Genomic DNA, 52,814 nt, shown 5'->3' with positions numbered 1-52,814 from the left:
CAGCAGGACCAGTGTTTTCTGCAGAGGTGCTTTCTGCCTAGCTGCCCCCAGCCTTTACTGGTGCATTGGTTTATTCATTCACAGGTGGAGAACTTGACACTTCTCTTAGTGGAACTTTTGTCTCATCAGCTTGTTTGCTGAGAGTCAGCTTGGTCCTATTGCCCAGGTCATAAGTCAAGTTAAACAGTAGTGGCCAGCTATGCACCCCTGGGGTATGGCACTGGTGACTAGTCTCTAACTGGACTGTGTACCACTGATCACAGCCCTTTCAGCCTCTTCAGTTCAGCCAGGTTTTCAGTCCACCCCACAGTCCTCTGTCTGGCCCAGATTTCATCATCTTGTCTTTAGGGATGTTATAGGAGGTGGTATCAAAGATAATCAGCATCCACTGCTGTCCTCTCAAGTACCAAGTCACCTTGTCATAGAAAGCTGTCGGGTTGCTCAGACATGATTTCCCCTTCATAAAATCCACGCTGACTAATCCAAATCACTCTCTTGTCCATAATATGTTTGGAAATGGCTCCGTTGAGAATTTGCTCTGACCTTCCCTGGCATTGAGATGAGACTGACCAGCGTGTAGTTTCTCAGATCATCCTTCTCACTCTGTTGAGGAAAGGACTGAAAGGGGCTGAGTGACCTTTTCACTTTCACATGGCACAGTATGGGCCTCACTGAGCTCAAACAGGACTGCAGAGATTGATGAGAACTTTTACTTTTGTTGAGTACTTTTCTCATGCACGTAGAATGAATGGGAAAGAAACTTCAGTTTTTCACCATCTCTGTGCATGGTTAACACTTCTTGAAATTTATCCATATTTCAATATAAGCATCTGTGTTTACAGGGGTAGTGGTGTGCAGCTGCTGGTCTTCCTTCCATGTGAAACAAGTAGTTCTGTGGTTGTTCACTGCTTAGGCCTCAGAGAAACACAATCTGTTATCCTGTTAGTAGACACAAATAATTTGTGCTTTGTGACAGAGCTGCCTTTTTTTTTTTTCTTTCTTACAGTGTTAATCATTTGAGTTAATTAGATACATATTTTAAATGCAGTCTTAATCTATTTGACTAAAAAGGTCATTGTCATTTACTTAGTTTTAAGTGCTGTGGTCATGTCTTTACAGTAGTTTTGCAGAAACAATTTTCTAGCCTAGATTTTGTGCAGCAGGGAAAAAGCAGATCTGTCCCAGTGATGGAGAGATGAAACTTCAGCCTTTTCTTTTTCTATTTTTATAAAGGAAAACGTTCTGTGAAAGAATCTCCTGAAGTTGTCAAAATAGATTGGAAGGTAAAAAGAAGTCTTGAAACAAAGTGACTGAGCATACTCATGCATGAAAATACTTACATCCACATGCACAGCATAAAAGAATGAGGGGGGAAAAAAGACATGTCAACTATAGTATTTCTGAAAGCTGCAGGCAAGGACTTTTTAGAAATGTTAGAATACAGGAGGTGAAAATGTATCTGTAACAAAATAGGAATCTGTTTGGGCAAGTATTTCCATCAGGGAAGCTTAGAAGCTGCAAGCCAATGCAATGAGCTAATACAAGCTGAAAGGGAATAGACCTATTTTTGAATACAATTTGTAGAATGGAATTATTTTAATTTTCCTTGAAGGTGTATAATGTCAACAACTGTGGAATATGTAGAAGCAGTCAAATTCTTCAAGAAGAAAAAAGAAACCAAAAAGAAACCTTGACAGAAAGAAAGGGAAGCATTTATAAGGATTTTTATTAATAAAAGGTGCAGGGAAGCAGACATCCTATGGTGTTAAAGAAATACCTATTACATTCATTAAAACTGGAATTATGTTTGGAACACAGTGAGGTGGAGAACATGTCAGAAGGAATTAGCTTAGAAGCTGTTCTCAGGTTTTCAACTGAGAGCCACATGAAATTAATGTACAAATGTAGGCTGGAAAAATTACATCTCTAAGAATGAAATCACATAACAAAATCTTGTCATATACTGGGTTTTATAACTATTGAATAGTATTAGTAAAAAACCTCCAGTTTTAGTAAAGCAGTTTGATATGTGGTTTGCATGAAGTCCTGAAAGAAGTAAATGATGTTACAAAATGAAAGCTGGCCTGTAGTTGAACTTGATTGGAAGGTGATTGGTTAGGGTAGTACCATAGAATCACTATGGTTGGAAAGGACCTCTAGGATCATCAAGTCCAACCTTCATCCCAGCATTTCCTTGACCACAGTCTCTAGTGCTACATCTACTCATTTTTTGAACACCTCCAGGGATGATGACTCCAAAGAGTCATCTTTCATTGCCATCAGAAGAGGCAGTTGTCTTTGGAGTTCACCCATTTCACTCTGTTTGCTCTATTTCTCCGTATTATTGCAAATATCAAGAGGAATAAAATTTCTAAGGAATGTATCTTTAGGTAACTTCATATTTTAACTTTCATGTTAGATATGTTTTGTTTCTTTTGATACGTTTTAGTAGCAGTATGACAGGGATATGTGAAAGGCCTGAAATGCTAAGGATGTAAAGCATTTGTGCACGTTTGTGTCAGAATAAGGATGTGCCTTGGTGTAAAACCACAGGGCCACTCACTTTGGTGTTAGTGTATCAGAAACTTGAGTGTCTGTTGAGATACCTTTCTTACAACTTTTATCTTGCTACATGTTTAGTGTGCTGAACATTTTTGAGACACTGAACAGCTTGATCTAGTTTCAAAGTTGGCCCTGTTTGGGGAAGGTGTTGGGCAGGATGACCTCCAGAGGTCCTTTCCAGCCTAAATTTTTTTTGTGATTCTATTAAAAAAAAAAAAAATTGGGAGGAAATTAGAAAGTAATTCATAGAAGTGAGTTCTCTTTTTAAGATAGCCGTGTTTCCTCATATGCTCCTTCAGTAGCACATTTCATTTGTTACTTTCAGATCATTTTTAGATAGTTTATTTACAGCCACAGCATAGGGGAGAACAAAAGTATACATAGGAAGGTTCTGAGATACATGTACTGCTTCACAGTTATTTATATTATGTTCAGAATGTCTAAGAGTAAGACCAAGCAAGCTTTTTTCATCATGTGTGACATTTTTCACAAGGCTTTGTACCATGGCTTTAAGGTCCATGGCTGTTCTATGTGTTTGGTGTCAGCAAAAGCTGAGGTAAGTGGAGGTAGCTGAAGCAGTGAGAGACAGAGGCCTCCAGATAAATTCTTTCCTTCCCTTTCCCATAGCAACAGGTGTGAAAAGACTTTGTGTAAAGTTCTTCAGAAGGTTTCCTTTTCATGGTAAGGTCTAAAACAACCTGTTGATACCACCAACATTAATATTTGATTGAGATACTGCAGACTGGGATTTTTGCCTTGTAACTGTAGGGCTAAATGAGGTTTTACAGGGAAGACAGAAAAATCATATTGCTGCTTTTGGTAATTGTTTTGTAACTATCTTGGACTTCAATGCTTTTTTGTGCTCAAAGTTGCCCTTTGTGATAAAATTTGAGTAGTGTTGAGAAACACAGTCTCTGAACTATGAAACAAATGCTTTTTTTACTACAGTTAGGGTACAATTTTCCTTAGGTAAACTGTAACCTAGGATGCCTGCTGGGGAATATTGTATTTGTGAAACAGCCCCAACTCAAGGAAAGCACTAAATGCCTTTGGATACCTGGTGAACTTACTGTTAGTGCACAGGTTAACGGTGACTGCCTGTAACTATCTGGCCACACAATCTACTTTGTCCTTGAGAAAATTGTCTTCCAAGGTTACCACTGGAAAATGTTATTTATACTTTTTAGTGACTTTCTTTTTAGAAGCCTAGAAATATAACAATATTGGTTTTGGAAAGTGAAATACAGAAGGGTTTTCTGCCCGTTAGGACTCCTGTGAATGTGTCTGTGAATTAGATTGTTTCAGTCTTGTAGGTGTCTTTTCTTCCCCTCTGAGGAAGGATGTCCCTGATGTTACAGCACAGATTTTTTATTATTTTTATCCTGTGTTTCTGCAAAGCTCTGTATAGGACATGGCTCACAGTGCAAGGAAGTGGAAGAATTAAGAGGCAAAGCTGTAATTAATTCCTACAAAATGTGAGAGTTCTAATTGCTGGAACTTGATGCCTTTTTATTAGAGATGCTTAATAACAGTCTAACAGTCCTTAATAACAGAAATTGTGTAAGGTCAGAGGGTCTTGTCCCACTCAGTGGGTGATGAGGGAGATGAATCTTTACAATCCCCTGAAAAAGGGCTATCCCTGCACGGCAGGGCCACAGAGGCAGTGAAGCCAAGACAATGACTCAGAAAACAATACAGAATGATTTATTTGCTCTTCCTGATGACAATCAATGTGTTGTGGATAAAGGCACAGGGTCGAACACCCATTTCTCTACTTGCAGTCTAAGGCTGAAAATGAGGCATGACATAATCTTAATAAAAACCAGTAGAAGAGTTAGAAAGTAAGATAGAAAAGGGTAGGAGAAAGTTGAAAGAAAAAAGGTGTCACCACCTATGGATCCAGTGGCGTAGTCTTGAGTTGAGGTCCTGGTCCCAAGGTGGTGGTGGGTCAATGACAATTCTTTCATGTCTTCAGTTTTTACAGAAATTTGTTCTCCTCTGGGACAAAGTCTAAGTCAAGTTGCTGGGTGGCTTCTTAGTTGTGCATGTGTGTCATAGACTTGAGAATCTTCACAAAATGAGGCAAGGGGCATTTCGTGGTCTGTTGGGTGGTCATTTTGATCAGGTACCCCCATCAAGTGTCTGCCCAATATTTGACCTCATCTGTGTGTGTGCTCTGTTGGAGTCAGGAGTGGAGCTGGTTGACCCTGCCTGTGCTGGGGCCACCAACTCCTCTGGTATCTCCACCTCAGACCCAGCACCTGTGCAAGAGCACCCACTCATCCCGTATCTCCACCATAGAGCCTGTACTTGTGTGTGAGTTCTGAGGCAAGCTTGCCTTATCAGCCTTGACACAGGGAGCTTTGGTGTTTGGAGGTGTGAAAAGGCCAATTCCCCATGAAAGAATAGTACTGCTCATTCTGAAGTTGGTTCACTCTATAGTCAATCACTCCCAGCTCTAGAACCCTCCCCTCCTCAGGGCATAAACCTTCTGATGGTTAGCTGATAGGTTTCAGATCATGAGTTTATTTTGTATGTAGGAAGCTGAACTTCTTTAAACCATCCTGAAAGGACTGTGATGGAGTTGAAATGTGATGGCCACGGTAGACCAATGTGATGGGTTAACCATGCCTGGCTGCCAGGTGCCTGCCAAGTTGTGCTCTCACTCTCCCTTCTCAACAAGAGGGGCAGAAAAGAAGATTGAAAAGCTCCTTCGTTGAGATAAGGATGTGAAGATGACTTAGCAGTGACTATCATGTGCACAACAGACTTGACCTGGGGAAGTTTAATTTATTGCCAGTCAAAACCAGAGTAGGATAGTAAAAGTAAAAACAAAACTAAAAAAAAAAAGGGGAAAAAAAAAAAACCAAACCAAAACCAAGAAAACAACAACCTTTGCCTCACTCCCCCTTTTTCCAGGCTCAACTTCACTCCTTCATTCCCAGCTCCTCTACCTCCTCCCTGCTCCAAGCAGCACACAAATAGGGAATGAAGGCTGTAGTTAGTTCATAACACTTTGTATCTGCCAGTCCTTTGTCCTCACACTCTCTGCCCTCACAAACTTCTCCAACATTTGTCCTTCCCATGGGCTGTAGTTCTTCAGGAATTGCTCCAGCATGGGTTGCTTTCCATGGGATTCAGTCCTTCAGAAACACAATCCTCGTGCATGTGTCCAGCCATGGGCTGCAGGTCCTTCCAGAAAACCTGCCCCCACATGGACTCCTCTCCATGGCCTGTGGCTCCTGTTAGGAGCTTGGGGTCCTTCACAAGCTGCAGGGTGTCCTTCTGCTCTACTGTGGTTCTTCATAAACTGCAAGGGGACAACCTGCTTCACCCTGCTCTCCTCCATGCACTGCAGGGAAATCTCTGCTCTGTTGCCTGAATCAACCCCCTTCTTACACTGGTTTTGGTGTTTGCAGATTTGTTTCTCTCAGCCAGGTAAAAACAGAGGAGGATAGTAAAAGTAAAAACAAAACCAAAAAAAAAAAGGGGAAAAAAAAAAAACCAAACCAAAACCAAGAAAACAACAACCTTTGCCTCACTCCCCCTTTTTCCAGGCTCAACTTCACTCCTTCATTCCCAGCTCCTCTACCTCCTCCCTGCTCCAAGCAGCACACAAATAGGGAATGAAGGCTGTAGTTAGTTCATAACACTTTGTATCTGCCAGTCCTTTGTCCTCACACTCTCTGCCCTCACAAACTTCTCCAACATTTGTCCTTCCCATGGGCTGTAGTTCTTCAGGAATTGCTCCAGCATGGGTTGCTTTCCATGGGATTCAGTCCTTCAGAAACACAATCCTCGTGCATGTGTCCAGCCATGGGCTGCAGGTCCTTCCAGAAAACCTGCCCCCACATGGACTCCTCTCCATGGCCTGTGGCTCCTGTTAGGAGCTTGGGGTCCTTCACAAGCTGCAGGGTGTCCTTCTGCTCTACTGTGGTTCTTCATAAACTGCAAGGGGACAACCTGCTTCACCCTGCTCTCCTCCATGCACTGCAGGGAAATCTCTGCTCTGTTGCCTGAATCAACCCCCTTCTTACACTGGTTTTGGTGTTTGCAGATTTGTTTCTCTCATTTTCTCACTCCTCTCTGAAACAACTGCTGCACAGTATTTTTTTACCTTCTCTCAAATACGTTATCACAGAGATGCTCCCAGCTTTGGCCAGTGGTGGGTCCATTTTGGAGCTGGCTGTGTCCAACATGGGTATAGCCCTGGTCTCTTCTCACAGTGGCCTGCAGTGAAAACTTTACTTATTTTTATGATAAAGCTGGTACAACCATCTACTATGAAAACAGGCTTGGGGCTAAATTTGCTTTGTTGTTTTTGATGAGTGAAAATGTTCTGTAGTTATACCTTTAGGGATTTGTTACTCCATCAGGAGCAAGGAGCAGGCAACCAACAGTGATTTTAAAATCTTAAGAGTAAGCTTCCAGAAGAGGAGGGGTTAGGGAAATAGTTTTGCCCATAAGGAAATGAATAAAAGAGCTTAAAAATGAACTTTTGCTTTGTGAGTGTATTGAAAGCCCTTCACAACACCTGGGTACTTTCAGCTGTAAAAGGACAAGGCTCAAATATCTGTTTTCTTGAAGGAAAAACAATTTGTCTTGCTTTGCATGCAGCAAGGTACCTGCTGACCTTCCAGTCCATGGATTGTAACATTGTTCTGGTTGGGCACTACCACTGAAAAATTTTCCTGAAACCTCATCAGAAAAGTATTAAGATGAAATGTGGTTCTGAGTCAGTGCAGTATTGTGCTGGAACTCTATTATTACAAAATTTTTAATATAATTTAGAAGGCCAAAATGAACTTCTCCTGCATTTTATGAACCACTGCTTTTAGTTAATGCAGTTAATACCAGTAACTTCAGCAGTTTAAAAATCTGTTTACATTTGTGGTCATCATAAGGATTCCAGTTTCACTGTCTTCTCCTCGGTCTTCCTACTCTGCTCTCTGCTGTGGGCTAACGTGCATGCCAAGCTTAATATGTCTTGTTTTCCAATGATGGTATTTAAGAACCAGCCATTTGAAGTATTGCTCTAAGATTACAGCAGTGAACCAGTCTTAGCTTAGTGGTTTGCATATATGAATTGTCATCCTCTTTGAAATGGATTGTACCATGAGAAGGAAATGGCTGGGATAAGAATAGAACATCTCTTGTTTTCACAAATGGTTTTAATTATCTCGTGCAGCTCTATGCAGTGGCTCTTCTTGCCAGGCTTCCTGGAATCAAGCAAAAGGCATATGATGTTCATGAAAAGTTTTGTCTTTTTTTTTTTTTTTTTTCCATCTTTGAGCATTTCTTGAAAGTCACTGAAAGCTAATGTCCTTATAGTTAAAAGGAGATTCACTGGTGAGTTTTATGAGGTGGTGGCAAAGCCTGTTTTGTCCCTTTTGTCTTGCCTGCCACAGTTTTAGTCTAAGAACTGCTTGTGGTTGGGGAGTTACTGATGTGCTACTGAAAGGGGAAAAAGCTGTCACGTTACATTTTTTTTTTTTCTATGAATTTTGTATGTTGCAATACTGTTTCTTTACATGATTTCTTGCAATTCCGTTATTCAGTGTCAAATATTATACGTACGTAGAAGAAAGTCAAAATATTTCTGCTTAGGTGCAGGTTATTCAAGCAGGCTTCTTGGTGCACAGAAATGCTAATGAATGAATTACCTATACTTTTGTTGTAAGTCTCTGGCTTGGGAGGCCTTGAAGACACAGTTTAATTTGGATTGCAGGCAGTGCTGTTGGAAGCATTTTTCTCTTCAGGTTGAAGTTGATGGACCGGTTTTTCTAATCTTCACAGTTTGCATAAGGAACACTGGTGATCCCTGCTACTGAAGGCTGTAAAAGCTACAGTGTGAATAGAGTGTCTGGACACAATATTTTCAGAGTTACTCTGTCTTTTCTTGGGCAGTCTGTTTGTTTTGATAGTCAGGTTAAATGCTTTTCAGCTTTTCCAGTTTAGAACTATAGGATTCAGGAGAGTTTCCAATGTTCAGTTCTCTTTTGAAGTGACAGACATTTAGGGGGAAAAAAGGAATTGGAGCTGAGGATTACTGTTGCATAAATAATTGTCTGAGTGTTTTTAGAAAAGGTGTTAAAGGTTATTAACCTGTAGTCTTAGTCTTTGCTAATGTAATTTTAAATCTGTTCATGACACAGAATAGAGCCATCTTTTGATCCTATTGTAGGGTATCAGTCTGGTGTTGGACTGATTATTGTTCATGTTGGGTATAAGGCTGCAGGAAATCAGTATAACAAAATTCAGTGTGACACTTAACAGGGAATGTGCTATTTGTTAGTCTCACATTTTACCTACTTGCCCTCATTCTCTCGTACACTTACTTCAGTTACCCTTTCTCTCACAGTCATGTACTCAAAAGCACCAGGATGTTTTTGTGTGTTGAGGTGGTGTAGTCAGTGCCTGTGACGTGCAACCTGGAGGATGGAACTAATGATGTCTATCAGCTGTTCATCATGCTTCAGGTTCCTTTTGGTGACAACAAAGTACTTTATAGATGGGTATTTTGTATCCTTTGGGAGGAGACCTGGTTTACGATAGGCCTTTGCTTTAGAATCTGCCTTACTTCAGCATTCATAAATCATAAATGAAGGCTAATGCTAGGGGTTTTACCCTTATTTGGAATGTCCTTATCTTTATAGCTACAGTATGTTTTCCTTCTGGACTAACAGGAGAAGGAATGGCATGAGATGTGATGTAACCTTGTTGACACTCTTCTGTAAAGCACAGGCTGTTTTGCTGGCCAAGTTACCTGTGCTCTAGTCTTAGAGTGAAGGCATCCTGGTCCTGACACAAACATTGCTCAGTTTTACTGCTGCAATAAATGTCCTTTATTATCAATAAAAGCAATTATTTTAACCTTTGTTTTGCTGTTTTATCTGATTTACTCACACATGTTTCCATTCCTCCTTCGTTCATACCAGTCTTAACGTCTCCATTAGTTTTCTACAAGGAAAACTTGTAGCAGAAAAACATGCAAGAGAAAACATCCAGGGTGGTAGTTATGTAGAAGAGATTCAGATAATCTCACTCATGAAATGTAACTAAACCTGTTGATTTAGAGGTGTTGTTACTTCTGACTCTGATACACCACTGTACTTGGAAAGGATGTAGAGATGATAGTCTGTATGCAAACATCACAGGAAAGTGCTTCCTGTGCTGAGCCAAAACTACCATGCGTTGTATCTATTGTGTGCGTAAATGAGGGGAAAGTGTAGAATGCACATTTTTAAGACAGCATAATGGATGAAGTTCTGCTTCAACGTCAAGGATTTCTCGTTAGCAAGTCCATAATAGAAAAAGGGCAGGAGTTGGGCACCTCTTCTCCTATGCTTCATGGGTGATGCACCTTGGCTTTCCCTCAGTGCAGCCTGCAGGTCATGTCACTTGGATTACATCCCAAACTGGTTAAATTGTATTCCCCACAAATATATTTTTAGCTGGTGTATTGAGTTGGCTCAAGTGCTGTCTCTGAGTCTGTGTGGCTGTCAGAGCAGCTGCCTGTGTGTTAGCTTTGTAAACCACTGAGTGAGCCTGCAGTGCTGACTGCCTGCCAGCAGCTCCTGCTCGCAGGGGGACATAGCAGCACCTCAGTAATTCAGCCTGCAGGCTGGCTTTGGACCCAGAACGTGCTGTATTTCAGCACATGCTTCACAAACCCATTGAGGCAGCTGGATCTTAAATCTCAACAGATGTATTATGGCACAGACCATGTTGATTTTACTCCATTTTCAGTAAATAGGGGTAATCTTGCTCACATGCAGTAGTGGCCGAGGGAGCTAAGCTGCATTTCACTGTTAAAACCCGCTTTGTTCTCCTTGTATAACTATCCCTTGATGCAAACCTCATAATTGCTTCCCTTTCCAACATGTACTCAACACTCTTATAATCTGTGTCTATTCTTTGCCTCCTGGTTGATTACTCAGCAGTTTCTTTCTGTGTGTCTTCTAACTTGTTTGGGCAAAGCTGACCATGTCCTTAAAATAAATTTTAAGTAAAAAAAAATTACAAAAATGTAAAACAATAAAACCAGCTTTGTCAAACCACTTTTTACTTTAAAGATGAAACTTGAACAGTTAAAGTAATCACAAATTTACTGAACAAGTTCCCAAACTGTCTCTGCCTAGGCTTACTGGGTAATTATATCTAACATTAAAGAGAAAAGATCTTTTTCATAATATACATGACTTCAATTATAAAAAGGCTTCAGTGTTTTGGGGGAAGGAGAGGAAGGATTTGTATTTACAAGGAAGTGCAGTATTAATGTAAAATAAACAGGTGACTTTGAACTTTCTCTGAAATATCTAGTCTAATCTCTTCTTAACTGTTAATAACTGACATAGCTGTTGATAAAAAGAATTTACACTTTGATATACCTGTAAAGAGAGCACGTTAGCCTGTACTTAAAACTAATCACTAAACATAAGGCTTACAGCAGCCAGAAATGTGCAATTATTTCAGAATTTTTACAATTTTAAAGCACATTTGCCAAAGTATTTTCAAATCTATGCATGTATCATATACAATCACATGGTTTCCTTCTGACGTAGTTATGTTGTCTTTCAGATAAATAAAGACCAAAATTACCTTCTTCTATAAGTCAGTTCTTTAACAGATGAATCCCATCACTGAGTAAAGTCGCCGCAAGTTAAATTGGTGTGACACTCTGAAGATCTCTTAAGCCTTTGATAGCATTTTTCTTCTATTTATACTCCCTGATTTTGTGGAGTAGGAGGCTCCTTCCCACCTCTTCCCTTACTTTGCTTTAACCAAGAAGCACTCAAAGCTGCTTTTTTGCCACACTGTCTTGTGAGTTCTAAAAAGAAAAAGAAATGAGGGTTCTCCCTTTCTGCCTTCCTTTTTCTGAAAGTGTTTGTAGCACCTGGGCTGTGCTCCTTCAGATTTTTTTTTCCATGCTACTCGCACAATAAAATCTAGTGATTAAGTTTGCTGCTTTGGATTAAAGTGCCACTGAAGATGATGCATTTGGCCTAACAGCATCAGGTCGTGCCATGGGGGAGGCTTCTGAGGAAGCACTCTAGTCAGAAGTGGAATTCAAAGAACTGAATCCCAAAAGGATGCATGCACGGTGTTCTCTACTGTGAGGCAGATTTATTTTAAGCAATGTTTTGTCAAATCTACAATTATGAATCTGAGTGTGATTTATCTTCTAATCTGCACATTATAGTAGCATGTTATAAAGCCAAATGTACCTGGGAGTAGGTGTGCAGCCACTGAAGAAATGCAGGTGAGCATTTGATGGTTTACTGCATGGTCTGTTACGCTGCCCTGCTCTGTCACAGCTCTCAAACCTTTCAACTTCATGCTTCTAAATTTCAAATTCTGGCAGGTTTCTTGGAAATGAGTAGCAGCGTCTGAGGGAAAAAATAGGCATGTGAGCTTAATGTAATTTAAAACAAAACCACAACAAAACCCCAAACAAAACCAACCCCCAAAACAAAATCCCTAAATAGTTATGAAGATGCGTGTAACTTTTGACTGCAGAAAAACCCTTGTGTATACCTTCTCAGGTGTTGGGAATGATAGTTTCAAGTTATGGAAGTACTTGTTGCATTACAATTAATTTATAAATCAGGCATACTTAGTTTATAATGATTTCTCAAATAATATTTTTGTTCACAATACGATTATTTATAATATATTATGCTATATATTATGATTATTTTTCCTTTTCACTGGCAAGGAGTCTAAAGGTCTAGTACAGTTAAAATGCTCGTTGGCATTCACACATGGTGGCCTGTTCATGTTCAGTTGTTGCAGGACTGCTTGTCTTAAAGACATTTGGTTTTCACAGGATCCTAAATATTGTTTCTGTTGCAAAAAAAAACCTAAATGGAAGTATTTTAATAATGATTGAAGAGTGTATGTTGTCTTATTTTGTGATTAAGTTTATAAGTAGCCCTAGTTGGAGGCTGAGGTCATAGGCAATGTTATTAAAAATAGCTGTTAATACAGTAGTTTCTTACCAAACAGATTGAATTAGTGTGCATTTGTTATGTAAACAAAGAGGAGTTAACCTTAATTTTTTAACCTTAATTTTTTAAATAGAGAAATCAGCTAGCTGTGTGTGACTTGTGGAGTTATTGTCTTTTGGGATCTCTTTGTGCTTCTTCAAAGTGTAGTTCATTAATCACCACAGGTTCTTATTTGGCTGATCAATGAATTTTAGCCTTGGTTCTGATGAAAGCGAGACATACAATTCCACATGCCAATCCTGTTCTGCTCTCTGCTTTGCCTTTTAACCATGTGTTGCCCTAGAAACTTTCATTGCTGATCTATCTGTTTCAGCTGAAAATTTGTGGAGGTATCAAAGTTGATTAAATTTCTACAAGTGATGAAAAAACTGGGTAGAGTGGATACATGTATGGTAGGAAAGAGACTTAAGTCAGTGCCCAGTTGAGAGAAAAGCTGCAGTGTGAGTTCAGTGGTTATTCCTCACTAGATGCCTGGCTTGGAACTGGCTGTTTTCTGCTTGCTGAGTCTTTTCCAGCTGGCAGTTAAGGACAGCAGAAGAGGCACTGGAGTCAAGGTGTCTGAAAACATGGAAAGAGAAATAGGGCTGTTGAAGTGCAGGGCACAGGTGAATTGTTGCTTGCTGCTCCTTCTGCTGGAACTCTCCTCCTTTTTCCTAGTTAACTAAAGGAACTTGCTTTAAGTGGAGAACCTCTGGATTTCAGCAAGTGTGCAGTAAAATAAGACGCTTAAGTTTTATTGTTCAAAAATAATGAGAAACTTCATGGCAGCTGGGTCAAGTAAATAATGTGTAATATAGTGGGGTTTTTTTAGAAGTATTGGGAAGCAATAGATTCTTGAAATTTTACTTGAGCTAGTTATTAATGCATACTGTCTCACTGCATAAACACTTGCACAGATACATGTGCTAACTCAAATCTTTGCAGGACAGTCATCTCAGACATGATTGAGCTGCTGGAATGTTTTCTGCATATTCACAATGAAAATGATCAAATATTAATAAAGTCATCTTAAGTGTATTTTGCAGGCTTAGACATTCAAATTAGCTTAAATGTGCTCTGCTAAATTAACATTGTATGCCATGTGTGCTTACTTCATGACTTCAGCTGGAAATTGCCCTCAGTAATTGCCTGTGTTATATGTGTGTGGTGTTAGTTCTCCAGGTCTGTTAATGCAGCCTCATTTCGGGTGTCCAGTATGTCCATGCTGGTCTAGACACTCCTCAACTGCTTCCTTCAAGCAGAACTGGTACCTAGTGAGTTTGGTAGACCTAATCACAGGATCAAAATGAGGAATTGTCCTCTAAAACTTTCACATTTAGACTACTCTTGAAATATATTAAAACCATTTTCTAGCAAGATTTAGATATGTGTGATTCACATCTGGAATCTAGTAATTACCAGTGCTGAACTCCACTAATCACACTACATACTATTTCAGTCATTAAGTAGTTGGGAGCTGGAAGCCATTGTGCAGCAAGAAAACTGTGACACAGTTGTCATCACAGAAATGTGGTGGGATGACTTGTGCAGCAGGAGGGCTTCAGTGGATGGCTACCAACATTTCAGAAGGAACAGCCAAGGAAGAAGAGGCAGTGGGGTGGCCCTCTGTTTTCAGGAGAGTTATCATTGTCTACATCTTAATGATGGTGATGATAGGGTTGAGTCTTTATAGGTAAGAATCAGGATAAGGCCAACAGACCACCCAGGATGAAGAGGCAGATGACATACTCTGTAAGCATCTGGGAGAGGTTTCACTATGGCTACCCCTTGTTATCATGGGGGAATTCAACTTCCCAGGTGTCTGCTGGAAATACAATACAGCAGAGAGGGAATGGTCCCAGAGGTTCCTGGAGTGTGTGGAAGATAACTTCCTGACACAGCTGGTCAGGGAGCCAGCTAGGGAAGGGACCCACTGGACCTGCTGCTTGTGAACAGAGAAGGGCTTGTGGGGGATGTAACAGTTGGAGGACATAAGGGACATAGTGATATTTGGATATTTCTTTTTTCCAAAATCTTAATATGCCACACTATTTAATTTCTGTCTGCATTTCCATTTGTTAATATGGAAGCTATATGATGCATATTGTCCACCTTCTCCCCCCTGCCCCCCAAAAGCACATGCTGAATGGGAAGCTTGAAGAACAATAAGAATAGCTGCTTGCTTTGGTGCTGGGAGGATCAGGCTCGCATGGTGTGAGGACTGGGGTGTGAGAAGAGGGAAGGTTGGGCTGTAAGTGAAGGTTGTCTTACCCTCCTTCAGAAGTGATGGATTTCCTCTTCTAATGAAGTGCTTAGTAGAATTACAGCCCTTGTCTGTAAACTTGATCTGACTAAATGAAAACAAAAGGCATTTTTCTTTCTCTAAATTTCTCTAAATTTGAAATTAAGTTTTTACTTTAATAATTCATTTTCAGCCTTTTTCTATGATTGTGGGTTTTAATTTTCTTTAAACCGAGTAATACTTGGCCATGGGAAGATAAACTTCTTACCCAAGACTTACAACATCAAAATAGGCAGGTATTTTCAGAAGAGGTACAGCAAACTTTGTGATTAGAACATCATTTACTCTCAGTTATTTGGCAAAAACAAAAGACCTCTTTTGCCTAGGACATGAATATTTACAGATCAAGTAATAGTAGAGACTAAGCCCTTTGTAAACCATTTTTTGTACTTTGGGGAAATGGAAAGGAGCTAGAAAGAAAGGAATTGTAGTTGGTTTATTTGCAGCATAATGTAAAAATGTGTCAAAAACCAGATGATTTAATTTTTGGGTTTCTGAGGATTCAAACATTTGCATTGTCTCTTCATCCAGATTCAGGATCCAGCCCGTATTATGGCTGGCAGTGGGTCCAGATCAGGACCATCGAGTGGACTTTCCATGAAATCACAGCTCCAGATCACTGGTAAGCCTTTTGAGATGATCTTTTCTGGTTAGAAATGTGACAGTGTTTTTCCTGCAGTTAAACAGAAGTTACTGGTATGTTGTGTTTCAGGAAGTTTTGAGTTATACAAAGTGCAAGAGAAGTTGCCCAATAAAACTGGTGTTATGCCATTGTTACTTGGCAGAAATAGAATTATTTTATTTGGGATTTTATCTAAAATGTATTTTGAAATTATAAATTTTTTGCGTAAAAAAAAAAGACACTAATTCTTTCTGGAATGCTAAGTAAATTGTACAGAACAGTCCTTTTTGAGATGTGATAATATATTATGATGCTGCTTTTAGTTACTAACACTTGACATAATACCCAATCTAAAACTTTATCCTAACAGTTGTCTTAAATCTCCAGCTAAGTGAATCTGAACTGCTGTTCATGGAATTTGACTTACTGCTTCTCCCTCGTCCCACGGTTTTATGGCCACCATTGTAAAGGAGCTTTAATAACAGTGCTGAGAATGTTACTGTAATTGAGCACTTGTGGATTGCCTAGGAATGGGTTTTCATTATATGCTTTGCTTTTTGTAGTGCCCCACCAACAAAGCAACTGTTGAAGCTTAATTACCAAGTTTTCCTCACTTTTACTCTCTGACAAATTTTAGTGAAGCATAAAAGCTGAAGCCTGGGAACGGGAGAGCTGTGGATGTGTGCAGGTCTATGTTTAGCAGCATCATGGGTAAATTTTGCACCATCAGTGTGGAAGATCTTTGGGTATATGCAGAAGTTTCACAACGTTGGTTTGTGGGGATTAAAAGAGTAGTCAGAAATAGATGGGAAAGCGTTAGACTAGAAAGGAGGCTGGAGTTGAATAAGTTATACTGGCTCTGTCACACTGAGGTCACAAGGTTGTTTATTCTCAGTAGGCTGGGAAACTTTAAGAGAAAACTTGTCCCTGCAGGTTGATATTAGAGGTTTGGAAGGAGGCACATCTTCCACATAGCTATGGACAGCTATGGATTACTGTCTGAGGCTTGCTCTGTTAAAGGCCCCTGACTCACATAAAGTGAAGTTGAAAAAATGCCTGTGTTTAGAATTTAGACTGTTAAGGTGTTTGAATGGCTCTCAGTTTCTCTAGGGGTTCAGCCACAGCCTGCAAGCAGATGATCTCCTGTGCAAGCAGGAGACCTTTTCATAGACATTTCTGTGAACAGCACCTCCCACCTGCCCTGCCCTCACCTCCTCATTCTGCTGGCTTCATTAGTTTCAGATGAACTTTCAGGTTGTCTGGGCAACTAAGAATCTCGAAAGTAGGCACAAGACTGCTGATTTGTGCTGCCTCAAAGTAGGTCTTGGTGCCTTTGAGCAAGCTAGTGATGTTGAGGTACAAGGTGCTGTAGTAGAGAAGTACTGGAGACATGAGGGGAAGGGAAGGGGAGCAATTTGTGAAAATTAATGTTATCTAACTGCAGTTAATTTCTGTAAGGTGTCTGTAATATAGAGAGAGTTTCCCCTGGGAGCAGTTGAGAGCAGTTTATACTAAGCTACTTCTCTAAATCTCTAAAGGAGCATAGACTATAAAGGGAATCTAGGTAGATTAGCCATATGGGCTTGAGTTAGTCATCTTTTTTTAAGGATGTGGTGCGACTGAGGTGGGTGATAAAATCACAGGAGACCAAAATCTTGTTTGTTAGAACAAAGTGGCATTCACTGGCCTATTGGAAATTGCAGTATCTTTGTCTTCATACTGTTCTGTGAGTTTAGTGTAGACTGATGCACACACGTGCTTCTTGGTGATGTTTTTTTCACCAGAAGTGGTGTCAGTTTCCCATGAGTTAGAGAGAGATCACCTTTTTAGCTTTTTAACAAGCAAGTGCAATAAACTCCAGGAATTCTCTTGGCTGGTGATAGACAAGAAGAGATGGTAGAGGATATTTTTTACTTTCAACATCCAAGTGCTTATACCTATTATTATTAATTAGTGTCTGATGTTGAAGAAGTATTGTTGCATGTTTTAGGCATTTGTGTGAGCTATAGCATTGTATAAAATGCTCTGGAATGCAAGAGCATTTTTGTCCATTTAATTTTTTTCCCTTGAGCCTTACTGTCAGGTGTCAATAACCTGGTACTTGAATACTGAAGCACACAACTGAAAAATATAACTTGCAATTGAAAACCTATTGAGTAAATTATTATTTTTCTCTTTCTTAACAGTTATTTCAGCAAAACTAAAAGAAAAAAATAAATGGTTTGGACCTAGCCCTTACGTAGAAGTCTCAGTAGATGGACAGTCAAAGAAGACAGAAAAATGCAACAACACAAATAGCCCGAAGTGGAAGCAGCATCTTACAGTGTAGGTTTGATGGTTTTGCTTTCCAATTTATTTGAGCTAAATTACTGTAATTGACACTGGACTTAAGGGTTATGTCTTCATTTTAATCAAGACATTCAGTCTCACGTGTTATGAAGATATTTGTGTAATTTTTGGAGCAAATATACCACAGTCTGGAATATTTATTTGCAACCTATTGCATTGTGTCTTATGGAAAGACCCAGTGCTTATGAAGGAATGTATTCTGTATTAATGTATCTGGTGTATCAAAGGAGCTTTATGAGTAGTAAGAAAAGTAAGGTAATTTGATATTTAAACTGACAGTCTCATGCACGTTTTTGTTGTCATATTTAAGATTATGCTGAAGGTGAAAAATATAGCTATTCTTTGTGTACCATGCCATAACACAAGTAGTTAGCTGTTACTTGCACATGCCTGAATTGAATCACAAGTATGAAATTCCTGATTAACTTGTGCCTTTGGAGTACAAAACTAACATTAGATTCAAGACGAACACAGCTGTTGGTATTTGCTTTGCCCAGTATTTGTGCTGTGAGATGAAAGGAAAGCACAGAAAAAAATAATCTGCAGCTTCTATAAAATTCAGTTTTCTCCTAAGAATGTGTCACATGAAACACTGGAATAAAAGTCAGTCTTGTGCCTGTGTATTTCCTTATACTTAAATTCTAGATTATTATTCTTGAGGCCCCTTGAACATTCGTGTCTGATGAAAACCATTTTTGTGCCTGTTCTTTTCCTGTAATTCAGATTATTATGACATTTTAGTTAGTACTATTTACTTTCAACTGCAGAGGAGTATTTTAAGAAAAAGAAAACCTTGTACTTCACATGCAAATCAATGTTCAAGGGCAGAATTTTCATTTAGCATTTAAAGCCTGCCTTTTTTCTTTTTGTTTTTGTAAATGGAAATGTTTGTGGCTTGTTCTGTGCAGGTCCACACAAAAATACATGGGCCTTTTTTGCTCTTGTTCAGTCAGTGCCAAACAGAGATGCCCAATGCATATCAACTTCATTGGAGATTGCACTGAAGTCATGTGGAACATACTGGAGGAAGTTAGTTGGTTTTTTAGGAAATATTTTGACACGGCTACTTACATTCAGATTCAGAATAAAGAGGAAAAGTTTAATGGCTTCTGCAAATGGATGTGTGGACCATGGGTTCCCCTCCTGGGAGGCAGTCTGTTAGGTGGAGCTCCATATTCTGAAGGATTGTCTGACTGAAAGTCTGGCCCTATCAACCGTGTACAAATGAATTTATCTACTGAGGGGGAAAAAAGGTATTTAGTAACACCTATTTCTCACAATTAAAATAATGTAAAAATATCTAAATGTTAGAATGTTCTTTATAGAAAAAGCATACTAATGTTAAAAATTACTTTGAAGTTTATAAAAAAAGGCAAACTGAAATGTGCTCATACAATGTCAGCAGCTGATATCAATGGTAATCCTTGATCAAGAGTTCTCGGGTTTAGGGAGTGACTCTGCTGATGGCTTTTCTAGGAGCAGAGATGTGCACCTTCTCTGCCAAGGCTGACACATTCAAACTATTTGTATTGTGAGTGTATGACCTTACTACCCCACAAGATTTTTTCAGAGAGAATTTTCACTCTTCTTTGGACAACGTAGAGGTTTAAATTGCCACTCTACTGTGCCTGATCTCTGGAAGGCATTTTCCAGGTTGTAGCACCATGCTTTGCATGAAGTTTAGAATTTTGTGTCACTAAAACAAGGGAAAAATAAAGAGAAGTCTCAGGGAAGTGAAAAGGAGTTAGAAATAAATGGTTGAGTTTTTCTTTGAATGAATTGTTTGGAATGAAGAGAAACTATTGTGATAGTTGGATCTGTAATGGACTTTTCTGCTAGTAAACCTGGAAGCAATTCTTCTACAAGGACATAACTAATTTAGCACACTGTAGAAGTAACACACCCTGCTCCTGGATATGAAGAGGGAAGTTTTTGAATTGTCAAGCCATGGAAGATGTAGTGTGTTCTTCTGTTCTCAGTAAATGCATCCTGAAGCCAGAAGTGTACTAGTAAAACGTTAAGTGATTTTGGATATATTGCTGCTTATTTGTCATAATATGATGTATGTGCCATCTTATTAGGTGAACAATCATCTTCTAAAAATATTTGAAATAATTTTTAGTATTTCTGAATACTTCACTTTTTATGGGATGTCCCAAAATGTTCTGATAACTTCTTCCAAAATTGCTGTCTTCCCTCTCTGTGTGAAAAATCCTCACATCAAGTTACACAAATGCTGAACACTTGTGAAATGAGAACCTGCAAGAAACTTTTTTTCTAACCCTGCTTACACTCAGATGTTAACTGTGTTGGTAGTTTTTCTATAGGTATTTCCCTTAAAATAGTAATAAAAAATTTACTCGGTCTGAGAGCAGTTTTGCAACAGTCATGATTTACATGATGTGTAAATGTGACTGCATACTAAAATATGATAATTAGAAATGGTTTGATGTCACCACCATTATTTCTTTGTTTTAAAATAATTTAAAGTGACAGATGAAGTAGATTTCTTGGTTCACCCACTTTCCCTGATGACAAATACCCTTACACAGTGCTCAACGTTTTCTTTTCAGAATTGTCACGCCTGTAAGTAAGTTAAACTTCCGAGTATGGAGCCACCAAACATTGAAATCTGATGTCCTCCTGGGGAGTGCTGCTCTGGACATTCAAGAGACTTTGAAATCAAACAGTATGAAACGTAAGTATAAGACTAACAGTACTTTGGAGTGCTGCAGAATTTGTCAGAAATTGTCTGCTAATGAGCACTGTGTGCAACTCAGAGGGCCTGTAAGAATTCCTTTTTTTGCCACAGGTTGAGGCACTTGTGAGCTGCCTCTTACTTTTTTCAGTGTAATCTGTTTTTGTAGTGCACAGCCTGCTGTGATGTCATGGAAAACGTGGTATGTTTCACTTTGCCAATAGGTACACAAAAGTCAAAGCCTAGTTAAAGAAAAGAGTGTGTCCTTTTATAGAGCTTAAAAATGCAAACTCATACGTTCCTGGGGCTAGCCCAGGAATTGTATAAAGTTGGCTTTGCCCTAATGACTATTATAGGGGCATGCTGTATGATTTCATGCATCTTAGAGCTAGTTAGCCTTTAGGCACTAAGTGCATCCTGTGAAGCTTGAAAGAGAAGTATAAAATTTTACACGCCTGCTACAGAATTGATGTTGCTGCAGCATACAGCTTTCTGCTGTCACCCTTACCTTCTGTTCTTTAAAGAAGTGTTTATTTCTGGACTCTCAGATGTGGGCATGATGAATGCAGCATGATGATAGCAGTGTAATAAGCTCTTCCCCTGACACAGTGTTACTTCCTGCTGAATCTGGGTGAAAATTCCCTTGGGTAACCACGTTGTTCTGTGTGACACCAGATACCCTGCTGTAATTCACTTGATTTTGTTTCAAATCATTTCATCAAGAACATTTATTTACGCTTCAGTTGCTCTGAAAAACAATTTTTTACCCTGAAAATACCTTTGGTCTGGGGATATAATGCAAAATTTTCACATTCTAAATGTGAATCTTGATGTCATTAGATTAATGTGAAATATTTTAGTCATAAAATAGAATTAATCTCTGTTCATGATATCAATGAAGATACGATGAGTAAGGTGAATCACATTTCCTAACTAGAGATTTTTAAGGACAAGTATATTAATTGCTTTAGAAGTGTGGGCAGAAATGTGAAACTCAGTCTCTGGTGTAATGATAATCCTTTCTTTAGGCAGCAACCAGCTTATGCTCCAGTTTTCCCCTTTTTGTAGAGATAACTTTTAACTGACATCTGGAGATTAGTTTTACCATGCAAAATATAAAAAAAATATGTGGAGAGACAGAGCAGTAGTTCTTGAGTTTGTTTTGGTGGTTTTTTTCCTTTGGTCACTGCGGTCTGTGATGGGCTTGTTAAATAAAATGCACTTATTTGTCATATGGTAAAATAAATTCCCATTCTTCTCTGTACTTTTTCAGTTGAGCAGGTTGTGGTGACACTGCATCTTGTTGGCGACAGAGAACCAGCAGAAGTGGTAGGAGATTTGTCTGTCTGTCTAGATGGGATGCAGGTAGATCCTGAGCTCCTAACCAATGGTGATGCCTCAGGTACAAGAAGTAAGTAACATTCAATTCAAAGGGACCCTCTACACATATCTGGTATACAGAGGTGTTGTTCTGGAAGATTTAACTCAGTGTTTGAGTAATCATAATTACAGCAGTTTCAGTAACTTCCTGTTTGTAGAGATCAGAACTCTTAAGCATTTTTATTTGAGGTGGAATCTTAGTCCACAATGAAGATTTTCAGCCTTACTGTAAGGAAAATAAGATCAGCATCTTTATTTTCTGGAATCTGATAACTTATGCAATGCAATCCCAAAATTTAATGAAAGCCTCTAGATTCCCTGAATATTTAATAATATCATAAGCAGAAAATAATATAGAATAAGTTAGCTTGATCTCAATGAGTATTCTGCTTACTAGGAGACATGAGTCTATATTAGTTTTATTTAAGTTAGATATTTTTAATAAAATGTTTTCATAGTCTTTGGTCCCTGTGGAGTGCTGCAGAGAGGAATCCAATATTTCTGTGTGCTGTGACAAAATGTGTAATCATGCTGAAATAAAAAGTAAGGGGTTTCAGTTCCATTGGTGCAGGAGAGGCAACAGAGCATTTTTGAGGGTGTTGTATGTATCAGAGTAGAAACAAGTGGTTATTTCTCCAGAAGGAAGCACTAGAGAGACTGTGCTGCAGCAGCTAACTAGGCAGTTAATTGGCAATTTTTAGGCTCCTGTGTGTGTTTGGTGTGTTTTTTTTTTTTTCCCCAAAGGGCTAGAGGAAGGCTTTCAGATTCTATGGAATTATTACAGGAAGATTGAATTAACACTAGCTTTGTAGCTATTATTTCTTAAAGCTTGTAGTTCATTTGTCTTTGCATCTTGTTAAAAGGTTCAATCCCGTGATCTGATTATGTGGGAATGTTTTGTAAATAAAAGTCAAATGCTGGGATTGTTTGGGGCTTGTAGAGCAGGGCTGAGGTGTCTTGATAGAAATACCTAATGAAAGTAACAAATTTCCTTCTTATGCAATCCTTAGTTTTCATCTGTGCTTTCTTTCATTTCCTGGAGCTCACCTACTGGGAAGAAGGTGCTAGCAAGTAGAAAAAGGCATGCAGGCAGTGGAGCTGAGTACTAATACACACTTTGGGGGGCTTGACAGGAAAAATACACATTGACATGCCAAGCCAGGAGTTCAGCGGACTTCCCAGATAATCAGGGGACTGCAGCATGTTAGGAAAGATTTGAGTCTTAAAGAAGACTAACACATTCTCATCGTACAGGCTAGAGGTACTTAAAGGCAAATACATTGTTTATTGAGTAGTTTTTAAAGCTAAGACTTCTGTATCTGGGATTAAAATCACTTCAGTGCACAGCCTGCTAACAGCACGTTATCATAAGCCTTTACATGACTACATCCTTGTCTTTGGCTTAGATCTGTACATAGCTCCATCAGAATTGTTAACTGATTTCTTTGTTAATGGCATCTGTTCAATTCTATGGAAATAAAGTATTTGTGCTGTCTACATGAATGAGCAGTTCTGTGCTGCACATTCAAGTATTGCAAATGCTGGCACAAAAGGCAAATATTTCCACACTGGCTGAATAAGCAGCTGCAAAGCATTTGCAGATCTAGGCTGAGCTGATTTAATTCTGTTTGGAGTGAAACCATATTTTGTACCTGCTTGAGTGTCTTTATGCTTAATAGCTGATAGACAAAGGGAAGGGTCCGGGCTAGGGAGCCCCAGAAAACAAAGCCCCTGAAGTTGCTTCCAGCCAGAGAGAAAATTTTGGAGATGCTGTTGCCCTTCCTGCCCTGCCTGTCACCATTGAAAAGGGAGAAGCCAGCTCCACTTGAAGAATGGAAAACTGCTTGATACTGCTGCAAAGACAGGAGAAAATGATATTGAACCCTGTGCTTGGGAATATTCATACAGTCAAGTGATAGCCTGTTGAATCTTCCATATGGTGAAAATACTACTCACAATGGCTTTGGTTTTAAAAAAAAAGTGTATACACACAGAGACATGCAAAATGTATGCAGATTTGAAATAGGGCAGTAGATAAGCAGCACATAGTGTATCACCTCCACGGCTGTCAGCTTTAAAGACTGCTTCTTTACTTGGAAGTGATTCAAAGTGCTGCTTATACTTCTGTTGTCTTTTCCTTTCTGGTCTTTAAGGTCCTACACAGAACGATAGCTCCAAAGTAAGGAATGATACACGGTAAGACTTTTTTCCTCTTTTTTGCATGGCCTTTTGATGCTTGCTGTTTTGAAAGAGAAATTGTATGTTTTATAAAGAAGATGATTGAAAAATTTTTGAGTATGCCCTGCAACAGTATCTGTTAAGATCGAGTATATCCTAAACAAAAATATTGTACCACTGTAGATTCAAATATTAAATTATTTTCCATATGGGCCCTATCTTTTAGCTTCAGTTTGCCTCCATACCTGACTGATCTTTTGGGCTTTTTTCCATTTGCTTTCCTCATCCTTCTCCCAATGATTAACCAAATTAAAATACATACACAAATAACTAAATCTCACTAGTGAGTAAGTGACACTGCTTGCTTTTACACTGTTTTGCATTATACCACAGAACTATCAGATTTATATTTACCTTTAAAAAGATGCCAAAAGCTGTCTAGCAGTTGCAGTGTTTTAAGGTCTAGATTGGATTATGTACCCTACTGCTTGGTAGGATAAAAATGTGACCATACTTGATGGTGGAAGAAAAGATGTAGATACCTGTAACTCTGGTTAAGGAGCTACAAATATATCTGAATAACACACTTCCAGAATTGAGTTTAGGAGGAAAAATTGTGTGTGCATAATGAAGTTTTCTAAAAATTTGAAGCATTCTGTGTGTTCTGAGCATATTGCTATCCCTGTGGAGCAAATGCACACAGGCTGTTCTCAGGTCATAGTCAGCTTCCCATCTTATTAGAGACCAGTGGAATTCATGGGTGGAAATAGCTGAGCAGCAAAATCTAGAGCCTGGGCCTAAAGGCTGGAGTATCCAGCTGGAAAACCAAAGCAGTGATTTCAGTGACAGATGCTGTATACAGCTATTTCACCACCTTTTCATTACTTGAGGTTTCAAATACCTCAGGAGATAAACTCTGAGTATTTTTAAACAGATGTATAGGTTCTTAAAATTATTATGAGTGTAAGAATCTCAGCTAGTCGTAACTACTACGTTCTAGTGACTTCCATAAAGTTTAATGTTACACATGCACTATCAGACAGTTCTCCTTTGTCTTTTCCTGCAAAAGGACTAACTCAAATGGCCTTGAAAGCTGTGAAGATGCTGCTCCCAGTGAAAACAAGACTGTTAATGGCAGCGATTCTCCATTACTCACAAATGGAAACTGCAAACCTTCGAGACCTCCCAGGCCTTCCAGACCACCTCCACCCACTCCCCGCAGACCCGCCTCAGTAGCTGGTATGTTGTCTAGGCACAGGCATTCATTGCAAAGCTGCACACTCTTGGAATGAACATCAGCATTTCTGGTGCTGCTTTTTAACTACAGTTTTTCATGGTAAATTCTCTGGCAGGTATCATCTGAAGGACTGGTTTTTAGCTTGCCTTCAGTACGTGTTTTTGAATCATTGATCGTATTGTTAGAAATCTCTTGCTTCCATGTCTGCTAAGTAATGATTGCAGTGGTACTGCTACATATGGTGGAGCTGAGACCAAAAGAACACAAGTGAATGCTACATGAACACAAGTGATACTAAAGACACTGAATTTGAGGCTTGTGATGAAATCTACTAAAGGACTCAAAACTGTCTTAAGTTGATAATATTGGATTTTGAAATACTACTTCTTTGTTTCTACAGTTCTAATTAAATTCAGTGAAATAACAGCTCTTAAAACATGTGTTACTCTTCTGCACTGAAAAGGATAGATTTTCTTTTTCATTTTATCTGAATATTTTAAAACTATGAAACTTTAAGTTAAGAAGTCCTGAAAAGTTGATATGCTTAAGGTAACACGTTTACCCCCATAGATTGCAATCTGCTTCAGTAGTCTCACTTCTACAGTTGGTAAATGCTGGGTCTGGATGGCAAACTGCAACAGTAATTACTTTAAAAGATTAATCCAGTGTAGTTCAGCAATAAGGCCTGATTTTTATACAAGTTTTAATCTCAGCCACCAAATGGTATTCAGAAAAAAAATAAAGAAAATGTTTGAAGAATGTATGTATTCCCCCCCATTCTGGTAATTTCTTTCCAAGCAGTGCCAAATGTCTTCTTGAAAATATTATGCTATTTCTTAAATTATTATTCTAAATAATAAATAGGTCATCAGTGCAAGAAAGTAATTTTTTGTTTAGAATTGTTTAGTACTTAGAGAATGCACACCACTTGCTTGGGTAAATAGGATTTATTCTATCAGAAATACCAAAATTGTGCTATTGATGGCAGTTCAGTTAAAATGTTTTCACAAAGGGAGACAAGATTACTTGATAGTTCCTGTGTAAGCTGTAAAGTGTATGCATGCACTTTGAAATACCAGTCCATGCATGTTTACTTTTGTGATTTACAACTTCTAAACACATTGCTGATATGTCTGAATTAAAGGCTTTTTTTTTTTTTTCTTCTTGTGTCTTGGATATCTCTGACCATAGCAAGTGTAAATGGTCCTTCACCCACACCCACAGAAAGTGATGGGGCCAGTGCAGGATCACTGGCATGTACTGCTGCAAATACATCTTCAGAACAGAGCCCTGAAGGGGCAACAGCTACAACTACAGCTCCTGCAACTGCTGCCCTCACCACACCTCCAGTGTCAAGACAAGTCCAGCCAGTAAATCCTCCACCTCAGGCACTTACTACTGTCAGTCAAGGTCCTCTTCCACCTGGGTATGAGTTTCATGATTTTTTTGTTTTTAGTGCTGCTATATTTTGTTTTACTTTATCTTTCTTACAATAAGTGCAACAAAACATTCTTTGACACCTGCCTTCCCTGCATAACAGAAAATCCCCCCGAATTAATTTGGACATTGTTAGTTTTTGAACTGGAGTGTTAGGCCTTCACGTAAGTTTTCAGGAAAATGATTAATCTTTCAGATACCTTTGATACTTGTGATATGTTCCCATGTCAGGGAAACACAGAAGTTTTAAACAGTGTGACAGCTTGCTGTCTTCAAATTGAATCAAGTCTGTTAGTAAGGTACTGGTACAGATTAGTGGAAGAAAAGCTGCTGTTGCAGAATGTAATCAGTGCTGTGTCCTGACGTTTTTGACTTCATACTGCACCTCCTGGGAGCAGCAAGGACATCGTGTTGCATTTCAGGCACAAGTGGTATTTGCCAGATGGTTGGTCTGTTGCTTCAAAGCTCTCATTTAGATTTGAAAATTTAAATCCCTGAAGGGATGGTGACTCCATCACCTCTCTGGGCAGCCTGTTCCAGGGCTTGAAAACCCTTTTGGTGAATAAATTTTTCCTAGTAACCAACCTAAACCTCCCCTGGCACAACTGGAGGCCATTTCTTCTTGTCCTGTCACTTGTTCCTTGGGAGAAGAGACCAGCACCCACCTCTCTGCAGCCTCCTTTCAGGGAGTTGTAGAGAGTGAGGAGGTCTCCCCTGAGCCTCTGTTGCTCCAGACTAAATAACTCCAGTTCCCTCATATGCTCCTCACTAGATTTGGGCTCTAGACCCTTCCCCACCTTCGTTGCCCTTCTCTGGACATGCTCCAGCACCTCAACGTCCTTCCTGTAGTGAGGGGCCCAAAACCGAACCCAGTATTGAAGGTGCAGCCTCCTCTGTGCTGAGTCCAAGGGGACAATCCCTGCCCTACTGCAGCTGGCCACACTAGTACTGATCCAAGCCAGGATGCCATTGGCATTTTGGCCACCTGGGTGCAGGCTGGCTCATATTTGGCTAGCTGTCAGCAAGTACCCAGAGTCCCCTTCTGCTGAGCATCTTTCCAGCCGCCTTCTTCCCCAGGCCTGCAGCATTGTAGGGGGTGGTTGTGGCCCAGGTGGAGGACCTGCCACTTGGCCTTGTTGAACCTCAGAAATTTGGCCTTGGCTCATTGATCCAGTCAATCCAGGTCCCTCTGAAGAGCCTCCCTACCCTCAAGCAGATCAACACAACTGTTCAACTTGGTGTCTTCCGCAAACTTGGTGAGGGTGCCCTCAGTCCCCTCGTCCAGGCCACTGATAAAGATGTTAAAGTGAACACACCCCAGTACTGAGCCCTGGGGAACACAACTTGTGACTGGCCACTGGCTGGGTTTATTTTTCTTCACCCACCCCCCTGATTGATTTCCATTCACCACCACTCTTTGGGCCTGGCCATCCAGCCCGTTTTTATCCAGCGAAGAGCATGCCCATCCAAACCATGAGCAGCCAGTTTCTCCAGGAGGATGCTGTGGGAAACAGTGTCTAAGGCTTTACTGAAGTCCAGGTAGATAACATCCACAGCCCTTCCCTCATCCACTGAGTCACCTTGTCATAGATTGAGATCAGGTTCATTAAGCAGGATCCCAAGGGATTTTGTCAACCAGGTTCCTAAACATGTCAGTCTGCCCTTCAGAAATGTAAGGTGGCAGTTCTGACCTCCCTCCTCCCTTCTCTGAGAATTCAACTCAATAATTTCACAATAGCTGTGCCCAAGAGAGCCCCCAACCATCACATCACCCACAAAACACAATGTTACATTTGATGCAATTACCAGGTTAAGTCAGAATCCCAAATGCTGCATATGCAGAAAATGTGACCACTACCCCTATGAGAACTCTGCATGTACAAGATCTATGCAAAATTTGCTTCTTTTGGGGATTTAAATCAAAGTCATTATTCCTCTGAAAGGGGATTATGCTCTACAGGTGACTCTGTTCAACAGGTTATAGATGTGCTTCATACTGAATACAAAACTTTGCTTCATTGCTTGCTAAACTTGCATGCTTAGGCATGAATTTTAGCTTCAGCTTCCCAGGAATTGGAGATAAGTAGAACATACATAACATGAAAGGAACATGTAGAATGTTTTTTTGTCCAGTTGACATAGAATTATTGTCAGTATGAACATTGTACCATTGCAGCATCGTATGATCCAAGTGTTAGTTTCAAGCATTTTATTTATAAATAAGCATTTTATGGGAAGACATTTCTGATCTTTATACTATAGATGAATGATTGGACTCATTTGATCTGGAGGAAAATAAAACCACTGTTTTATTTTCAGTTGGGAGCAGAGAGTAGACCAACATGGTCGAGTATACTATGTAGATCATGTTGAAAAAAGAACAACGTGGGATCGGCCAGAGCCTCTTCCTCCAAGGTGAGCCAGGATAAGTCATATGAGTGTCTTGGATATGTCTGGATTTTTCAGAAAATAATTGCCAGTTTATTAAAGATAGAAAGTATGTTTCTGGATAGAAAAGTGAACCAACTGAAAACAACTGCTCCAGGTTGTCTCCCAGGAGTTCTGCAAAATGCATAGCACATACATAGTATGGAAGAGTTGTATGTCAAAAATAACAGAATCTGAATTTCCTGTCAAAGATTAAGCAAATGCATCTTTACTGAGAAACAGATTTCAGTTAAAGACAGGTAGATAGCTCCAACAGTAAAAGAGAATCAAAACCAGAGAAAAGTGTTTTGGGATTGAGGTAACTCAGCTTGAGCAAGAATGCCCTTGGTTACCTGTTTATCCTGAGGTTACTGTTTACAGTCCTTTGATCTTGTCTCAGGGTTCCCAGCTGCTAATTTTCTATGCTTTTATAAAGCAGCTTTGGTTATTAGGCTTTTCCAGCTGTTAACAGCTGCTGAACAGCCAGTGATATTTCTCTCTACATCTAAGTGGTGTTCCCATTTGTTCCATGTTTCTTATTTTTTGAAAAATGTAAGAATTATTCTGCTGCACTTCATTCGTACTCAAGTGGTTCACATGCTGCACAGAATTACATAGTAAAAATGTGGGATAGTAAAGAGAACTTGGTGTTAAGGAGCAGAAACTGGCAGACAGTCTCATAGAGGGAACCCACTTGTCATATTCAGTTTATTTTGAACTCTGAGAGAATTGACTAATGTATTACTTGGAAACATTACCCTTCTGAGTAAGTCTATTCAAGTTTTGTAAACAGTACTGATTTCATACTACCTGCAAATAATAATAGGAAGAAACACCTCCAAAACAAGACAAATAAACCAAAACCCAATGGCCACACCTTCCTTTTCTGCCAGATTAGAGTGTGAGGAAATCTTGCATTGTGCAGCCCAAACTGTCAAGAATTTTGCTCTCTTTCTGTGAGAAAGCAGTAGGCTGTTGTCTTATGGGTCAGGGGGAATAAATGCAGTAATGACAGTATAGTATTGACAGTGGTTTGTGTAGCTCTTAAACTCCTTCTGAAACTCCTGGAAGTACAGTAAATGGAATGAGTCTGACTTAGACCAGTATGCAACAAAGTGAAAGTGATTCTCCTCTTTAGTGGAGGGTCAAAGGGGAAGAAAATGTCTGCTGCTGCCCCCGTGCTTTCCATCCACTTCCAGTGTACTGCCTGTTTGCTGGAAAGTGCTTCTTGAGCCCTTGAAGTTGTCTGCTATTGAGAGCTGTTGCTTGTGGTTTTTTCCAAGCTGGGAGCGGCGCGTTGACAACATGGGGAGGATTTATTATGTTGACCACTTCACCAGAACGACGACGTGGCAGAGACCCACGCTGGAGTCTGTGCGCAACTACGAGCAGTGGCAGCTGCAGCGCAGCCAGCTGCAGGGAGCCATGCAGCAGTTCAACCAGAGGTTCATCTATGGGGTAAGGGCTAGCACAGGATGACTGTAGAGCCTGAGTAAGAGAGGTATCATTTTTCACATATTCCCTACCATTAGTCTCTCTTCTCTGTATTGAAAATATGTGTGTATTTGGGTTTTGGGCATGCTTGTGGGTGGTTTTCCCCATAAAGATACCAGACTTCGTTGTGATTTATTCTGTATGATAATACAGTGTCTCTGGGTGTGCAGCATGGCAGGCAGTAATAACTGGCAATTTTGGTTCATGTCCTTGCAATGACTGCAGGCAGCACATGCAGTCTCATGTGGTTTTTTATTTGTCAGATGAATATAAGTAGTGTTCTTTGATAAAATTTATGTACAATGTTGATAAAAGCCATTGGTTCAAAATGAACTGTAGCTTACTAATAAGCTGTTTTCTTGTGTATTGTATTGGCTTGGCCAAACACTTGGAAGGTAAGCAAGCTCACAGGACAAGTCATTGTTTTAGGTAGAACAAAATAGATCCAATGAATGTTAGGAAAGCAGGGAAATGGAAAATAATATTTCCAGAATTTTAAATCCATCGGTTACCTCTGAGTAGTAGACTTCAGGTAACTCCAACTCATGCTACAAGTTTATCAAGAACAGTGTAGTTTCTAAATCTGCTATATGTGTAGGGAGAAGTGTACTTGTGTTCAGGAGTGAAGTGGTTTGTTTTCTAATGGTTTTGGGTGCTACTGTGCTAATTTCCCTTCTGCGTAGGCAGGAGCACTAAACAAAGAATAATTATTTTCTTGGCACTGTATTTAATTAAGCATGCAAAGCCCTGAAAAATAGACCTTCTCTGTGGAGAAAAATAAATGGTGGCATCTTTGGTTATATGTAACATTTAAAAAAAAAATTCATTTACTTTAGTAATTCATGGTGGCTATGGTAGAACATCTGGAAAGTGAACGGCTGCCTGGTCATTAAGGGACCATTTCTTTGTGTGACTTGCAGAACCAGGACTTCTCATCCACACAGAACAAAGAGTTTGACCCTCTTGGCCCTCTGCCACATGGATGGGGTAAGATTGACTTGAGAGTTTTTTGTAATGCAATGTAATTAAACATTAAAGCATACTTCTGCCAAATTATTTTGTCAACTTTCTAGGCTATTTTTTTAAAATAAAACTATGGATTAAAAATTTTTAAAATGGAATCTAATCAAATGTGCTGTTAAAACAGACTCCTGACAAGGATGTGCACTTTCAAAGTAGATTACAAACTGAAAAGTGTTTTGATTTACTCCCTGTAACTATAATAATAGCCTCTTTCACACTGTTATCCTTTTTTTTTACCACTTTCATTAGGCAGAATTCCCTCCCACTGTCCTATTCCTGCCAAATCAGAGTCCAAATCTTCTCTATATCACACTGCCAAGTCAGGTTCCAGGCCAGTTCTTGGAGAGTTTTATTGGCTTGAAAATGTTTTCTGTAGTGACAGCTAACCACTTCCTGACTTACCTCTCTCTCCCTGGATAAATTAATTTTTGTACTTTACAGGGTTAACAATTCACAATTAATATAATTGCAAGGGGAGGTGCAAAAATGTAAAGGTAGAACTGATCTCTGGTATGACTATCAAGCAGATACAAGAATTCAACTTTCAAGATACATAGACAAAGTTGTCAGGATAGTGTCGTTTTAAAGCAAATAATTACTTGGCAGAGCTAGACCTGGTTTTTGGCTCATCTGTTTCTCAAATGTAAGTACTTGGATTTTTAGTTCTGGTGTTAATGTAATTTCATGCCATAAAATTATTGTTCCCCCAACTTATGCTTTATTACATTCTATTTATAGCATTTCAAAGGGAGTTCTTTAGGCTAGTATTACCCTGGAAACAACAAAACTGAGTTTCCACATCGTGTTGAATTCTGCTATCAGTATAACTCTCTTAGCTAAGTGCCTACTTCCAGGCTTCTCTTGTAAACTGAAGCTTTTCACCTGTGGCAGTCAGATGTTGGGCTGTTTTCATAATTTGTATTCTGTATTACTTCTTTTACAACACTAAATAAAGATTGCATAAAGAGCTGTGGAATGGTAGAGAAGACCAAGCTGAGGCATTTGTCATAAGTTCTGTTCAATCATGGGCATACACTAAACTATCTGGAAGAAAATATAAATGTATTTTCTTGGAAACTGCATTGATCCTTTTTTATTCCCTGATCCTAATTAGAGTATGAGTCCTGCATACTTTCTTGATCTTTGTGTGTACATCTGTTCCCTATTTTGTGGTTACTGTCTATATTGCATGTAAGGTGTGTCACAGAATCATGTAATGGTTTGGGTTGGAAGAACCTTAAAGATCTTCTCATTCCACTCCCGCTGCCATGGGCAGGGACACTTTCCACTAGACCAGGTTGCTCACAGCCCTGTCCAACCTGGACTTGAACATTTCCAGGGAGGGGGCATCCACAGCCACCCTTACCATGAAGAATTTCTTCCTTGTATCTAATCTAAATCTCACCTTTTTCATTTTAAAGCCATTACCTCTTGTCCTGTCACTACATGCCCTTGGCAGAAGTCTCTCCCAATCTTTCTTGTAGACCCCCTTTAGGTACTGGAGGCACTGAAGCAGCTGGAATTTCCTGTGGAGAACACAGCTTACATTTTTTATTTCTTCCAATTTTTTCCTGTAATAGAAAAATAGCATAGTAAAGGATCCTAAAACTGAAATTTCAACTCCATCAAGAATTTAATCCATATACATTTCTAACTTGCAAAAATACTGAAAAACCTTTAAAAATGTGCAAATACTAGGCCAATAGATCTAGTGAAGGTAAATGATGATGAGCTGCTTCCTTCACACAAATATTTATATTGTTCTTATGATGCCCAGAATCTCTTGAAGTCAGGGCTGTTGGTATAAGCAGTGCAGGCAGCTTCCTTCACACAAATATTTATATTGTGCTTATGATCTCTTGAAGCCTGGGCTGTTGGTATAAGCAGTGCAGGTGGAGGTAGCTGAACTTTTTAGGGTAGGAACTGAGATACAAAGAACTTCCCTGTGACCACCACTGCGTGCAGCTTGTCACTGGGGTTAGATGCTGGCGCAGTGTCGTTGGACTGTTAGCACTCAGCAGTGTTAAGACAGGTTCCTCTCTGTGAATTGCATATTTGACACTAATGTCAAGAAAAGTGAAAAAATGTTGAGTCAAAGGGGGTACAAATAAACCTGAATACAGCAGAGGCTATGGCAGGGTCTGTTGATTGATTTTTATTTATGTTTTGATGTAGTCTCAGCAATATATTAAGCAAATATTGATTTTTTTTTCCCCTTTTCCATCTTTTCAGAAAAGAGAACTGACAGCAATGGCAGAGTGTATTTTGTCAACCACAACACGAGAATCACTCAGTGGGAAGATCCCAGGAGTCAGGGGTAAGAAATAATTTGCAGCTTCATAGAAGTCTGGAATGAAAAATCTAACAAGGTAGTGAAACTAAGAACTAGCAAATGCTGCCCACAGCTGAAACATGGACTGTCCTACATAACCTTCAGAGAGCCTGTTAATATATTAAAAGGTACTAGCCAATGGAAACTGCCAAAATATTGCTTAGTACAATTACCAGGAAAGTCATGGTCAACAGCAGTAAGTTCATTCTCCAAACAGCTCCTACTCTTTCTATAAGTCACACATCTAAACATTGGTATGTTTGGAGGAGGGAGGGATTTGTTTCATATGGTGATGGGATAGTGCAGAGGATCCTGAATAAGAATTTTAACATTTTCTAGATAATCGATAACTTAGAAGCAGAATGAAAACAAGCTCAAAAAACTGCAGCACCCCTCCTCACACATTTATAAAAAAGAAAGACAGAAAGAGGACTTGAGATACTACTAAAAGTAATGGAGTCCTATTCTTCAGGGTGAAGGGTGTTCAATCCCAGCTCTTCCTGTTTCAGCTGAAAATCTCCATTTGCTGAAGCAATCTTATCTGTCCTCCATAGAAGAGCAAGAGGAGGTGGAGGGGAACAGCCTAATATTTTTGGAGTGGTAGTAGCTGTAGCCAGAGATGACAACTTTTCCACCCCAGTCATGTCTGCAGCAGCTGACTGTGTGGAGAACATTAAAGCCAAACAACCAAATGTGCTGGCTTCACAGTTAGCAACATGATCCTACAATATTCTTCTGTGGAGGGAAGTGACCATGACATCAGTAAACCTTGCTTACATTTTTCCCTTAAGTTTCTATTTGCTGTTATTCCAGGTAGTGCAACCAGATGAGCTAACAATCATTTTGCTCTAATTGGGAGCTAATATGAAAATTCAAGTGGAAAAAAAGGGAGAGTAAATATTGAATGGAAAGCTTCTTTCAATCCATAGTTTTTCTAGATGTGCCAAAATTTTTACCATCACAGGTATTGTTCAGTTGACCTAAAGTATGAAGTTGATAAGTTGCCATGTATTTTCTGTATCCACAGCCAGTTAAATGAGAAACCCTTACCCGAGGGCTGGGAAATGCGCTTCACCGTGGATGGTATTCCCTACTTTGTGGATCACAACAGAAGAACCACTACATACATAGATCCCCGCACGGGCAAGTCTGCTCTGTAAGTGTTTTCAATATTATGCTAAGTTTTCAGAAGTGAAGTTTAGTATGCATAATTTTGGAAAGTTTTTTTCTCTTTGTATGTTTTTTTTTATGCAGAAAGCTTTACATGTAGTAATGCTTCTCAGTTTTATGGGGTTTTTTATCCACTGATAGCTGTTCCTGAGGAAGGGGGTGTTTTGAACAGTTTAGAATCCTTCTTGTCAAGTAGTGGATAAGATTTGAGGGTAGTGGAGGAGTACTGCTGGTGACCAGCTTCCTTCCTTTAGATTACTAGTCTTCTTTATAAAAGTACACTCAGCCTTTCTCTTCTTTCCCCCTCTAGAAAGGAGTTAAAACCAGAATTTAATTCCCAGTTGAAGTGAACTGAATGTCATCCCATCCTTGTTATAATCTTTTTTACAGTACATAATCAGACACTGTTTAAAAAGTAGTGTGTGCACTCCACAATTTAAAACAGGAAGATTTCTTTTTTGGTTTTAAACTAAGAAAATCACATCCCCAAATCAAAAAATGTGTGTAGGAATCTTCCAACTAGATAGCCAACTAAACCATACAACTACGTAATTAATAAACTTATTGGTTTAAATTACAAAATTTAATTTAAATTACAAAAACACTTTTGAAATTCTATTTTTTTCCTCCTTTTGGTTCCAGAGACAATGGACCCCAGATAGCTTATGTGCGTGACTTCAAGGCAAAAGTCCATTATTTCAGATTCTGGTGTCAGGTATGGATTCATTTCTTGGGAATATTTGCCTGCATTTTTGGGTTTTGCTTACATGCTTTAAATGAATTTTTCAATGCCTTGCAAGTAAAGATAATCAAACTACTTTAAGACTGAAGGTAAATTAAATTAGGAGGGAGAAAATACAGAGCTTGTATAAACTCATTTAAGCTTAAACCTAGGTAAGCTATGGCTTTAAAACTTCTTGGAATAAAGGAAAACATCAATTTAAGTACTGTTTGGTTTTGGTGGTTGTTTATTTTAAAGCAGTGGTTTTCAAAATAATGATTCTTCCTGCTGCTAATAAAGGAATATATGGAAGCACAGTGTTTTTGTAGTTAATACAAGATCTACTTTCTGTGCACTTAGTTCTGGAAGAAAATGCAGGGCATTTGGCACAGAACAGGCATGTCTAAGCATTGGAGGATACCCTGTGGTGCATGTTAGCATGCATAATACTAAATTCCAGTGTGTCAGTCATGGTCAAACTCTTACATATATCAAAAGATTAAGTAACGGTGTTTAGGAAAATCTTGGTTTTGAATGTTCCAGTTTTCAAGAGTCAATGAATTACACTCAGAAAAATAGCAAACTAGACAAATTTTTCACTTGGAAATTTGTATTTTCTGATGTCCTGTGGGAGTGCAGTATTTGAACCTGTACTGAGCAGGACTGGAGGCCTGTATGCCTCACTTTAGATAAAAACACTGAAAGCAATTTGCTCTTGGAGTAAATTACATTTCACATACCTACATTACTGGGTTTGTTTTATATGGATTTGTGAAATTCAACTGCACCTGTTAAAACAACACATAAAACTAACAGTCCAAACTCAGTATTAGAAACTTATCTGATTGTACACTTCATCTCTAAAATTTCATTTCAGCAACTGGCGATGCCACAACACATAAAGATAACAGTGAGCAGAAAAACATTATTTGAGGACTCATTTCAACAGGTATTGTATTAAAACATGTTAGTAGTGGGCATGAAAAGTTGATTAAACTTGTCACATGCCATTCCTGACCCTTTGACATCTTACTAATGTTATTTTAAGTGAGACCAACAAAAAAATACTAGTTTAATACTTAGGGTACATACATACTTATATATTAAAAGATCATGCTAAGCTGTGAAGTTCTGGCTCTAAAATCTGATTCATCTGGTATAGACAGTGATTTAAAAAAAAAAGTTATTTTTTCTTAAAATTCTTTAAAATCTAACTTAATTTTGTGGGGACCACTGTGGCAGAGCATCTCCCCATTCTCAGGAAGTTCTTGCATCATGCTTATGTTTGTTGGCATGTTTTAGAACTGTGTTATATAAGCTTGGGCTATGTACCAAAATATATCAATTTGATCTTAGGGTGTTATGGATCTTTAAATGAATATGAAATCGTTAAAAGAACACAACATTATTAACACTTTTTAGATTATTAGTAGAAAAAATATTATTAATGTCTGTAGACCTAAGCCATGGTTAAATTTTTTTCTGTACAATATTTTCAAGTGCTTTTGAATTTCTTCTGCTTTTTGAATGTTCATTGCAGCAATAAATCACTCCCATTGCTTGTTAAGTTGAAGTCAAAAGCAGCTTTTTATTGGTCTAATAAGATACAGAGTAATAGGCTTGTAAGTGCATGGAACAATTCCTCTTGGCAGTAACACCTCTTGGCCACTCTGTATTTTTCTGACTGAAAAGTAACAAGAAAATCCAGACCTTATCTAAGAAGATAGGAACTTTCAGCCTCTTCTGTCCCCAGCTGACTTTTTTAATAGTGATTAATAGTATGTTTTGAGACAAATATATTCTTAAATAAGGATTAATGCTTTCTTGTTGAAATTACTGCAAACTAACTTTGCAGAAGTAATAAATAGTGTAATTGGCTAGTCTTGTCTTTTGGAACAGTGATGTCTTCAAATAAAAGGGATTAGAAGGTGATGAAATAAATTCTCTAACTGGAAGTTAGCTCCACTCATATCTAAAATTGTACTTGGTCCTTTTACAGTAACCATAGAGGTTATAAAGTTATATTGTACTGGAAAGAATCCAGAGATAGATTATGTAATTGCATAAACATCAGCAAATGAAGATTTCTTTAGGAAAACAAGGTACCTCATCTATAATTTAGATGACATCATCACAAAGACCTGAGTTAATGTTTTTATGCTTGTTAGCCATTCATCATTTGCAGATATCTCTGTTGGGGTTATGAAATAGCTTGTGATGGTTACTACAGACATCTAGGAGAGATTTTAAAATGCGAGTCATGACCCAGATTTGGTGCCTCTGATTGCAAACAAAAACTTAATGTTCTTGGACACACAAAAGTGTTGTGTGAAATTTCTTAATGAAAACTTCTGACAACTGATCAAATCGGCATCATTACAAATTTGGTCACTGTATCAAAACCAGCATTGGTAAAGTTTGTTAGTATCTATGATTACTTCTAACTTTTAAACAAACCAACAAACCAGCTAGATTTTTTTTATTATCCTCTTTAGGAGATAAAGCTGTAAAATGAAAAAAAAATACAATGTATGTTTATTATTGTTTTGTCTCTATTTCTTTGAGTCCTTGATCATGTCTTGTTATTACTTCTAACTGGCATACCATTCAGTATGGTATTTAACAAGTGCCAAATTTACTCACTTTGGGCCCATTATTTATTGGTTAGTAGGCTGCTGGTCTAAGTATCACAAGTTTTTAATTTCAGGATTATTATTTCCTTTTATTTTACATCTTCCGCCTTTTAATCTATGGAAATAGGTTTGCACTAACTTCAAATTCCATGAACTTTCCATAAGCAGGTACTTCACATACTCGTTGTTCATTTCATGGTCTGAATTATCAAATGCTATATTGCTTGATAGCAAATAGCAAGAAGTCTAGACAGTGCTTATAGTTGTTTTCTTAAAAAGAATTGTTTTTCTTTTACTAAGATAATGAGCTTCGGCCCTCAGGATCTACGGAGACGTTTATGGGTTATTTTCCCTGGTGAAGAGGGCTTAGATTATGGAGGTGTTGCAAGGTAAGCCAAACTGAAATGGTAAATCTTTTTCTGCAAGTTGTTGACGTGAAGACCTCCCAAAAGCAGATATTTAAACTGCAGTGCTTTCAAAATATATAGTGAGGTTTATCTTAATTAACTTCTTGCATATCTTAAAAGTGTATGAAAATATTTTCAATCTGCATTAGGAGTTCTTTTGTCTCAGTGATTAAAGAGATGCAGTTTACTGAACTAGAGTAAGCCTTTGCCACAACGATTACTACCAAAGTAGAAGTTTACTGAAAAAGTGAAACCTACTTTCAAGGCAAAAGACTTCACCAGAAGGTAGCCGAGAAGTGCACATGTTGATTGGCATTCCTCAAAACCCTGATGTTTAAATCAGTGGTAGAATTCTAATCTGCTCACTTAGATAAGGGTGATTTTTATCCAAACCACTGACAGTTGTATGTTATTGTAACTTTGCATATTAATGCATAGTTTGTGTTCATTTCAGTTGAGTTTAGCCTGCTTTCTGGTAAAGCAGTCAGATTGACTACCTGTGTGCCAGCAAGTTCCTAAGTCAACATAAGTTATCTAAAGTAATTTCTAATTTAATTTATTTTGAATGTGTTTTTATTGTTTGTGTGATTTCAGGGAATGGTTCTTTCTATTGTCACATGAAGTTTTGAACCCAATGTATTGCCTGTTTGAATATGCAGGGAAAGATAACTACTGCTTACAGATAAATCCAGCCTCTTATATTAATCCAGATCATTTGAAATACTTCCGATTTATTGGAAGATTCATTGCCATGGTAAGTTCAAAGGCAGAAAGAGCTTCTCTCATGTAATTTTCCTATAAATAAATACTGTACCATGAGATGGATAATTAATGCATTTTTGAGTTGAAATTATTGTCAGGTTTTTGGATATAACCATTGTTGGTGTAAGTTAATTCACCATTTTAGCAGTCGTCATATTCTAGGGTTTTTTAATTCTTTGTCAAATTTAATTGGTACAGAGTACAGAATGTTGTCATATTAACTATTCAGTCATCCTTTGCATTATTTTCTCTGTTTTCATGTTCTTCAGGCTTTGTTCCATGGGAAGTTCATTGACACTGGTTTCTCTCTGCCATTCTATAAGCGTATCCTAAACAAGCCAGTAGGACTCAAGGATCTAGAATCTGTTGACCCAGAGTTTTACAACTCTCTCATCTGGGTGAAGTGAGTTGGACTTGATTTTGTTCTTGAAATAGCAATACAATGGTTTTGATTTTCATTTATGCCAGGAAATAGGTGTAAATTTATTACTAAAAACACCACTGGATAGTATAATATATCAATTGCAGTACTGGAATTTTTTCTGTCATTTTAGATACACAAATAATAATTTTATCATATGAAAGCCTTTCTGGTTCATTGAATACTCTGCACAGCATCTTGCAATCCATTTTTGATGTATTTTAATAAATCTAGCTAGACATTATACAGGCGTGGCAGTCTTGAACAGTGTTATAAATAAAATGGCTTGAGTAAACTCTAGTGAAACTTTTCAAATAACTGATTAAAAGAAACCAGCAAAAATCTACTCATTGTTTCTCTCTGTAGTAACTGGTTTAGTTAGGAAACATAAGAAGTTTAATGCTACAATAATGTGCAGTTAACAAATGTTAACTCCTTTGCAAATTCCTCTCCAGAGAGCAACAAGTTGAAATGATCTGAGTTTGTTTGTAGACTTAATTATTCTGGCATCATGTGTTAAAAAAATATTTTAAGAAATAATTTAAAACCCCCATTATATCTAAAGCATTATCATTTTGTACTCACTTTCTAATAGCAGTACTCAAGGATGTTTTAGTCCATGGTTGATATGCACCACTTGTCTCAGTAACACAGAGGATTTTCCTTTCCCAATAGTTTTTACAAAAGAAAAAAAAATTAGAAGGGAAAAGCAAAGACAAATTCAGTTAAAAATTTTATTTGCTTCTGCTACGGCAAAAAAAATTCAGCAGAAAAATCAGTCTTTATGTGACTAGAGAGATAAAACATTTTACTGAAGAATTCTTCAAAACCACAATAGTTTTTAAAATGCTTTGAGAAGGGCATAAAAGGTGTGGGGAGAGACTGGTTTGTAAAATGCAGAAATAAATAGGATTGTCATCTCCTGTAGCAGTGAATCTTGGAAGCAATATCTTGGATAGTGAGGCAGAGGAAAAGCAGCTTTACAATATATGTATAAAACGAGATATGAATTTTGATTTGGTTTTTGAAGTGTGTTCTGTCCTCAATGTATGTGCTGCTAAAAGATGTAGTGAGCTAAAATTCCATTAGGAAAACTTAAAATAATTGCAAACTGAGTAAAGATGCCGTGAAACTGAGACCTGAAAGGTAAGAAAAGGTCTCAAAGCTTAAGTCCTGATTTCTGCAGTTAAGAAGTCCTGTCATCCTGTTTTGTGGTCAGAAAATGTGTATTTTTTTAAAGAGACTCTTTTTTTTGTTGTCATGTTGTGACTTACTGAGTTTTAGACACCAAGCAAATATGGTACTGAAAAATGCAAAATAGGGAAGAAATTTGCATTAAAACATGGGGGAAGCTAGTACTGGTGAAAATATTATATCTGACTAAATTGTAACCACTTGCACCTATAGCAATGTTTACTGTATGAACACTGTTGATCCATTAATATTTTGTGGAAAATCCTAGACTAAAAGGGTGTTATTTTAAGCCATTATCTGTAGATGGAGTTGCATCTTTGCATTTGTGTGAGTAGTGCACAGAAGCTGGTCACTTTTCACATTTCATAGCAGCAGGTTTTCTTTATAACACCCAATAATTGCAAGGGTTTTCAGAGCTGCTCAGGAGCGTCACATGTATTCTACATATAGTTCTTTAGGTGCATATGTAATGTGTGCAGAGCACAGAGGCCTCTGGATGTCAGCCTCCTAGAGATGTCAGCCTCCTAGACTGGAGTCCCTGGAAGGCCAGCGCTGTCCCTTTGAAAAAACACTTAAGGATGTGAAAATTCTGGAGAAAAACCTTCAGACCTCCAAGGGGTGCACATTGACCTCTAAGTGCAGAAACCCAAACCTCAAGTTTAGTATAGTGAGCCTGCTTGTCTGTAATGCTGATGAAGTTTTCCTCTAAGGAAATGAATGCAAATTTGTAAGGAAAAAAGTCACATCTGCCAGGGCAGATGTGATGTTGTTCCTCTCCAAAACGAATTCTATAACTTTCCAGGCAGCTTTCAGGAGTTTTGAGTTTCTTGGTGCTTGTCCTATCAGACGAGCGTTTTTCTTCCCACAATTTTGAAAATTTCATAGAAATTTTCACATAGAAAGTCACTGAGTTTGGAAGGGGACCTCTAGAGGTCATCCAGTCAAACCTCTCTGCTCAAACTGAGCCAGAGCAGGTATCTTTCATTTTAAATGGAAGGGGTGATTTTTTTTTTTTGTTATACATTTGTCTGAAGCTTCCCTTCCTCATCTTAGATTTTATGCAATAGCAGGTACTTTGGAAAAATAAGTTCAGAAGCACTGTTGCATCATGATGCTAGATAAACCACAGCAATGTTTTCAAGACTGACATTTCTGTGTTATGGTTCAGGACAAATATTTTGATTTTGCACTTTATTTGAGGGGAAAATGGTTGTTAAAACCTCTGCTTATGCATGTGATTCTTCACTTTACAGAAGCACATATCACCATGGAAATTAGAGTGTTGTGTCTGTTATTCTTTTGGCTATTAACACCTATAAAGATAATAGAGTTGATCTGAGCAATGTTTTTTGGCTGCAGATTGTTCCTGTGTTTAAATTTCTAAGAGGATTCCTCTTTAGCAGGAGTATTTGTACTTTTTTAACTTAGGAGCTTGGGACATTTCAGTATATGCTTACAAGATAGTCCAATAAATATACTGGAGGTGAAGAAAAATCATTAAGTATGCACAGCCTGCTTCTTATCTGCTGTTAACTGACAAAGTGACAGGTTTTAACACAAGCCTTACCTTGCCTGCTAGAAGAAGCACTTATGCAATGAAATAAACAAAAATGTCATTAGTTGCCAAGTTTCTGTATTCCACAGACATTCTGCCTTCCTAGTGGGTAGTTTGTCAGCCTTATGATTGGTAAATTTAAAGGTGGTACTCCTCAAAAATTGCTGATCAGGAGTTCAGTTTATGTACGCACATTGGTAATGAGTCAGTACTTCCTGCAAACCATAATTATTGTGTCAGGAACATTTCCTTATCTTCATTATTTACCTCCAAACCTTTTTTGCTTGAGGTCCTTCATACCCATCTCCTCTACCGAGCACAAAGGTCTTGACATATATTTTAAATTATTTATTTAAAATTATTTATTTTCCTTACAGAGAGAATAATATTGAAGAATGTGGCTTGGAAATGTTTTTCTCAGTTGATAAAGAAATTCTAGGTGAAATCAAAAGCCATGATTTGAAGCCAAATGGTAGCAACATTCTGGTCACGGAAGAAAACAAAGAAGAATACATTAGGTGAGAATAAACAAAGACTTTGAACTAGTCTTATCTCCATCATTTTCTTTCTTTAGTCCTAGCAAGAAGAGATTGTCAAACTCTGTAATCTGAGGCACTGTTGAAATTCTGTCTCTCAGTAACTGTTGATTGTGGCAACAAGTGGCAATTGTTTGGATATCATAGTTGAAAGAAGAATATTGATAGAAATAAGATTTTAAATCCCCTTTTTTGAAAGCTTGAGGTTAGTAGAAATTCTGCTTTTTTCCTAGAGATGTTTAAGTTTAGCAGAACATCATGACAACAAGTGTCAAGTATTTAATGGAATCACTGCAGGGACTTATGGCAATTATGTTGCTTCCTAGCCTGCTGAGAGCCTACCCAGCCATTTATGTTCTGGGGTTTTGTAAACTTGCATTTTTGGATGCTTTTGTGATGCTTCTTAAAGATACTTGGCATCACTACTGGTTTTATCAGAACTGGACTTTCACGGGTTGGGCCAGGATAGGGTTAATGTTCACAAGCAGCTGGGAGGGACCACAGCCAGGGCAAACAAGGGAACCAGCCCTCAGGTTATTTGGGATAAAGGAGGGAACCAGCCAGTGGGTTACTGGATGCCATTTGAGGTGGGGAGGGCTGGCCTGGGGAAGCAGTGCCCACTTCAGCTTGCAGCTGGAGCATCCCTCAGGTACCAGTGGAGCCTTGCGGTTTATACCACTCACTTTATGTATTGCTTCATTAGTATTATCCTTACTACTGCTCTTTCTTCTCTCCTTGTGATGCTGCTACTTATCTCAGCCCATGGGGTTTCAGCATGGGGCTGGGCAAGTGGCTGTGTGGTGGTTATTTGCCAGCTGAGGTGAAACCATATCATAGTCTTACAATAAAATTAGGTCTTGGCACTTGTAACAGTGCTTATTATGTGAAGTATTAATATTGGGGTTGAAAATAGAGAGGATCTGCAGAAAATCCTTCTCTTCTAGTTTCTAGGAACCCAGGGAGAGCTCAGATTCCAGTTTCACTCATGTTCTTTTGTTGTACACTAAGCCCTGCTCTAAGTCCCCAAAATTTGTAGGAATTTTCAGAAATCAGAAAATAGCCATATCTCCTTTAGACTCCAGTCCTTCTGACAGGTTAGGCTTGAATTCTGCATAATATCTGCTTCTCCCTGGGGTCAGGTTCTTTAGGTCTTCTGTCTGCTTTTCACCCTTTTATTAATGGAGAGTGGAGTTTCTGCCACAAAGCAAAGTTTCATGATTAACAGAAACAAATATGGAACTTTCTAAAAGGCCATGGTCATGTCTTCATAAGCTAGCAGTCCCACTTACCTTCACCAGTACAACTTGACATAGTTTTTACCTTTTCATGGATACTGATTGAGATTTCTGGGGACAATAGTAGACAAATATAGTCTGCATTTTTTTTCTTTCTTCAGATACCTAGGGACTGCTGTGCTCACAATAACATCAGTGAATAGATGCTGTCTCCTCTTTGGGTCTGAAATACTTCCTATAACAGAATGGTTGGAAACAGAAGGGTTTAAGTTAAAGAAAAAACAAAATTGTTTGCAGAGTAAAGGTTGCTATGTCCCCAGAAGTTTCCAGACTTTGCATTTTCTTTTTTTAACTTAGCTTACAGTTCATCTCCAAATAGGCTAACAACAATCTAGACTTCAGTTAGGCTATTTCAATTATTTTTCTGCATCTTCTTTTACAGGCTAGTAGCAGAATGGAGACTTTCCCGAGGTGTTGAGGAGCAGACACAGGCTTTCTTTGAAGGCTTCAATGAAATCCTACCACAACAGTATTTGCAGTATTTTGATGCTAAGGAGCTGGAGGTAAAGGATTGTTTGGCTATTGTTAGGTCCAAGCTGACTTCAACTCCAGTCATTATGTCTGAAGAGCAGAATTCACTCTGTTTTATAGGGCATGTAAGGGAAACTTAGTGGAGTGCTACTTGATTAGCGTGTTTCCCTTTGGATTTCCTCTTTGCAGCTTACTTTGCAGCATTTCTAAAGGTTAATGTTCTGCCAGCAGAAATTTCTTATCAGATTGCTTTGGTAATCCTGAGCAACTTGATTTGCCTGTGTTCAAAGAATGAGTAACTTGGCAGAAAGGGGAATTGAAGCAACAGATGAATCCATATAGACTGGACTGGGTTCTAGATGGTTTTGGTCTCTCAAAATTACACTTTCTGAAGCACTGATTCCATTTAAAAAGATAAAAACATAAACCCAAACCCTCCTGTTCCTAGCAGAGAATTGAATGGTCAGGCAATGATAGACATTCAAGTCAGGAACAGTTTAAATGCAGGCAACTAGGCCAGCTTTTCATGACAGAGGTGCTTTCCACTTTGTGGGCTCTTAACATACACCTCCTAAGCAGTCATCTTTCTTGTAGAAGTTTTTGGTAAAGTTTCAAACCAAGTATGGTGTCATTGCAGACGCTTCTCAGTACGGTCACAGCTGATGTTCTTGTTTGTGATGTGGGAAGTCATAGAAGGAAAGTCAGAACTTGGACCCACATGCTTATTTCTCTTTTTATCCCATAAAGGTGCTTCTGTGTGGAATGCAAGAAATCGATTTGAATGACTGGCAGAGACACACCATCTACCGGCACTACACCAGGACCAGCAGGCAGATAGTGTGGTTCTGGCAGGTTTGTAGACTTTGTTCTAGTCACAGAACAACAGAAGTTAAAAAACACAGCTACAGTTCACTAAGCAATAGTCAGAAATACTGAACAGACCTCTAGTGTGTAAGTATAAATTGCTACTGCTAAGCCAGCTATTTATAACAGCCATGCCATTTGTTAGTCTGCAGATGATGGTGTGGAAATGGGAATATCAAGTCTATGCCTAAATGTTTATTTCAATTGCTATTTTTCAGTTTGTGAAAGAAATAGATAATGAGAAGAGGATGAGACTCTTGCAGTTTGTTACTGGAACATGCAGATTACCAGTGGGAGGATTTGCTGACCTCATGGGTATGTGTAATAATCACTCTAATACATTAGATAATATTTTTTTTAAAGAACCAAATTATACATCTATGAACAATTTAATATCATATTTAATGCCAGTTTCTGTAAGACCTGCATATACTTGAGCTATGATGGGCAAATGCCTGTTGTAATGTGTTTTAAAATCTTCAAGACTTTTTTAAAAACTTCAAATTTATGCAATTCACCACATGCATCATTTGGTCTGGACAGAGTCAAACAATGAAAGACAGATTTGGGGCTGGGGAGGGTGACAGTAACCTTGTCTTGTGTTTAAGCCTTTCATACTTCAGCTGTAACGTATTACTAGACCTATGCCTTGCTTATGTGAATTTGTTACAGGGAGCAATGGACCCCAAAAATTTTGTATTGAAAAAGTTGGAAAGGAAAACTGGTTACCTAGAAGTCATACCTGGTGAGTATGTAACAAATCAGAGTATCACTGTTCTGGTTTTGCTGACAACAATCTACTTGGAGATTTTAGTAAATGAGTAGTATACTTAGATGGCTGAGACTGTGTGAAAGCAAACACCAAATTACACAAATAAACTTTGTTGTTTCAGCTATTATAGCTGAACTCCTGAAAAACTGCTGTGACATGGAGTAGATCCCATTGTAACTTCCATGGATTTGTGTATTACTGAAAATATGAAGTAATAAGCAATACTGTCTAAAGAGGCTGGGATTGATCTTTTGTTATCACTCCAGCATGATAGTGCAGTAGCCACGTTCACACTTCCTCTCCCCTGGGGAAAAGGTAGCTTCTACTCAGTTCCTCAGGTGTATTGGTGGTTAGTAAAAACACACAAACAAAATTTCAGATGTGAATGATGACTCTAGTTAACCAACGAGCAAAAGCTGGTGAAACTTCTCCCCGAGTACACTGCATTCTAGGAAGCTGTCACTGTTCAAGTGCTTGAACTTGTAACCTTTGCTCTCAGAAATATATATATTTATGTCACAGAATATAGAACCAGGTATCCATTTACAAAACAAAGTTTACCCATGTTCATAACGGATTTTTTTACAGTGGTTAATTATTTTTCAGGACTTAAGTTTTTTCTTTATTTTCAGTTTCAATCGCTTAGACCTTCCACCGTATAAGAATTACGAGCAGTTGAAGGAAAAGCTCTTGTTTGCAATTGAAGAAACAGAAGGATTTGGGCAAGAATAGCTGAAATTTGCACCTTGAAGAATGTGAACTCAACACGATGTATGTTCTTCACTTCTTCTGCTTGTTGCACATTGTAAAGTAGACTTGACTTGGATTTATTTAACAATACTAATGTGTAAGTAAATGGATGTAATCCTGAGGTTTTATCCACATTAACTCTGGATTTCTACTGAGCACTTTCAGAAATCAAATGAGCAATCAGATATGGCTACAAATGACTGATGACCTAAGTAGAGGCTTAATACAGCTTTGGGCTCTGCTTTGTTTTACCATTCATTAATTAGAATGTGTCCTTAATGACTGACAGATTTTTTAACAATAGTTTTGTCTTTCCTTTTTAGTAGCATTTTTTGCTACTGATGCACTGGGAAGTTCATTGGTAGCTGCAATGCTGCAGCATCATCCTAAGCCTCTTTACAGCAGCGTTACTAGAGCCAGCTTGTAACCATCCTCTGTGTATCCTGAGCAAATTCATTGCTTAAACTCTTTTTTCTAAGGCAACTGTGGCCAGACTGTTTTATCCCTGCCTTGAGTCTGCTCACATAACAGCTGGGCTCAAGCTGCTGTTCAGGGGATGTCAAACTGTGGCACAAATCCAGGCTGTAGCTTTGCTGGGTTGTTTCCCAATCCTGCTAATTTCAGCAAAATAGACACTTGCCCAAAGTCGTTGGGACATTTCTGTGTGCCCTCAGAAGAATTCTGATCTTTTTCTGTGTAACACATTTAACTTTGAAATCAATATTAACACTGTGGTACTTCACTTGTTTTGCAAAAGACAAGACCACCTGGGATTGCACTGACTCCATTTAGACTCCTGTTTGCAGACTGCTGTCTCTTGTCACAAGTGTTAATGGACATTATTCTCAGTGTTATTCCTACATGTTGCAGTCAGCGCTGAAGACTTTATTGGGCTCTCGGGAGGAGGTACAAAACAACTGGATTCAGAAAATGTTAATGCTTCCCATTTTTGCTGATGAATTCATAGAATGTCTGGGCTGAAAGGGATCTCCAAAGGTCATCTGGTCCAACCCCCCTGCAATAAGCAGCAACATCTCCAAAAAGATGAAGCTACTCAGAGAATTCATGTGTGATACTGGCTGAGGCAAAAAGGATTAGAAAGTTCAGACACGGATTACAGATTTTTGAAAAGCTGGAGCATCAGTAAATAATTTTATAAAGGTTGAAGCTAAAGTTTTTTGGGGAGGTTTCTAAGCTAATTCACCCTAAGCTGCTTATAGCTAGTAACTTTTGTAGTAAGTTCCTATTGGATTAATAACATTTTTACTTCCTTTTAGAACCTGTTAATATTCAATTCTCTTCTAGTTTACAATAACATTTTGCATTTTACTGCTCCTTTAGACTGAATGCACTTTTTGGGTATGGTCAGCTCTTTCCCTATCTGAAGGGAGGAAAGCAAACTCGAATGAGATGAGCTGTTAGCCATAGTAAGAGACATGACACTTGAAACAGTGTGTAGCACACAGTAAAGCAGAACTGCAGCTCCGAGCATCGGGACAGGAGCTGCTTTTCAGAGGATTCTAGATAACAGACCTGAAACAAGGCAGTGAGAAACTGTAAAGCTGAACTTCCAGTCATGAGAAGAAAACTTCTTTCCTGCTGTCCCTTGGGAAAAACTGATTCAGGCCTAGGAACCACCAAGACACTAGTTTTTAGCTGACTACAAGGGTTTTTCAGGTGACACAGAGTGATACAAGTTTATTAGGAGGCAGAATGATTGGACTTCAGAGTGGCTAGCTACTCATGCATGTTCTGACAGATGTGGAAAAGAGTTTCTGATGATATAAAAACGACCCTCTTTTACAGTTTCATTGATGGTTAGAACTAATCTGACTTCATGGTTTTTCTAGGAGGAAAATCTGCCAACTTCAAAACATTCGATGGATAGCTTAGTGTATACAGCTCATGAGGAGAAAAAAGGCCTTATAAATATTTTCTGTTTATTATTAGTTCGTACAATGAAATGTAGTTATCTAACATATTTACAAGAGAGATTAAATTAAGCAAGATAATGCAAGATTAAACTATGAAAAATAGTCTGTGTTCTGCGTAATGCTTTATGATTCATGTAGGGAACCTAGAAATATTGTTATGTATAAATACCACCCAAAAGGCTTTCAGCCCTATATTTTTAAAATAAAAAATAGTTATAATTGAAATAGCCTTAGCCCTAGTTCTATAGGGTATGGCTGTTTAATATTTTTATGGTTGAAATGTTTAGTTCGGGGAAAAAAATAAATGCTTGTATATATTTTTTGCAGTCTGGGATTCCACTTAGTCAATTTTCTTTCTTTAATTTAAATGGCATGTTTATATGTCTTTTCTGCTGTATTAAGGCTGGGGGAAAGGAGGCTGGATATCCCAAGCACCACATATGATTTTAAAACATTGCAAATAAAGAATTTATTGGGGGGGAGGAATAATCTGTGAAACATTGGATTTGGCCAAAGTATAAAAAATTTAAAGCAACTTACTGTGTTAAATTGGCAATACTTCTGAAGTCAGAGGTTAAGACTACTTAGGCATTTTACTTTGTCAGCATTGTGAATGCTCACAAATCTGTTAATTTTTTACAGCATGTTGTGTAGAAATAAAAAGGAATTAATAGAAGCCACTGGTGCACTTCTCTGTTCTTTGTGGGGATCTGATGAAAACAACATGTGGATGAGCCCACAGCATCTGGTATCCCAGATAACAGCTTGTTATGAATTGGACTTAAGTACGATTTTCAGCAGATCAATTTGTCTCCCACTACTTCAGCTGCTTTAGCTGCCTGAGCGGCATAAATTCATAGTGTATCACAAATGTACAGTCATGGGAAACTTTCAATTGATCCTAATTTTCAAGTATTCAAGTAACTTTTATTTATAATTTTTGCCTTACAAGAATCAACATGAGAAAATTAAATGCTGAGCCGCTGATCTAAGAATTAACAAAGCCTTATTCTGGATAGCTCAGGAAATGTTAATAGACTAATGAAATGCACAGTAAATGCCTCACGTCTTCATCTGGTCTAGTATGGAAGTTGTTGGTTTGGGGTTTTTTTTTTTTAATCCAGTTGCTTGTGTTACAAAAAAAAAAACAACTTTTTTATTATTCTGAGAAGTTTTAAAAAATGCTTTTTTAATTATTTTTTTTTTGTATGTTTGTTTGCATCTTTATTACATGCTGCACTGGATTTGTAATCTGAATCCCATTATATTGGTATCTCCAGCCCCCTTTTTGTGTTGTCTTTTAATTTTCTTCAAGAATCATTGTTTGTGTATATGTGCTCTAGTGAACTCGTATATAAACTGGGATTAGCAGCACTGGATTCTAAAATACTGTACTGAAATTTGTTGTGGAAATTTCCTTGCATTGTAATTTCAAATACTCAGGTAACTGTAACAGTATCTCAGTAAGTCAAATACTTTTATAAAACTACTTAAAGAGCTGGTAATCTCGTCGTCATTCCTTCTGTGAGATGAAGCATCCACGTGCAAGTAAATTGCTCTTCTGGGGGTGAGGGGTTAGGATGGCTGAAGCTGTCCCTCTAGCAAAGTTCTTTAGGAATGTTTCTTTCCTGACACCTCTTCTGCCACTGTTGATTGCACGGGAAATTCATGAGGAGGTTTCAGACACAGCTGCCTTCGTGACTGGTTAGAAACAACAGTTCTTGGATTTTTAGTGCTCATGGTCCTGAAGATAATGCCTTCAGGAGACAGTGAGGCTGCTGGTCTGAGGGTGGCACCGTGAGGAAGACTATCTAGAGAGAGGTTCTGCAGGAGCCACAGCTTTTTCCCTTTCTTGTACCACTAATGCAGTGATAACAGAAATGAGGCATGGCTGTGCAAGTGTGCTTTCTGTTCAGGAATAACAGGGTGACAGGAAAGAGGGGAAGAAAGCTCAGATGAGACTGACTAGCCTTGTAGTAAACCTGATCCTCCTCCTGGAAGGGAGAAGGGGTACTTACATTCTTCCTGTCATTAGGAACCTCTCCTGATCACCATGACCTTTCAAAGATAATTGAGATTTATCACAGTTTTACAGTGATGTTGCCCAGCTCCCTCTATGTTCATGGGTACATCCCATCAGGTCTCATGAGCTTGTTGATGTCCAGTTTGTTCAACTGTTCCCTAAACCAATCCTCCCTTGCTGAGAGTAATCCTCCTTGCTGCAGCCCTTCCCACTGGGTTTTTGCTGTATATTCTGCAGGATATTCATGCAGGCTTGGTTAGTAGTTTTGTTAGTAGCAGCAAATCCCACGTATGCTTTTCCATGCCAAGTAAATATGTTCAATAGTAATTGTCTCTCTTTCTGCAGCAAAGGTTAGTTTTGAGTTGCTTCCTCTGTGCTTTGGATGAAGTAAGTTAAAAGCACGCTAGTGAGTTGTGCAAATCCAAAATTTGGCACTGCTTTGAGTACTTTTAAGTTAATACAACTGTGAGGATTTCACGTTTATATGAAGTTCTTTTCTAAAAAAGGCAAAGTCCCCAAAACAGAATCACAGTGCCGGGCATGGAGAATGTATGGCATGATAAATGTACAGCCCAGTTACCCTGCTGCACTGGTCCCTGGCTATTTTCTTCCATGATGATGTTGCCAATGCCAGTACCAGTCCTGGCTTGGGGGTATTGATGGTTTTGTACAGGGCAAGATGGCAGTGCTGTTTTTCAACAAGACCTTGTGTGGTTTACTCCTCGGGCAGCTTTGCACTGCTGACTTGTTGACCTAATCTTATAATTGGTGGGACTTGAAGTTGAATCAACTTATAGGAAAATGACTTTCTATAGCCAAGCTTTAAAACTTACTGCTGGTCCGATAAGGGAAATGAGAATTTAAATTATTTAGGTTGCAGTGCTGTAAATATCTACTAGAAGAGAAAGAGCTGGATCTCGGGTCATAAAGAGTTGTTCCTAATCTCTGAAGACACCTGATCCTATGCCTGCTCTCAACCCATCAAGTCTACAGTAGTGCACAAATGGTTTGTTGGAGAAATGTGTTTTCTGGCAGCAAGAAAGCCAAGGACCAGGAAGCTCATCTGCTGTGTCACTCCGAAGACCAGGCTCTACCCTGGGGGAAAAAATGAATCCCCTTGCCGCTCTGCCTCGAAATCCCGGGGGCCGCAGCAGGTAGGTGTGTCAGGGGCTCTCACCAGCCTCGCTGTTTTGGGAGCATCCGCGGGGCCTGCTGCTCCCCCGCTCTGCCCTCGCCCCTCCTCCTCTCGGGGGCTGTCTGTGAGGGACAGCGGCCC

The 52,814-nt window shown here is 38.7% G+C and overlaps 1 protein-coding gene across 2 annotated transcripts; it reads left to right on the top strand.

The window, feature by feature from the left end:
- The first annotated feature begins 15,390 nt into the window (after nt 1–15,390).
- ITCH (itchy E3 ubiquitin protein ligase) lies at nt 15,391–47,612 on the top strand. Of its 2 annotated transcripts, none has more exons than XM_008943325.1 (23): nt 15,391–15,475; nt 17,662–17,800; nt 20,398–20,522; nt 21,796–21,933; nt 24,056–24,098; nt 25,150–25,319; nt 26,542–26,743; nt 29,074–29,169; nt 30,465–30,639; nt 31,596–31,662; nt 33,931–34,015; nt 35,058–35,186; nt 35,843–35,915; nt 36,799–36,870; nt 38,855–38,943; nt 39,556–39,715; nt 39,993–40,126; nt 43,271–43,411; nt 45,107–45,227; nt 45,943–46,047; nt 46,278–46,374; nt 46,732–46,804; nt 47,464–47,612. In XM_008943325.1, exons 1-23 carry the CDS (start codon nt 15,406–15,408, stop codon nt 47,561–47,563), a joined length of 2,604 nt encoding a protein of 867 aa, XP_008941573.1. In that variant the 5' UTR covers nt 15,391–15,405; the 3' UTR covers nt 47,564–47,612. The 2 variants fall into 2 exon arrangements, with proteins under 2 accessions (XP_008941573.1, XP_008941572.1); XM_008943324.1 differs by having other exon boundaries at nt 26,509–26,743.
- Nucleotides 47,613–52,814: the final 5,202 nt, after the last annotated feature.

The sequence above is a fragment of the Merops nubicus genome, unplaced genomic scaffold (genome assembly GCF_000691845.1).
Source record: "Merops nubicus isolate BGI_N331 unplaced genomic scaffold, ASM69184v1 scaffold3107, whole genome shotgun sequence".
Taxonomy (NCBI): Eukaryota; Metazoa; Chordata; class Aves; order Coraciiformes; family Meropidae; genus Merops; species Merops nubicus.
The sequence above is the reverse complement of the archived record's forward strand: the minus strand, read 5'-3'. Positions and strand labels throughout refer to the sequence as shown.

Bases quoted from the DNA above. Each gene is read 5' to 3' on its own strand.
- ITCH (XM_008943324.1), top strand. From the start codon at position 15,406: ATGGCTGGCAGTGGGTCCAGATCAGGACCATCGAGTGGACTTTCCATG. The intron at 20,523-21,795 runs GTAAGTATAAGA...GTACTTTTTCAG, and splicing joins GAAATCAAACAGTATGAAAC to TTGAGCAGGTTGTGGTGACA. The intron at 46,375-46,731 runs GTATGTGTAATA...AATTTGTTACAG, and splicing joins AGGATTTGCTGACCTCATGG to GGAGCAATGGACCCCAAAAA.